Genomic DNA, 72,089 nt, shown 5'->3' on the forward strand with positions numbered 1-72,089 from the left:
AGAAGCATTCCTTTTTTGTTGTTATTATTCCCTGATATGAAGAAATTAGAAATAAAATGCCCAAATTAGCATGTATGTGACTTTGTGTGTGTGTGTGTGTGTGTGTGTGTGTGTGTATGTGCGCGTGTGTGCGCGCACAGAAATCTCTTTGCTGCTTTAGTTCATAATATTCTCAGAATAACTTACAAGGAACAATACTTCTTCTACCTTAGTACTTAACTTTGGAGAGTTATTCTGAATTTGCAGCTGTGGTCTATGTGATCACATTTCTTTATTAAAAAAGGTGACTCTCCTGTTTGCCTGAAAATTCTGCGATAGGTCAAGACTGAGTTTCTCCATTTTCTTGCTACGATTTTATTAACTGCCCTGTTAATCATCTCAAGCCTTACTCAGGTTGCAGCCAGATGGGAACAATCACGACTTCATATGAGGTGCAAATAATGCCGACCTGATCCATTAGTCTTAAATCAGAGCTCTGCCCTTGATAGGCGCTGGGGATTGGACTGGCTTGCATAACTTGCACATAAGAGGAACAGATAAACACTCAGAGAGAAAGAGTGTTTGAATTTCAAGCTCGAGGTAGCTCTGGACTGCTCCCAAATGAGAGAGGTCTGGTTTCAAATGAAGTAGGTCACAGGTCAGAGTTCAGTCTGAAGATCTAAGTGGGCCAATGTGTTTGGCAGACCCAGACTATGAAATAAAGCAAAGAAAACAAAAATAAAGTGAGGAGGGCAACAAGCACATGTCAAAATCTCAACAACTGTTTGCCTTCATTCCTTCAAACATTCAGGAATCTTCTAATCGTCTTCAACTAGAACTGTTTACAGCTCAGGGTGTTAGATCAAATGGTGTCCTGACATGTGACCCTGCTTTAACCTAACACAGTAACGGACTGTGGAGGACAGTGCTGTCCCTTAGCAAGCCTCTGCATCTGATGAGTGTAGTCAAAGAACAGCCAGGGTCTGTCCTGTGCTCCACATGTACCGTCAACCCTTTTGTAATTCCGGACAGTGTTCATTGACTTTGCTTCTGCTGTGCATCATTTCCTAAAACTTTCACTTTATGTCAGCTGTGATTGGTCCTTCCTCCAACTAGGGATGTCTAGTTCTCATTATGAAGAGTAATAGTATTTCCATCTGCAGAGAAGGCCTTTGCTGAGTTAATGCTCATGTTCAAAACATAAAAATCAGAAGAGTAGACAGTTTCCTGTATCTTCCTTGTCTCTGTTTATTTACTTTTACATTTCTTTCCAATGTTGTTTTTGGTTCAAAGTGAGATTGCTTTAAAAATCTTTAGAATTAAATTGTTTCACTTAGGGGGACAATATGAAATGATTGCATATGGTCTATAAATCATGGTCAATATTAGTGAGGTAGTCAGTCCACTGAAAAGAAAGAAAAGCATAGAGGGGCACAGTGTATTCTTTTTAAACATTTTTAATGAATTTTTGAAAATTTCCTGCAATGTATTTTATTCATATTCATTTTTAGCTCCTCTGCCTAACTCCTCCAAGAACCAGGCCCACCTCCCTAATTCATTCCCTAGGCTTTTTTCTTGGCTAACTATGGCTTCCTGGAAAGCATAATCCCCTATGTAAAGGAGCTGCAATTAAATTAATTTATATGGATATATATATGAAGCTTATAAAATAGTAGGTTTCCATATGGCTTTCTCAATAGTATTAGTGATCCCTCCATTGCCTCTTCTGCCCTACCCCCACCCCTCTTGTTACTTAAACTCTGCTCTTACTTCTCTTTCCCCTTCATATCACTTGTGTTCTGCTACCCACCACCCGTAAGCTATTTCTTCCTCTTCCCCCATCAATGATCTCTTTGTAGTTTCCTCGAGTCTCACAATATATTCTTCACAGAAAAGGTGGCATATGTAAAAATACATGTAATACACAGAAATTTACAGCTATTGGACATCATCTGAAGTGAAAAGTCATGTTTATTATAATAATAATAATAATAATAATAATAATAATAATAATAATAATAATAAAAACTTCACCTTGATTCTGGCCCCACTGAACACTTGTGGTTGTGATGCGGTCTAACTGGGACTGGTGGCACTAGCAAGGTCTTATACAACTCACTAACTGAACTTGTTTCATTTCTGTTGCTTTGGGAAAATGCCTTGACAAAAAGTAACTTCTGACAGTGATTTTATTTATAGTCCATCGTAATAGGAAAGTCCACGTGGAAAGAACTTAAAGCAGCTACATTCATTACATACTTAGTCAAGAGTATAGAGAAGTGAATGCACCCATGCTTTCTTTCTGTACTCTCACACAGCCCAGGAACCAAATCTGGAAAAGGGGGCCTCAACTGTAGCTAGAGTTTTCCTGCCTGGTCCACAGTCAGGACAAATCTCTCTCACCTGCCAGTCCCACAGCCCCTCAGACCCAACCAAGTAAACACAGAGACTTATATTGCTTACAAACTGTATGGCCGTGGCAGGCTTCTTGCTAACTGTTCTTACAGCTTAAATTAATCCATTTCCACAAATCTATGCCTTGCCACATGGCTCGTGGCTTACCGGCATCTTCACATGCTTTTTCTCATCGTGGCGGCTGGCAGGGTCTCTCTGACTCAGCCTTCCACTTCCCAGCTTTATTCTCCTCCTTGTCCCGCCTACACTTCCTGCCTAGCCAATGGCCAATCAGTGTTTTATTTATTGACCAATCAGCAACACATTTGCCATACAGAACATCCCACAGCACTCAACTGTGGACCAACTCTTGCCATATCAACGAACACAATGAAGGCAATCTCCTTTAGACACATCCACAGTCCAACCTGATCTAAATAATCCTTCATTCAGACTCTTCCCAGATGATTCTATTTTTGGTTGTGAGCCTAGCCTTTAATGGCTGAGCCATCTCTCCAGCCCTCAGATGATTCTAGATTGTGTCAAATTGTCAAGAAAAATAACCATCAAACTACCAGAGTGTCTTTCAGTCCAGGTTGGTCCCTTGACTCTTAGTACAGTGAGCAGAATGATCCCTACTTGTCTCACCAAAGACAAACCATTGGGAAGAGCTTCTGACAAGGGTAGGTTTTGAGTTGTTCTTACTCCAGATGCTTGGGACCAGATGCATTTCAGATTCTGGAGTGCCTTTTTAATCATATCCAGCAATATTTTCTTAGACATTACCAGTTGAGTAACCTTACACCTAAATTCTGAAGTCTAAGATGCTTCAAATCTGAAACTATTTGAATATCATACTGGTTCTCAGAAGATTGAACTACTCAAGCATTTTGGTTTTCAGATTTGTGAGTTTAGGGTCTCTAATATGTAATAGCATTCTCGTGAAAATCTTCTTACTTAATGAACTTTTGTAGAGGAATAATCTTACTGAAAATAAAGCAGAAGATACAAGACATGGTCAAATACAATGTAAATACATTGAATATTGTTTTAGTGACTACCCATATGTGTATAGAACACTACTATTTTTTATTTGTTAACTCACTGACAAATTTCAAGATATACATATTGTGAAGAAAAACTTACAGAATCTTTACATATTGTGTAAGCTGTTTTATACCACATATAGGTAAAGGTGTACAAGATTCTTACCATTCCAAAACGTTCCCTACCTGACTTCCAGGCAACAGGTACCCCCAAGCAAAGCTATTATTATGCTTTACTTGTTTTCAAATATCATATAAGCAAAGTACTAATTCCATTTACCTGTTACATTTATCACTCATTCTTGCTGTCATGTACATTAATACTTCATTCTTTTTATTGCTATATGGTTTCTGCTATAGTTCTATGCTAGAATGTGTTAATTCTATTTAATTTTGCTGAATATTTATGCTTTCTCCAATGTGAGACTACTACAAATGAAGCTGTCACAAACCCTGTTCTACGGATCCATTAGGAACCAAAGCTATCCTGTGGGATGGAATGGTATACACCCAGCATGGCAGCTACATAAGAGTGAGTGTTAATTTTCTTTCTCAAGTTATTGTGCCTATTAATAATGCAGCAAACAATTTAAAAAAAAATGTAAGTTGCCCCAACCTTTTCCAAAATACTTTGTATTCTTTATTTTTGTATTCTTCTATTTTTTAGTAAATTCCCCTTAATTTGTATTTTATAAGTAATATAGAACATAGTTTCATATCCTTACTATTTGTGAAATGTAAGATTTGAGAGTTCAGTTTCAAAACTTCCCCCAGGAGACATGGTTAAAATGTCATTTTCTTGGCAGTGGAAGCAAGGTAAGAAAAGATAACTAAGTTTACTTAGCTCTGCTATATTGGGATAATTTACATATGCTATCATTATTAAGTCTTCTAACCACCACTGGTAGTGGGTGTTTTCCAATGACTCCAAAGTTGGCATATCTAGGAATGATTGCTTTGATTTTGTGACTCTTTTTATTCCTTTCCTCTGCTGTGCCTTCATTCTCTTGCTCTTATATAACTTGGAGGTTTGGATATGTCCTTGCTTATAAAGAATAGGAGAATAATAATTACTCTGAAGACGTCTTTGTCACTTTTAAAGCCATTTACTATCTAACATTCACTGGGTTAGTCTTAGGCATTCCTTTTGGTTTCTGAACTTTTACAATAAAATCCTCCTTATCTTTGTAATTGAAAGCATCGTGTATTTTCATTCTAAAGGGTGAACAAACACTCAGCTCCTTTCTCCCAGCTAAGGGAGAAGCTAGGTCCTTGACTTTTCAGATTGCATTATGTGAAGGTAATCAATGACCTGTTTGCTTCATGACTTACTTCCAACACCCTCTCAGCTTCCAGCTCTAAATTAATGAATAGCCTTGTCCCAACTCACAGGGAATCAAATATTTACACTCTTCTTTTTTGCTTCAGCAATCCTCCCTTATCTAGGATTTTCATTTTATGAAAAAAATAGTCCTATGTTTACACTTAGAGTCATTGACATGTTTAGCCTATTTAAGAATAAAGCCATTGAATGTAAAATAATTTGAGAGAAAAACCAACAGTTTTCTTTGTTTAGTAAAGGTTTTCCCTCACTGTGTACAGGATAATGTTTTCTACATTTCTATTATCTGTTCCTCTTCCATACTTATGAATCCCAAATAAATCAACACACAAAGTGAAAAAAGGAAGTTATATTTCAGCTGAAAATTACAGTCTTTATTTATTTTTAAATATTAAAACATACCCCAAAATAGCGATAGATCATCCACTGTAGAAGTCAAATGTGAGATGAACATAATGCAATGTAGTAAATTCATACATGGAATTACATAAGATTGAGTACTCGGTAGAGAAATAGTTTTTTTTTCTATTGATTCATCTTTTTTTGTTGTGTAGGTATATTTAAATGTTGCTATTGTTTTAGAATGCTTGCTTACTTTGTGTCAAAACAAAAGCCCATTTATTTTAGTATGACTTCATTTTACTGCAAAACTAAAGCCACTTCCTTCTAGTGGCTTAATAATCATTTCAATGTCTGAAATGTACCAAGTCCAGACTGACCTTTCAGGTTTTCATTACAAACGAAGGTATCACCCATGTGTCAACAGAGCACAGGCATGAACTTCTGAGCTATCTCAGACAATGTCTAACATTGGGGGAGGAACTCTAGTGTGTTAACATCATGCATTTAAATTCTGTATTTTCTATGTCAGTATTTCCATATAGTATAATATTTAATAGCTTGAGATAGTCACACAATATAAAATCTTTTTATCATATGTATGAGATTAACATAACTGAGTCACTTGAAAGAACACCTATAGATTTTATGTAAATATGTTATTCTGTGGTTGGTGATGTCACATACAGATTTAGATAGATGAAATGGCTTGCTCCTAACTTCATGAAGTTGGACTTTTCATTTGATCTTTAAATAATTTTGTGTAAAGGGTCACCAGTAAATTTTAGTCTAGAAATCAAAATACCCTAATGCGAAAGCACACAAAGATGTGTATGTGTGTGTGTGTGTGTGTGTGTGTGTGTGTGTATATATACACACACATGTATATATATATATATTTATTTATTTATTTATTAAGGGGTACAATGAGGAAACAGTCTCACTAATATATAACAAGGAAGACACTGCCGCCGCCAATCCTGCCGGTCTTGCTACTGCTGTCCTGTCCTTCTGCCCCTGGTGGGAAGGGGACCAACTGCAAGCTGCTTCAAGCCGCTGGGCTGGGTCTTGACCACCCAAGAGAGCCCAAAGTGCACCACTTCTTCAGTTTTAACTGGTCAGGTAGGCATACAGAAAGGGTCATGCCCATCGGACCAGATAGCCCAAAGGTCATTGGCTGATCGGAACTAATTCCCACAACAATACTCAGTTCCTTCTCTGGAACAACAGTGATTCTAGAAACTCAGCTTAGTTATTCTCGATCCAATCTCATCTGAAATAGCAGAACTAGATTTTTCATTAAGACAGAATTGCACAGGCTAAGATGACTGGGGGTAACAGCGCTTGATGTGCAAGCATGAAGACCTTAGTTTAAATCCGTAGAATCCAAGTGAAAATCTGGGCATGGTCACATGTGCCGCCTATATCCCAGTGCTGTGGTAGAGTGTCAGAGAACAGAGGGTCAATGGGACTTGCTGGCTCCATCTAGCACCAGGCTCAATAAAAGACCCTGTCTCAAGAAATAATAGGGAGACTGGTGGACCAGAATACCTGATTCCTCTTCTGGTCTCCTCATGCTCATCTTGCCACACAAACAAAAATAAATTAAAAAACTAAAAATAAATATGGAACCAGGGAAAGGACAGAAAACAAAACCAACCAAACAAACAAACAAAACCCACCTAAAGTAAACTAAACCCAGAGGACAGGAAGTAAGTGGATTACTTAGTGACCAAGCATCATGGTGGAGTTTATGCTCACTCTGTGGGAGATAGTTTTAGGATGTTATTTTAGACACATGTGAGTAGATTTTCTGATATTTGTGCTTTGGTGGGACAGGTTATGGTTGGGTGAGCTAAAGTTGTGGTTTCCTAGGAGAATCAACAAAAGGGAAAAAATGGCCATGCCAGAAGTTATGAACTTCATTTAGAGAAAAGATCTTGTAATGTTTGTAGAGTTGATATCTTTGTCCACACAAAGCTAAGGAATAGGAAATGTGACTTCTCTATATCTCCTGATTGACTTTCAGGTTCCTAACAAACAATGTGAAATATTAAATATTCATCACTAATGCAACTCTCATAAAGGCATGCTTACATGTGTAACTTCAGACTGCAGATGTCATCTGGTAGGAGCAAAAGATGAAATACCAATCAAAGTGAAACACATTTGGGAGAATCATCATGCTTCATTCCTCTGTAACATGATCTAAGGTTTTGAACCAATAACAGTCTATGGAATACAAGACTAGGTCAATGAAGACAAGACTAAAGCCAACCAGTAAATGACAAATAACTGATATATTGTTTCCACAAATTCACTAAAATATCATATCAGCTCGTATTACAATAGTTCTAGAAGCCTATCTGGTAATACTCTTTCATCCTTATTTGTTTGTTTGTTCAACAATGTTTAACCACTAGCCATGTACCAGCTCCTTCATTTAGAATAGAATTCTAGAGTATAGGATATCAATAGAGTTTTCTTCCAGTTTCTATAGAAGACTGACTCCAAGATGCTGTGTGGACACGAAAATTCACATATGTTGCATTAATTTTTTAAATCTCTTTGCATATAAGCCATACACTTCACCCCTGGTACTATATATCATCTCCCATTCACTCACAGGACCTAACATAACACAAAGTAAATGTGTTATACTGGAGGGCACAGCATAAGTCAGTGTTTGTGCAATGCATGAGATATTTTGAAAATGTGGGAAAAGTTCAGAGAAGTTGATAGAAGAAAACTGTGGAAATATTATGTCCAAGTAGGAGTCAAGCCAACGGAATGGCAAAGGAATAAAGGGAGATATTCTAGGCCACAGGGACTCACCAGAAAAGGCTAAGAATTTATTTAAAGGCATGACATGATATGCTTATCTATCAATCATCTATTATCTATCTATCTATCTATCTATCTAATCTTTCTTTCTCCCCCTTTTTCTTAAAAATAGATTCTTTTCTAATACAATATACCCTTATTGCCGTTTTCCTACCTCTCTTCCCATCCAGATCCGCTCCGTTTCTGTCTCTCATTAGAAAATAAGGGGCTTCTAAAAGATAACAACCAACATGAGCAAATAAAATATAATTAGATAAGACAAAAACTATGGACAAGGCAAACCACCAGAAGGAAAAGAACCCCAAGAGAAGGCACAAGAATCAGAGACCAACTTGCTCACACACTTAGGGGCCAATGGTTACCAATACACACCCCTAGGATGCATTAACATGCCTACATAGCCATTGATGCAGCAAGGATTAATTATAAGGATACTGTAGCATGAATCTTAACAGGTCTTACTAATAAAACAAATCAGGAGCCAGGTATTGGGGTGAATGCTGGAAGATCAGAGAAGCAGAACAAGCCACAGCCACCTCACCTTGCCAGTTCCTCAGCTGATCCTGTTTCCTCAGACTGGATGCCTCTCAGCTGAACTATGCTGCTCAAAAGCCTAAAAGCTTGACCAACCTAATTCCTGGTTTTCACGCCTTATATACCTTTCTGCTTTCTGCCATTACTTCCTGGGATTAAAGGCTCACTTCCTGGGATTAAAGGCATGAGTCACCATGCCTGGTTGTTTCCATTGTGGCCTTGAAATCACAGAGATCCAGATGGATCTCTGCCTCCCAAGTGATAGGATCAAAGGCATATGTGCCACCATTTTCTGGCCTCTATATCTAGTGGCTGTTCTGTTCTCTGACCCAATAAATTTATTAGGGTGCATGATATATTGGGGAACACAATACCACCACAGGATACTACCTTCTCTCCATTCAATCCAGGCAGGGATCACTTAACTTAAAGCTGTGCCCTTTCTACCACTCTAGATTCAATCCAAGGCTCTCTTTCTTGTCCTTCCTTCAGTTTTAAGGAATGAGTCCATTCTGTTTCTCCTATAGTTAGAGTGTTTCACTAAGCATAATGGAAGAAAATAATACAAAAGATGCAAACTATGATATCCTTTCGCTTTAGCTGCTCACAAACTGATAGTATTCACCTGAGGTATAAAGGTAATGGATCTAAAACCAGATACGGTAGTATACACATGTAATTCCTCCAATCAGGAGTCTGGTGTAGGAGGATTACAAATTAAAGGACAGAAATATTTGGTTTTAATATGATAGTAGTTTTATAATCTACATCCAGATTGTGTTTGGCCAAGAAATCTGAATTTTATACAAGTATCACAATGCATCTAATAAGATTCTGTCAGACATTCATCTTTCCATCCCTCCATCCCCTTATTCTTTCCTTCTCTTCCTTCTCCTATCCCTCCTTTCCTATTCTTCTTTATCTTCTTCCATTATGCCCAGCCATTGGAGTGCTACCTGGCTTATCCATCAGTAATATCCCCAGAGTCAGAAAAGCCTATCTTGGGTAGAATTTTGTCTCCCTGGTAAGGTATTTGGACAGTAAACTGCATTGGAGTGTCTGTATTAGCAAGAGTGCTCTTGTGTAACTTGTCTTTCTAAGAGTTTCCTCTTTAAGGAATTGGGAAGTTACATATTATACTTAATGAATTTACTAAATAATAAATGAAACTACCTTATGTCAAAAGCAGCTTCTCAAAAGCCTTAAAAATATCTAAGGTAATAGTTCTCAGAGGTCAGTACATGAAACTCACATGGCAGATTTTCTGGAGTTCAGCACCATGATTTCCTCTTGATCAGCCTGGGTTAAGGCCAGCGAGTCTAGGAACCTCCAGGAGCTGGTGGTCCTGATGAAGGTGGCACATTGGAATCCTAAGCTGTTATGAAGTGGTCTCACTTCTCAACTATACTTGTTTCCTGTGCTTCCTTCTGCGTCCAAACCTCTGAGATGCCAATGGCAGAATCAACGTGCACTGAGAGTGGTTTGCAAGCTGTGCAGAGGTTCAGGCTTTCTGAATGCACACTGGTGGAAACAGGAAGGCAGGATGTAAAGCTCACATGAGGAGAGAGCACAGTCTCAAATAAACTACATTTGAAACTTTATGTTTTCCAAGATGCTGAGTTAATTTACTTTTTTACAGCATTGGGAATAGTCAATATTATCTTTTCACAAGAGCCTCAAAAAGAGCATTGAGCAGGGTCTTCCTGCATCCAGCCAGTTTTTGACACATTAAAGGGGGGTAATTCTAGTTGAATGGAAGAAAGGAGCTCAAGAATTTGTAACCTTCAAATATGACAGGCTGTGCTCTAAGTGGTCCCATCCAACACACACTGGGAAGACTCAGCTAGAAAATTTGAATATGAGTGAAAAAAACTTTAAGACTCTTTGCAATCAAGTTAACATCATTCTGGCTTCTGGAGAGCTCACAGAAGCAGATTAAAGATGAAAACAAGCCTGTTCCAAATTATCTACAGGAAATGTGAATTGTGGGGACAAATTTGAGGTGTCCAGTAAAACTCTGCTTGCTTACCATGAGAGAGTGACGCCCGGAGGGTAGATAAACTGGGTGCCTGTAAATTTGTGTGAGAATTTGGCTTCTACAGATTTGCTTATGGGTATGTATATGAAACTGACGACAAGTCTGAAAAACCAGGCCTTAGAAGTAATATTCATCCACCACGCTGGTCTCTCCCAAACAGTTATGTATATTCTTAAGTAAAAATAAGAGATGGGTCAGCTTCAAACCATTCCCATGGCTTGAAACAACCAAAACTCGCACCAGGAAATCTCTGCTAACTTTTCTTGAAGGTACAAGCATATGTCTGGCAGGCTACATGGCTCTTGGTTGCCCTCTGCAGGGGCAAGCATCGGAAGCCTTGTTTGAGGAAGACTCCAGAGACTTGCAGACCTTGGAAAGATGTATAGGCATGTGGCAATAAATTTCAAAGCCTGTCTGCCTCTTTAAGGGCCTATCCATTGTGGGTGATTTAACTAGCAGGCAATATTTTCAGGAACCAACTTTAGTGCTTCAGATGTGCAGGGGAGTTGCTGACTTGGGAAAATGGAGTAATTCAGGCCTTGGGACCCACAGAAGGATGATCATTATTTTTCCCTTCCCCCTGATTGGAAGGCTACAGGTTTTGGGGTGGGATCCTATGATAAATCACACTGAAACAAAATAGCACGTGTAAGCACACATACACAAACACCTCTCGGTTTTTATACATTTATTACTTACGCCGGTGGAACTAATGAAAAGCAGATTGGTCAAAGAAACCTAGAAAATCAATTTGCAAGTTCTTTCCCACTCAGGTCTTTGACAATACATAGCTCTTCTCCATGATGTGAGGGCCTCACAGTAATTTTTCAAATGAGTTTTTCTTTATGGAGGAAATGAAGACACTTTTTGTGGGTCATACACAGTAATGAAAAGTGGTCTATTTCTTCAAATCAATGCTCTCCCTGGTTTCCAGTCTCAAGGCCAATATGAAAGAACTTTTATAGTTCTCTTCCATGAGGCTTTTGCTGAGAAATTGAAATGGTCAGCTGAAAAAGGAGGTAAGTTCCTTAGAGTGCATTCATAAATTAATATTGATCAACTCAAGATATTTTATAACTTCATGGTGACCTCACACTTTGTCATTTCCTCCTGTATTACTATAGCTGGAACCTGAGAAGCTTGCTATATAAACAGACATTCAAAGACAGGACAAAGATGGGTCTGGGGAGCTGGATCAGTCAGTGAAGTGCTTGCAAGTCCTTCTGAGAGCCTGAGTTCAATCTCCAGATGCCACATTAAAAAATGTATTATGGAACACCCATGTAATCTCAGTATTAGAGACATGAAAACAAGTGAATTCCTAGGGCTCTCTGGCCAGCAAGACTAGCCCACTTGGTATGAGACTCTGTCTCAAAAAGAAGTAGATGGCCCTGAGGAACTATAGCCAAGGTTTCTCTTTGACTTCTATGTTCATGTGTACACATACAAACATGTACACATAGAAAGGGAGACTGAACAAAGAATATGATCTGATGAATGCACATTTTGTATACCACATCCACAGGAGCAAGTATAGAAAGAATACAGGCAGGAGACATCTCAGACATAAATGCAAATCTACACTTGTGCTTGTTGAATACATATGAGAGCATGATCAGTCAGTTGAGCAGGATTGTTATGATATTTGTGAGGCAAAGATAGCATTCACATATGGACCAATATGTCGTATTGTTGGTTTCATTCACTGAAAGCATGAGGAAAACTGACAGATAACCAACCACTTTGGGGCTCAATTTCTCTGTGAATAACGAATTTGAGTGATGTTAGCATTTCAAATTGTATTCTATAGAAATACAAATCCCATTGGCTGTATATGCTGAGCCCTTAAAAGAGTTCTGCCATGAAACAGTTGTGGCAAAATCTATGCAAGCGACTTGAACCTCTTTATCATCACCAAATTTTTCAGGCTTCTGTAAACCAAGAAACAATGGGAATTTCCAAGAGGTGGTGTAACAAGCCATTTCCCTGTGACATGCCATCTTTTTACCTGTTATAACTATACAAACACTAAATATGATTATTGTTCATGCTTTTTACAGCTCTGTAATTCTAGGAATGTCAGCTGACATGATAGGCTGCTGGGTGATTGTGGAATGGAAACAGGCAGTTAACCATGTAGTGTGGACCACAATACTTTTGGTTTTCCCTTCCAAAATATCATAGAAAATTATTGCTTTATTCATTTTTTAATGTTCCTAAAGAAACATAATGAGGAAGAGGACATCATTATTAAAATGAGAAATGCCCAGATATTTGTAAGACACTGCAAGAGAATCTGATGTTAAATGAGTAGGATCTGATGGCTGAATCAGCAGCACTCTACTCTTTAATAAAAGACAACGTATTACCTAACTAGAAAATTTAGACTTGTTCCTATTTTTAACTTCCCACACTACTGAACGTCAAAACATGCCATGTTAGGCAGATCTAAAGCACAGAGCCTGGCATTCACTTTGGTTCTTCACAGCTAATGGAGAAAAGGTGCAGGATAGAGAGGTGAGCCAGAAAATACAAGCACTAAAGCGCAATGCAGGAAAGCTAAATGAGAAAGAATTTATCTTTAAGTCCTGGGAAGAGTAAGTAGAGGTTGGGGTTCCCAGTGAACCCCAAGTGAAGCATTATTAATTGGCAGAAGGGGACCAGGTGGTTGCCGTAGTCATTGAGGAGGGAAGGGCAAAAAACAACAACAACAAAAAGTGTTTGAACTGCAGTCCTGAGGATTTGTTTGGGATGGGGTGGTGATTTGGGTTTGATTTGGTTTTGTCTTTGCCATAATTTCAGTTGCTTACTGTGATGGTTAGTGGCAATTGTTGATTTGACAGAATCTAGAATTACTTGAGGATAGGCCTCGAAGCATGCCTGTGGGGAATTCTTGATCATATTCCTTGAGGTGGGAAAACCTGAATGGGAACCTGGTGTGTATAACTGGAGAAATATACTTTAATTTTCAATTTGTGGTCATGAAAATAAAATTTATAAGCACTAACTATAATTAATATTTAATAATTTTTAAAACTAGGATTGACTGATTTCAAAAGCCGTATATTGTAGGTGGTAACACTCCCAGCCCTGGATTGTACGAAAAAGCACAGTGAGCAAATCATCTGGAGGAATCCAGTAAACAATGCTCCTCCATGGCCTCTGCTTCAGTTTCTGTCTTCATGTTCTTACCCTGAGTTCCCGCCTGGCTTTTCTCTGTAATGGAGTACAACTGTTAGTCAAGTGAAGACCCTCAAGTTGCTTTTGGTTTCAGTGTTTATCACAGCAAGAGAAACCTAATTATCAGACACAGTCATTCACCAACACATTCACCATAGACTTAAGTTTAACAGTATGTTGACAGGTATGCAGTATCTGAAGTGTACATACATGTTGCTGTGGGATGGTCTGTATGTCAAATGTGTTGCTGATTGGTCAATAAATAAATCACTGATTGGCCCGTGGCCAGGCAGGAAGTATAGGCGGGACAAGGAGGAGAATAGAGCTGGGAAGTGGAAGGCTGAGTCAGAGAGACACTGCCAGCCGCCATGATGACAAACAGCATGTGAAGATGCCGGTAAGCCACGAGCCATGTGGCAAGGTATAGATTAATGGAAATGGATTAATTTAAGCTGTAAGAACAGTTAGCAAGAAGCCTGCCACGGCCGTACAGTTTGTAAGCAATATAAGTCTCTGTGTTTACTTGGTTGGGTCTGACAGCTGTGGGACTGGCAGAAGAGAGAGATTTGTACTGACTGTGGGTCAGGCAGGAAAACTTTAGCTACAACATGTATAAATTCACATAAAAATTACAACACACACAAATACACATATTGTTATATTACATATAATATATACATATATTTATATATACATAAAAATACAATTTCTCCCCTGTTTTTTCAATAGCATTTTTTCTTCTTTCTAAGTACTGACAGCAACCCTACATCATTTTAGAGATGTGCTACCTCTGGTGCAAGAATCCTTCTCTTGTATCAGGGTCAAGATAATCCAGAGTCTGTTTTCTGTGTTTCAGACTATTCTACACTAATCAACAAGAATCATATTTCTTCTCAGTGTAAAAACTAACATGAAAAATGGACTGTTCTCATTCTTTATGTTTAAAAGCTCTGAAATTCAAATTTGTAAAATATGCCTTCAATATTCTTTTTCATATTGTTTTCTGTTTCAAATTACAGATTTTTCAGAAATTGAAAAATCCTCGAAATCTGACCCTGCTTGAGTTTCTGATGGGCAGCTGACAAATGTTTCCAGTAGTCTTTTTGCTGTTTCCTTCAGTGTTTTCTATCTTCTTGGGATTTTTCCCCTGAATGTTGTATTGCTGTAGAGCCTTGAAGTTTTGCTTTCATGGAAACATAACAGGAGTAATTATGCATTTCTGTGTGCAATCATCTTTAATGTCTCCTTCTAGAATTAGGTTGTCAGTTCTAAGAGAATCTGTTTTGTTTATTCCTTTGTCCCCTTAGGCTTGCACCAAACCTGTCATATAGTAGGATTTAATAAATATTTATTGACAAATGTCTGAGACTACTTTCCAGAGTTGATTTTTTTCTCACATGGATGTTTTTGGTTTTCTCCTCTCAGGATCTCACTTTGTTCGGACAAGATGTTTAGGAACATCCATGGAAAAATGCATGCTTAGTGTCAAAACCCTATTTCCTCTCCTTCCATTCTGTCAGATCTCATCTGACATAGGACAGGCACAGAACTGAAGCATGTGTGGGGTGCTAAATACAAAGAACATGCAACCATGAAAATCAGAATCACGTTGTTGTGGGTAGCTTTTTTATGGTTGTGATTTATACCCCTGCTGCTAGAGCTGGGTGTCTGGGGGAGTGTTGTACTTGTAATTAGAAAGTGAAACAGATGTGAGGCTGTCATTGTAAATGATGTTTCTATTATAATGCTCCTCATTGCTCACTGATCATTTCCATTTCACCTATTGAAATTCTCACTGGAAAGATCTGGCCGTCAGGTAATATTCACCATAAGGGGGCCTGCACTGAAGTACAGTCCTGAAATAATACTTGCTTCGGGACACTTTTAAAATAAGACCCTGAAAGAGATCACATGGAAGGGAAGCCTGGGAGAAAGAGACATTAATTTCAACATTCTTTATTTCTTCTCTTTTGAAACCAAGTGTTGGATGGATAATCTCACTGACATGCTCAATTCTTTACTCTTAAGTTTTATAGAATTTACTCAGCTTGTCATTTTAACCGAAGTCTACATTCTCCAGTTGCTCAAAGCAGAGAAGAAAGGAGACCTTCATTCTAAATAAATCTAACCTGGTTCAAAGACAAATGGTGCTGGACTAATCAAGCACACACTTGTGCACTAAGTTTTGTACTATACAAAGCACCCTTCAACATCCCTCAGAGCATTATTCACACAAGCTGTGCTGATAGACACTGACAGGCTTTGGGTTACTTATATTTTGCTGATGCAAACACCTGTACTGTGGGATGGTCTGTATGTCAAATGTGTTGCTGATTGGTCAATAAATAAATCACTGATTGGCCATTGGCTAGGCAGGAAGTATAGGCGGGACAAGGAGGAGAATAGAGCTGGGAAGTGGAAGGCTGAGGGGGAGACACTGCCAGCCGCCATCAGGACAAGGAAGATGTAAAGTACCGGTAAGCCACAAGCCACGTGGCAAGGTATAGATTAATAGAAATGGATTACTTTAAGCTGTAAGAACAGTTAGCAAGAAGCCTGCCACGGCCATACAGTTTGTAACCAATATAAGTCTCTGTGTTTACTTGGTCGGGTCTGAGCGGCTTGGGACTGGCGGGTGAGAGAGATTTGTCCTGACTGTGGGCCAGGCAGGAAAACTCCAGCTACAAATGGCGTCCAACGTGGTGGCAAGAGTTTCCACCTAAAACCTGAGAAAAAAGATTCTAAAACGGAGCTAAAAACAGTTCTAATTGTCTCTCTCAAATGAGCGGCAGCTGCCGGTTTGAGCTACTGGCGGGTTGCTGGCGTGCGCGCTCGACCTGCAGTATGGCGGGAATGAAGTCTCTGCAAATGGCACATTAAGCTACATTGTGGATTTAGCCTTTGCTAGTACAAAACAAAAAAAGAGGTTTCTGAGCTACATGCTGCTTGGATAAAAGCATAGACCCACGATAGCTCCCAGAGCTGGCGGTAAGCATACTGCCGCCATGTTGGGAAGCTGAGGTGGGCGGAGCCAGCAGCCACAGCTGCTACAGCTTAAAGCAACAGATTCATAAGACAGATTCAGATGTAATAGTTTAAAATGTGTGTAAAATATACGTAGGCTTAAAAGAGACAAAAAAAAGGCGATATATACAGTATAGAAACAAATACATGGTTTTAAAAAAAATAAAGTCTTTAAAGAGACAGTAAAATTAATATAAAAAATAAGGCACGTAGAGATGACTATTACACAGAGAGTCTGGATTGTGTTGTCTTTGGGATTCTTAACTACAGAGAGATATTTGATTGTAAAGGAAGCTGAGTTAAACCAATATGTATATTTTAAAGATACTTTGACTTCAAAATTTGGATGTAAGGATATGTTGCTTTGGAAAAGAGTCTCTTTTGTTTCCACAGAAAGCAAGAGGCTATGGATTTGTTCCAGAGTAAGATACATCAGGTTTGACCAGCCAAGACCCCCTGAAAGGTCTCCGATGACACCATGGCCCAGATGATCCAACATCCAGAACCGTTTCAAGACAACTGGCTCAGATGATACAGCCTCACGGACTACTCCATGATCCTAAAATTTTCTTTGTTTCCCCAGAAGATACAGCGCCCCCCTCCAGCAGGAAGTAGTAAGAGAAGCTACGCCCAAATTCCCAAATATACCAAGCTGACTTTGGAGATGTGTAAAGGTTAAAACCTTCCTTTTTAAGAAAAGAAAAGGGGAAGTACTGTGGGATGGTCTGTATGTCAAATGTGTTGCTGATTGGTCAATAAATAAATCACTGATTGGCCATTGGCTAGGCAGGAAGTATAGGCGGGACAAGGAGGAGAATAGAGCTGGGAAGTGGAAGGCTGAGGGGGAGACACTGCCAGCCGCCATCAGGACAAGGAAGATGTAAAGTACCGGTAAGCCACAAGCCACGTGGCAAGGTATAGATTAATAGAAATGGATTACTTTAAGCTGTAAGAACAGTTAGCAAGAAGCCTGCCACGGCCATACAGTTTGTAACCAATATAAGTCTCTGTGTTTACTTGGTCGGGTCTGAGCGGCTTGGGACTGGCGGGTGAGAGAGATTTGTCCTGACTGTGGGCCAGGCAGGAAAACTCCAGCTACACACCTGCACAGTAGAAAGGATGGGATGGCTGTGGTTTTAATAGTATATACACACAAGCACATATACAGATAAGTGGTACTAGACCCTAGATGTTAGAAGTAGCTGATTCTGGAATCTTTGCCCTAGAGAAAGACATGCTGCCTAGGAAAGGTCAGACCTGGACCCCTTTGCCCAGCCCAGACTTAACAGGACACTGGTGGGGTCCAGAGTGATGGATAATCTTCTCTGCTGGAGAACGTTGGTCAAGAAAGTTGATGAAAAGTCAGAGGGAAAAGGATCAAATGCCTCACACTTTGAGCACCATCCTTACACTGGTGTCGTGCTGACCTCTGTATCCTTCCAATTTTATTGCAAATACTGCTGACACCAGCACAGTAGTTAGGACTAGAGAGAGGAAGAAATTGCTGAAGAGCAAAGCATGGGAAAATAGGGGATATTAAAAACAGCTTCAGCCTATTTGATCTCTTCCTCTGTGCCCTTTGTCCTGGCTCTATTCTCATATTGAGCAATGCAGCAGCATAGACATGAGGGGGTGAAATTAAAAATTCATTGAGTCTTGGTACTTTTGTCTAAATAGAGATGTCTGAGAGCAAATGGATGTCTTTCATACACCCAGTATTTACCAGGAGGGCAGAGACTGAGTCCATACTGTGTCTGTCCTCAGAGCTACCCCAGTGTGTGTGGTTCATGCTAGCAAGCAGCACCTCATTACTATTAAATCATCTAACATGTGAGTGATGTTACTCAACACTTCAAAGTTCACTGACGTTTTTAAGCACCAAATCAGTTTGATGCAGACTCTGGCTCAGTAAAACATTTAAAAGTACTAGACCTTCTCTTGGCTGCAAGGTGAGGCTACATACAAGTTTCTCTGACCTTGAGGAAGGAACGCTTCTCTGTCTGGTTTCAGTGCTACCAGTGGAAATGATTGTCAGTATCCAAAGACAATGGTCTGTTCCTTCTTTGAGTAGAACGCTGCTCTTAAAAGAGAAAAAGAAAATCCCTCAGTGAACAAATGAAACCATAATGAAAGAGGAAATTCAGGAAATGAATTACAGAGATGTACCAGACAAAGTAGCTTTGATGTGCCTTTGGAAAGCTAGTGTCAATAAGATGATGGCCAAACTCATTTGATAAAACACACAGAAAGACAAATTTAAACTTCTAGTTTAAAAGCCTGCATAAATACATGTCCTCATTCACATGCCTCTTTGATCAGTTAATGGAATTCCCCAGTAAAACACATTTTCATCTCCAAATGGTTGTTAGTCAAGTTTTTCACCTTTTACTTCACATTCCTTCATAATGGCCTTTTGAGTTCATAGAATCACTCTCCACTCTACTTCAAAGACAGATGTGTGTTTATTATCCCTATTGAGCCCAGAAGAAAGAAAAGCTTTCAAAAAGAGCCTTGCAAATTTACACAGAATACCTAGCATTGTACAGGAGAATGACCATGTGCAAGATCAGACCTGTAAAATCACATTCATTGAGAGAGAGAGATGATCTCCATTATAGGCACCTCCAACCCTGCTCTGTCCATTAGGGGCAAGTGTCATCTTCTGATGAGCAGCCATTCATCCCATGAAGTTTAATTACTAGCAGATAGTAAGCCTTCCTTAGACTTCTATACATACACATAAAGAACAAATCTCTAGTCTCTAAGTAATTTAACAGTACACACAAAGCTGCATGAAGCCAATCTCCTAATATCTCCAAACTGCTCACAGAAGAGTCTCAGCCCCACACTTCTCCAGTGCTGTATTTTAGTTGTAGTGTGGCAATAACAAAAGAAAGGAAAGGTCATGTCACTAGAGTGCTGGAAGGAACACAGGCATGGCGACTCACACTTGTATGACACTGCTTGGTAGGCTAAGCTGGGATTGCTACAAGTCTGAGGCCAGCCTAGAGTATATAGACAGCAAAACCAAAAACAACAGTGTGTAATGACTGAGAAAAAATGAGAAGGCCTAATTCCTGGTTTCGAAATCCTTCTTTGAGACAATAAAGCTCCAAGGAGGAGAAGGATTACTTGTTCTTGGAGTCTTGAGGAAAAGTTTATTTAAATATGTGTCACCTAGGAATGAAAGCACAGTTGGGAGCAGCTGATTGTTCAGAGATGTGTTTTTGTCTCCTATTTCCATACTCTTGAATAGCCCTGAAGATCAGTGTCATTTTTGAAAGAGACAACAAGGTGTCTGTCTAGCTTGCTCCACCCAGTAGGTCACCATGCTGCCATCAAAACTGTACTGATGTGCTGGGCACCAAAGAACAGCACAGGTACAACCACACCAAAGAACAGCACAGGTACAACCCCACCAAAGAACAGCACAGGCACAACCACACCAAAGAACAGCACAGGTACAACCGCACCAAAGAACAGCACAGGTACAACCACACCAAAGAACAGCACAGGTACAACCACACCAAAAAACAGCACAGGTACAACCACCAAAGAACAGCACAGGTACAACCACCAAAGAACAGCACAGGTACAACCACCAAAGAACAGCACAGGTACAACCGCACCAAAGAACAGCACAGGTACAACCACCAAAGAACAGCACAGGTACAACCACACCAAAGAACAGAATGGGTACAACCACACCAAAGAACAGCACAGGTACAACCACACCAAAGTACAGCACAGGCACAACCACACCAAAGAACAGAACAGGTACAACCACCAAAGAACAGCACAGGCACAACCACACCAAAGAACAGAACAGGTACAACCGCACCAAAGAACAGCACAGGTACAACCGCACCAAAGAACAGCACAGGTACAACCACACCAAAATACAGCACAGGTACAACCACCAAAGAACAGCACAGGTACAACCACACCAAAGAACAGCACGGGTACAACCACCAAAGAACAGCACAGGTACAACCACCAAAGAACAGCACAGGTACAACCACCAAAGAACAGCACAGGTACAACCGCACCAAAGAACAGCACGGGTACAACCACCAAAGAACAGCACAGGTACAACCACCAATGAGGGCTCTCAGGTGTTGCTCCACAGACAACAGCCACAAGTCAGTGGGGACTTCAGAGCTATCTTACAGAGCAAGCCTCGAAGGAACCAAAGCTAACCTCTGAGAGTTTTGATCACACATTGTCCCACACAGAAAAATTGTGCTCTACTGCAGAAAAACATTTCACAGGCATCAAATGTCCACTTGTCTTCAAGTCAAAAGTTTAAAGAAAAAGAAAAGAAAAGAAAAAAAAAGAAAACAGAAATAACTAAAACCCCTTCCCAAGCCAAAAACCAAAACAATTAACAAACAAAAAACCAGACCAAACAAACAAAAATCAGACTCTAAAGTATGTGTTTGAGAGAAAAGAAAACCTACTTTCCTAAAGAAAGCTGTCTTTACAGGATAGATTAATGGGGCCTGGCTAAGTCAAGGACCCTTTGTGTCTTACCAGTTTCTATTCTGTGCCTTCATGATTATTTGTCCTCAATGGCAACAAATTTCCTCCTTCCCAAATTCAAGCCATCTGGATTATTAACAACTTGGTCAGTCCTAGCTAATAAATCTACTACCCAATGTTCTTGACAACACAACTTCAGTAGTGTGTTAAAATAATGTCCAATGTGACAGTGTTTTCCATCTAGAAAACCTCTTAACTCTGTGCCCTTCAGCCAGCTAGGAAATTTTCATCTTTAAAAATCTTTACAATTTTAAATAGTTATAGTCATTAGTAGAGTTGTTAATATGTGTGAATGTTGTGGTAATTTTAAAGCCACTCTCCATGAAAGGATTCCTCAGCTTTTTCTCTATCACAGAAGACATTGTGATCAAAACATCATCTTTCTATCCATCCAGATCCACATGATAAAAGAGGAATGGAAAACTAACAACATGGCAGCTAGTTGACAATGCAAATTGGCTTTTTATAATGCATAGTGAAATATAGTCTGGGCAGGGCTTATTTCTCATGCAGTTCTGTTTCTCGAGGTTATATTTAACAAATGAGATACTCTGTCCTTAGCTATGAGAATCTATAGCTGCTTGCAAATATTAAGCCATTAATATTCTTGATTTCCTTAGGGTGAATGAGTACAGAGCATTTTGTTTTAAAAAATCCAGAAGAAACATAGAAAAACTGTCTTCCACTCCCCAGGATGGTTTCCATGATAAAATATCTCATACAGCATTGCATTGAGTTACTAACTCATTAATCTTCTTGGTTATTTTTCACAAGATAACTTTTCTTTAGCATATACCAAATTTATGTACTGAAAACAATATATGAAGATTTTCAATACAGGAAGTGATATTATGTGCTTAACTTATGTAAAGCCCTTGGGAGACTTGTGGATTAACCCTTATCAGTAAAAGAAAATGCATGAAATATTTAGGAGATAGTATAATTAGGTACCTGTAAGCTATCACTGGACACATAATATTGCAGATGGCTTAAAGAATTTTTAGACAAACTCTGTCTGTTCCTTGCCACAGGGATAGTTATGTGATCAATTAGGCTGCACAGTTTTGCTGTATCTAGAAAAAAAAATTATTCAAGACATGTTGAAAGACCAACTAGTGTGTAAAATGTTGAAATAACCAATTATTTAGACAGAAGATTTTGAAATGAAAGCACAGTGTAGTGGTAGACCTAAAAGGAGCTGAGTCATTACGGAGGAGTGGTGAGTACACACTATAATAATAGAAGTCATATTACGCATTGTCTAGCTGCACACAGACACTTAGGCTGTCAACATGTGCAGCCATTTGGCCAAACTAGAGTGTCAAAATTTCATGTATCACATAGACGTATTTTTATTGAGTGACAAATTGCCTAACTTTTAAAATATCTTCAAAGAATGTTTCTTAGAACAGCCCTGCCTCATTCTTCCAGCATCCTTCACTACATGTCAATCAATAGATCATTCAATCAATCATCAATCAATCAATCAGAATGAGGCTATAAAAACATGTCAGAGCCTTTCTATTTCACCAACTTGTGAAATTCGAAAGTGAAGGAGGTGGAGGAAAAGAGTATGCATGTGTAGTTGATAGTATTTTATTTTCCAAACAAGAATTTAAATATTTTTTTAAAATGTATGTGTATCTGTGTGTTTCTGCATAAGTTTGTGTGTACCATGTGCACACAGGTGCCCAAAAGGCCAGAGTAGGAATCAGAGCCTTTGGAAATGAACCAGTCTTCTGATTGACCAGGAAGTATTCTTAAGTTTACCTGCTGAGCCATCTCTCCAACTCCTAACACAAATTAACATAATAGGAACTATCATTACCAAGTGCTGTCACTAGTGCAGAATAAAAGACATTTAAAATCATTGAGAAGGAGAGCTATATTTCATTCTAACATAATTACTTTTCAAAAACCAGGATTTACTGATATATATGTCTATATATGGAGACAGAGTTACAAACTTCTGCACACACACACACACACAGAGCTGTCCTTTTATGTTATAGATACTAAACTACCAATTGTTCTTAGCATTTTCAAAAGTTGCTAGATTTTGGAGACACACATGAGCATGATTGCTACCTGAGCAATTTTCGGTTGTAATTCAACAAGAAAACAATGGTAGAAAAATAAACACAGGTTGATGTGTGCACCAGTTACTGGTTGCTTTTCAGCTCCCACCTTGTACCTTTTCTCTCTTCTCCATGAAATTGGGGCTCACCCATCTGCCTCTTCAAGGAGGGACCATTTTCTCCTCATGAATCTTGATACAGGATGTAGTAGATCTTTCTACTAGAATCTGGGGTGTGTTTCCTTCCAATATTTGCAGGACCAACTTTCTTTTACCCATCCAAAGATACATATTGCTGCCTCTTCAGTGGTTTGGGTCCCTAATTAGGGACCATTCTTCTAAATTTCCTAATTTTATAATCCAATTTTGTCCCTTTGTTCTCTGGGCCCACAGAACAGAAGTTGCTTCCTACAGTTATAACCTCAACGGCAGTGGTTCCCAACCTGTGTGTCATGACCTATTGGGGGACAAATGATCCTTTCACAGGGGTCACCTAAGACCATCTGAAAACACAGATATTTACATTATGATCCATAACAGTAGCAAAATTACAATTGTGAAGTAGAAACAAAATAATTTTATGATTGGGGTCACCACAACAGGAGGAACTGTATTAAAGGGTTACAGCATTAGGAAGGTTGAGAACCATTGCTCTATGATATCCTACGAGACAGCAAAAGTGATGATCAATTTATATGTTCTGTTAGAACACACTTATACAGGGGTTCTTAAAAGCTTTTCTCTTGAGAGGACTTTTCATGGAAAAAAAAATGTTTGCATGGTCCCAAGTATGTATGTGCACAAAAGAGGTGTAAAAACATTTTCTGATAACAAGTAACAACATTTATTTTACAATAGTTCTTTGGGACAAGGTTACCATTTTTTAAAGTTGAAATCAGACTTGCCTATGAGTGAGATGGACGTGTTTGTTTATTCTTAAAGATTTAAATCATGGCTGAATATTTGATACTGTAGGGACAATTAAAAAGTTCCTTTGTCTTCTGTAACAAACTATTCCATTTCTGCAGGAACAGAAAACCTTGTATATACAATAAAATATTGTCAGTTCATCACATACAGAGGTCTTGTGTCTGAGTCAGTGTACATCAGACAGGGCTCATTGTTGCATGGTGTAACAATATACACAGCTCGTAGTATCTATGTTTGATGCTCAGAACCAAGGATGGAGTGAAGGTGCAGGATACAACACAGGTGAGTGCTGTTAGAAGTACCTTGGATGTGTGGTGCATTGGCTTCTGTATTTCTGATCATTGTACATTCACAAACCTTCTACCCACATTCAGTTATATGATGCATACTGGGTTTAAAAAAGCTTTGGACTAAGGGTTGCTAGGTAAATATTGTTTCTGAATGTGTCTCCATCAGCATTTGAATCAATTGGCTGAATTAAGTTGATCATTCTCATTCATATATGTCAGATAACACTTGAAGTCTAAACTAAACAAAAAAGACAGGAAAAGGCAGATTATTTCTCTGAGATGGGGCTTTCATCTTCTTCTATGTCTGGGTAATATACCTGCTATGTATCTGGCTTTCAGACTCACACCAGAGCTCCCTATAGTTCTTGGGTTTGTGGACTTGGACTTTATTAAACTCTGAAATCCTGGGTTCTTCAGCTTCAACATCTATCCTGTACTTCTTGGCTTCCCTAAATGTATGAACCAATTTCCACATAAGCCATGTTTCTTTGGAGAACCCTGACTTAATGTGGCAAACTCCGTCCTTGGGTCTAAGTCCTGGAGGGTGCCTGATTTTGTAAATACAAGGTTATTGGAACATAGGCACAACATGGTTGAAACAGGAGATAGTTGCCTTCTTGCTCCCACTGTTAAGAAGTTGTGATGCTCACAGGACTTTTTCTATCTTCCCTTTGCAGAAAGTATTTGTTGACCTCTGGCTTTCTGACTGAGGATTATCTTTGCTTTTTTTTGTTTTTTCAGGAGTGCTGATGTTTGAAAGAGGGTCTTGTTATATACACCAGAATATTATAGAATCCTTGATTCCCCTGCCTTCAGCTCATGAGTGTGAGAAGTATAGTTCTGTACCACCACACCCAGGTTAGAGATCTCTTTTCACCTTTCCATTACTGGTCAAGAGGTTCATGTCTATTTAACTGTGCTTTAAAATGGTAAATTCATTCCAGGACCTGGTACATAAAGTCTTTTTTAAATAATCAAGTAAACTTATATTTTAAAACATTTTAAATTATCAAAAGCATAGAAAATAAGAGAACTGTGAAAACTATACTAAAAGTGAAAAAGCAAAAAAAAAAACACACACACAAACAAACAAACAAAAACAATGGTAGGTTAAAGGTCCCCCCTGAAGATGCTAACAAATAATCTGAATTCGTTAGTACATTCCTAGTGTTAAAAGGGAAACAAAAGTTTTATACCAAGGAGAAATCATAAGTAGCCAAGAGAAAGAGAAACTTCTTAATTGCTCCTACTAAACCCAGAACAACCTGTAACAAGAATATTTACAAACAAGAATGATTGCCATGGAGATCAGTGCCTACAGCAGATCAAAGAACAACTTGAAACCATACTGCATCTCAGAGAAGGAAGGCAACAGGTCTATAGAGTGTTTTCCTTCATTATGCTCTAATGATTCGAAGCAGATCTTATAAGCAATAGAAATATGGACTCAGATTACATCTCTGTACAGCTCTGCATTCTTTTCCTTTACAAGGTACTGTTTTGGGTTACAAAGATATAAAAATAAAAACATATATAAGGATGAGAAAAGAAGTATAAAGAGAAACTCATTATTTTTATCCTATCATTTGACAGAAACCCATTAAGGACATAACTACTGGGAACAGTGCTTGGACATGACAGTCCATTAGGCAATTTATTTTTGAATGCTCATTAGGAGGCAACTTTGCCTAGTGCACTGTTTTTCCTACCCAGTACACAAGAAAGGCTTTCTAAGTCAGTTACTACAAGAATGATCATAGTTTTAACTACAATCTCTAGAGATTCCATCAGCTTCATTTCTTTCCAACAGAACTCAGTTCTGTAAGACATTAAAACTCTGTCAATATTCCTGGTTTCTGTATCTCAGAAGATTTTGTTACATATGGTTTATTCTTGCCTATGCTACTCATACACAGTTACAGCAGACTTGAGTCCTTGTAGCAGTGACTATAGGCTTTCACTTGCTAAAACATTTTCACTCTTACCATGTGCAAACACTTTGGCAAACCTGTTCTATGAGAAGTGAGAATTTCTGATTACATTGTTGGACTTCTGTTATAATTACTTTACTTGTTGTGACCAAATGGATAGGCAAGAAACAACCTAAGAGAGAAAGGATTTATTTTGGCTTTCAGTTCCAGAGGAATGCAGCTAGCAGGAATATGAAGTGGCTGGTCATATTGCGCTTCTAGTCAAGAAGGAGAGACACATGAACGCTGGTGTTCAGCTTGTTTTCTCCTTTTATTCAATCTGGTATCCCAGCCTGTGGGATGGTACTGTTCACATTTAAGATGGACATTATCTTTTTAAAGTTTCTTGAAACATTGTCATCGACCTACTGTTGGGTGTATTTACAGGGTGATTCTAATTTCAGACAATTTTATAATTAATAGGAAGAACCTCCAAAACAGGGTTATCTAAACTGTTATCTGCTCTTGTCCCCAATGCAGAAATAATACTTATCTTTGACTACATGCCAAGAATATCTGTTGTTTTCTTTGTCTCCCTTCCTTATGTCTACAAAGTTTAGACTTCACTGGTCATGTGTTGGGAACCAAAAATACTTGCTGAATCAATAGACCCCTTCCTAATTTAAAAATATCAAAGAAGTTATTGATGCTTATTGTTTATCTCTACCATAGCCTCTCCTCCAAGAAGTACAATGTGGAAGAAAGGTGATTCATGTCCAGTAGTTGTTAGTTGGATTCTGTATCTATCCAAGCATTAAGAGACAAAGACACTTCACTCAAATAAATACATCCATAAAGAATGTAATCTTAATCCTTACTAGAAATGTTGGTTTAGGTGTAGCAGCAGGATTTCAGAATCAGTTACAGTATATCCTTCACTGACTGAAAAGTCCCTGCCATGTTCTTCTATGCATAAAGGACAAGCTGAGAAAAGTTTCTTGAGACTCCATTAGATTAGGTATGTCCTTATGTTTGCACTCCTAAGAACAACAGACACCAGGTGTAAGCAAAAGGCATTTCAAAGAATAGTTTGGGAGGGAGACTAATCTAGAACAAATGCACACTCTTACACCTTTGAATCCTTTATCTTTTACATGATGAAAATAGAATGTTTAAGAAGAAAATAGCTAGTCACAAGTCAGTATCTAAAAGGTATTTTAAAGGTAGGTACAAGTTCTGTTTCCTCATGTCATTGTTAAACAATTAATAGTGAAAATTTAAAGAAACATCTCAGGACTGCAGAGATGGCTCATTTGTTAAGAACTCTTGCTGCTATTCCAGAAGATCTGAATTTGGTTCCCAGTGCCAATGTGGGGTGACTTACAACTGTCTGTAATCCCTCCAGGATATCTGACATGCTCTACTGGCCTCTGTGGACACCTGCAAAAACATTAAATACCCTCATATAGACTCATACATGCATAAATAAAAATTAATCTAAGAGGAAGTGCTGTGGGATGGTCTGTATGTGGCTTATTTTTTATGTTAATTTTACTGTCTCTTTAAAGACTTTATTTTTTAAAACTATGTATTTGTTTATATAACTGTATATATCACCTTTTTTGTCTCTTTCAAGCCTACGTATATTTTACACACATTGTAAAGCATTTAAAGTCTTGTTTCATCTGAATTTGTCTTATTGTGAATCTATTGTTTTAAACTGCAGCAGCTGTGGCTGCTGGCTCTGCCCACCTCAGCTTCCCAATGTGAATGAATATTACACAGAGAATCTGAATTGTGTTGTCTTTGGGATTTTTAACTGAAGAAAAACATTTGATCATAAAAGATGTTGAGTTATGCCAAAATGTATATTTTAAAGATACCTTGACTTCAAAATTTGGATGTAAGGATGTGTTGTTTTGGAAAGGAGACTCTGCTTTTGTTCCCACAGAAAGTCAAAGGTTATGGATTTGTTCCAGATTAAGATACATCAGGTTTGACCAGCCAAGACCCCCTGAAAAGTCTCCGATGACACCATGGCCCAGATGATCCAACATCCAGAACGGTTTGAAGGCAACTGGCTCAGACAATACAGCCTCATGGACTATTCCATAATTCTAAAATTTTCTTTGTGTCCCCATAAGATACAGCACCCCCCTCCAGCAGGAAGTAATAAGAGAGGCTGCACCCAAATTCCCAAATTATATGTAATTTTACTTTGTTAAGGTTAAAACCTTCCTTTTTGAAAAAAAAAAAAGGGGGGGGGGAAGTGCTGTGGGATGGTCTGTATGTCAAATGTGTTGCTGATTCGTCAAAAAATAAAACACTGATTGGCCATTGGCTAGGCAGGAAGTATAGGTGGGACAAGGAGGAGAATAAAGCTGGGAAGTGGAAGGCTGAGTCAGAGAGACACTGTCAGCCGCCATGATGAGAAAAAGCATGTGAAGATGCCGGTAAGCCACGAGCCATGGGGCAAGGTATAGATTAATGGAAATGGATTAATTTAAGCTATAAGAACAGTTAGCAAGAAACCTGCCACGGCCATACAGTTTGTAACCAATATAAGTCTCTGTGTTTACTTGGTCGGGTCTGAGCTGCTGTGGGACTGGCGGGTGACAGAGATTTGTCCTGACTGTGGGCCAGGCAGGAAAACTCTAGCTACAAGGAAGGAAGCAAATACAGAAACATCTAGCATATTGTAACCCCACATTCATGTCTCTTCTGAGCAGAAATTACCACTTACTCTTTCCTCGTAACTTCACTGGGCTTAGGTAGAGAAATATAAAAGAGGAGGTTTCCCTCTTATAGTCACCTTATGCAATCGATTTTAGAAGCTTGCCATGTGACCACTCAGCTTGAACAAGAATTGTGAGTTGAGAAGTTGATGTCTGGGTTTTCCAATAATGGCACAGGAAATAATTAAACTTGATCAGTAACTAAAAACATGTAAAACTGGCAATGTTAATTGGGCTATTCTGCCTTCACAAAGTTTTCCTGAAAACAGAGGGTAATGCTATTAGTGCTGAATTCACCCACCTGTGACAAAAATCTCTTCCTTTGGGAAGAACAAACACAAATTGTAACCATATCACAATGGGGGGGGGGGAAGCAGTTTGGTTGATTAATGTGTGTGGTCCAGCTTGAAAGTGGGTGAGTAGGGAAATTAATGATCTTTCCAGGGGTCTTTAATAGTTCTTTAATTTTGGAAAAAGAACTGTGTTTCCTGAGCCTGGAGTACTAAAATGAGGGATAAAGAAAAGTATAACAAGTATGTCTATTATTGTAGCCAGCATTCTCTAAGGGAACATAATTGATAGAAGGAATGAGTGTGTATGTGAATATAAAATTATATATGCAATTGAATAATTCTATCATTGTATGTTTATTCTAATATATACATAAATATAAATTATTATATTGGCTTACAGGATATAGTCCAACAATGACTGTCTCCTAATGGAAAGGCCAAGAATTCTGTAGTTGATCAGCCCATGAGACTCTATGTCTCAGCAGTAACAATTTGGTACTGGAGTCCCAGAGGATTCCTGGAGAGCTACTGGTCCTCAGTTTGCATTGGAATCCAGAAGAAGTAGGTTCTAATACCAGATAATGATTGCCTCAGCAACAGGATATAAGAACTGTCCATCTGAAGTGAGAGAAAGCAGATAAACAACTTTCTTCTTCCATTTCCTTTTAGTATGTGGATTTCCATGAGAAGATGTGGTCAAAATACAGTATGGGTCTTCATACTACAAGTAATACATCAATAAAATAGCTCACAAGCATGCCCCCAGATGTTTGGGTTTCCATGTTTTCCATATGTAGTCAATCTGGCAACCCAAATTAGCCATCATTCCTATTAAAGTGTTCTTGCAGAAATGGAAAAAGAATATGATTCTCAGTGGTATGTCTGCAGTGACATAGATACCTATGTGTGCCTATGTATTAGTACTTGCATAGAAAATTAAGCTAAAGATAGATAAACTATAAAAATACTTTCCAAAGTCTAACAATTGGAACACAATCAAGTAAGTAAACCTTACTTATTTAAGAAGTGTGGACATGCAGCTTGTTGAGTCTCTGACACCATTTTGACCAAGTTCTGAATAAATGCTCATTTAATCTTCCTTACAGTATTGTGAAGCATGGGTATTGTGAACTCCACTTCTCTGCAGACCCACAGAGATGGAGTAATCTTTAAAAAAGTCATAAGACCTATATAGTCTGCACAACTAGTGAACAAAGAAGCTGAGTTGAAACCTATGCTATGATGGATTTCTACAAAAAAGGAGAGAGTATTCCTTGGAATCAACATCATAAATTGTGCTAAGTTTTGACATTAGTTTTAAAAACAATACATGAATAGGTACAGAATTTACTTTAGCGTTCCTGCTTCACTTCCTTGTTCATCATCTGCCTTTAATTCTTCTTCAAGATGAGGACCATAAGCAGAAAAAAATGAAGGGAAACCTAACTACAATGGCTTGACAATGTCATTCATGATATGATGGAGACATTATTCTCTATGGAGATGGCATTTGTAATTGAACTGAAAGTTGGAGTTGCTTTTACTTCGTCTTCTAGTATCACCAAAGAGTGCATCGTGTGTGTGTGTGTGTGTGTGTGTGTGTGTGTGTGTGTGTGTGTGTGTAGCTATCTTGTATCATCTCAATAAATATTCTAGGAAACAACAGATAATGTTTGTCCTTAACTCCATCAGTGTATAGTTAAAATTCCCCATGGAGATCCTTACTAGTCAAGGGACTAAGGTGGAGGTCAAGCACAGCTTCCACCAGCATCAACAGGAGACAGGAGACAGAGGGACTTTTATGGACAGGGATGTCTGCTTGGAGAAGAGACTAAAAATCAAATCCTGTGTGCAAGAAGAATAGATTGGTTCTGTTTAACAGTTTCCTCTGAGATGAACCTCCATCTTGAGGGGAAGCTCCACAAAATACAAATATTCTAAAGGGAGATGAAATGTTCCATTATATGGAAAATCTATTAAGATCAAGTGGTAAACAACCCAACAGCTTCCAGAAATCACTGAAAGTGACCAGATTCACAAGTTGTCTCCTTCTCCAAGCAAATTGAACCAGTAAGGAATGCTGTGAGACACTCTCAACACAACAGATCTGCATAGATGAAACAGAGACTAGCTGAGCTGCCTGGAAGAGGCTCAGACTACATGAGCTGCCTGTAAGAAACACCCTCTATCATGTTGAGCTGCTTACAAGTTGTGCAGTGTGGTATAGGTTCCCAGGTTCCATGAGTTATCATCTCTCTCAGAGGTAGGGGTTGGGAAGCTGGATCATGCAGCTATCTTTGAGTTATTTCTGCTCCTATAAGTAAATTCTCACCCATACTCTTTTATGTAACCCAAATACAACTCACTGGTTCATCTACAAAATTGGACTTTGGTGGTATATTGACTTTGGTCTGCCATTGGTTCCCTATCTGGGATAAATTGACCTTTTGTTCATATCTCCCTAGGAATAGTACCCAACAATAATGGTCATGATCAAATCACCACATATACACACATAGAAACATCCCAGTGAAACCCATTAATCTGTGTAGCTAACATGTGCCAAAAATGCAAATGAAGCAAAGCAAGTGACTGGCATTGACTGAACACTTTCTGAATATAAAGCAAAGCCTATAGGATTTCACCAACATTCTTTTGGCTGCTCCCCAAACAGTCTATTCTCATTAGGATCAATACATTACTGCAAAATAAATGTTCTTGGCAATTGCACTGTAGATACCTCCCTTCCATGTCCTCCTGAATCTTTCTTGACATCCTGAGTGTGCATTTTATGAAACTAACCCTGCTCTGACATATGGTGGAATGAAATCCTTAGATCACCGATTCTAGAGGGCAGTTGGTTCTCACTGTCTTAGTATGAATGTTGATACTCATTGTCAGCTTAACTGTGACTCCCAACCACTAGGAGACACACTTCAGGGTGTGCTTGTGAGGCTATTTCCAGAGAGGTTTAACTGAGCAGAGAAGACCCACCCTGTTTTTAAATAGCATCATCACATGGGCTGGGATGACAGACTTGATGAAAGAAGGAAGAGAGTTGAACATTAAGTCAGGAATCTCTCCTGCCACCATGTCTTACCCCAGTGACCATGAGCTATTTTTTTGTTATAGTTGAAGTACAAGCCAAATAAACCTTAAAACTGTTTTTTTTAATTGTTTTTTGTTTGTTTGTTTTTGTTTTTGTTGTTTGGGTTTTTGTTTGTTTGTTTTCTTTTGTTTTTTAGAAAGATTTATTTATTTTTATTTATTTATTTATTTATTTGTTTGTTGTTTTTGAAGCTTTTTTTTATTCTCTTGTACATTACATCCTGATCATAGTTTCCCCTCTGTCCAGTATTCCCTCCCCAGCCCTGCCTCCTTGCTCCCACTCCTCAGATCCACTCCTCCTCCTTTTCCCTTCAGAAAAGAACAGACTTCCCAGGGATATCAACAGAACACTGCATAACAAGTTACAATAAGACTAGGCACCCTCATATCAAGGCTGGACAAGGCAATCCAGTAGGAGGAAAAGGGTCACAAGAGCAGTCAATGGATTCAGAGACACCACCAATGCCAACTGTTAAGAGTCTCACAAGAATACCAAGCTACACGACCATAACATATATACAGAGGACCAAGCTACACAACCATAACATATATACAGAGGACCTACCTTAGACCCACATATGCTCTATGATAGTTTCCTCAGTCTCTGCGAGCTTCTATGAGCCCTGGTTAGGTGATTCTGTTGACTGTGTTCTCATGGTGTTCTTGATCCCTCTGGTTCCAACAATCCCTACTCCCTCTCTCCTGAAGGGTTCCCTAACATCCAAATAATGTTCGTGAGTCTTGAGTTGGGGGCATGGAGGGAAAGAGTACTGGAAGAGATGACTGGAATTGGGGGGGCATTTCAAGGGAAATGTGGAAACCTAGTGTAGGGGAAACTCTCTGGAATCTACAAGGGTGACCCTACTGAATGATCCTAGTAATAAGGGATATAGAACCTGAACAGGATATCTTCTGTAAGCAGGCAAGGCTTCCAGTGGTGGGACTGGGACATCAACCCAGGCATAAAATCTTGGAGATAATTTGTCATGCCTGCAAGATATGGTAGGGTAACAGTGGCTCAGAGATTGTGGTAATAGTCAAACAATGACTGGTCCAATTTGAGGTCCACACCATGAAAGGGAACCCATGCCTGATGCTGCCTGGATGGCCAGTAACTGGAGGCTGGATAGACCCAAGTCCTAGAACAGAACCAAACATGGCTAGTGAAAGGCAAAATAGTCAATGAAATGGTTCTCATAGTATTCTTCTATACTCATAGATGGAGCCTAGCCCAGCTGTCTTCAGAGAGGTTCCTTTTTTCTTTTAGTTACAATAACAAAACAAAATAACTGATATACAGGTGGCTAATGTTTCTGATACATTATAGTCTGTGTTCCAGGAGACTGGACTTAGCAATGTCTGGTGTATTAATCACTTTTTTGTTGCAGTGATAAAATACCAGGATCAAGGCAACTTATAGAAGCAAGAATTTATTTTGGCTTAAGGTTACAGAGGGATAGGAGGACATCACAGTGGATAGGCATGGCAGAGCAAGTGACAGGCATGGTGGCTGGAGCAGGATGCTGAAAGCTTAAGTCTTTACCATAAGCACAAGGAAAAAAGAAAAAAGCAGAAAGAGCTAACTGGTAGTAGGATGTTACCTTAATCTTAACGTCTTGCCTCCCTGACTTACCACATCTCCTAAAGCTCTGCAAATAGTGTCACCAACTGGGGTACAAGTATTCAAATGCCTGAGTTGGAGAAATTTTTCACTCAAACACCAGACCTAGTGCTGATGTGGTGGTGTCTTTCTTGCTTCTTGTCTCTGGAAAATCTCTTGACTTCCTTTACAAACCAGCTGGATACAACATGTTTGCAAAGTGATTAAAACAGCTTTATGCAATATGGAGTCCTAGCTTCCATTGCAAAATCAAGATGTATTCTGCCTTGCAGTAGATCCAGGTAAAAGGACACTTTTCTTTATGATGTCTCAGCTCAAAATGCTAGACTGCATTGAGCCCTATTGGGCAGAAATGATGCAAACCAAGTACTATCCAAATACAGCAACAACCTGTAAAACATGTGTGTTTATAATCCCCTTTTGAATTTATAAACTCTGAATACAACTAAAATATTGTGTATAACTTACATGCTATGACAAGTTTCTAGTCTATAAAAGACCTAAATGCAGATCCATCAAATGTCTGACTGATCTATAATACACATCCCGCTTCCCAATAGGTTTTTAGTTCATAAATACATTGATCTGCTGAATAGTAAGTTAAGCCATTCCCTCTGGGTCGAATTGGTGTCCATCTTGCATTTCTCATTGGTAACTTACTGTATGTAGAGGGTATAAAGCCACAAAGGCAGGAGCGATTGCTGTTTGCTCTATGATTTGGAAAAATGATACTATATATTCTACATTACTGATTTTATAGCTATTAAAAATTAAAATACCTGCAAATTTTTCAGATAATTAAACACATAACATTAAAAGAAAATATAACTATAATCTTTCAAATAGTTCTCTCCTCTTTCTCTTCCCCTCTTCCCCCTATACAGCATGGCAGTCACCTGCCTGCTTTATTGTTGGTCCTAGTAGGTATGCATTGCGCTATCCCACTGCCAAATTCCCTGAATATATGTAAGCTGCTGTATCAAAAGTGTGACTTTTGTGTCTATATTTATATAGAAATAACGCATAAGCAAGGATATTGTGTGGTACAGAAAACACACTTGATGCTTCTTCTCTGATGCTCACTGCATAGAACTTATTAACTACCAGCACTTCTTCCTTCTAGGGCTGCAAACTGCAGGCAAAGCATTATATTTCTGAAACTGGGGTCTGACTTAAAGCATCTGGATGCTCTGAGTTGGAAGTCTGTCCTCCCCTGGGGCTAACTCAGAAGCCACAAGAACAGGAACTGAGCCAAACCCCACAGTCAGCTGAACCCTCTTCCATTTATTTTCTTCTATGTTTTAATGAGGGAATTGTGACATTTGTCTTCAAACATGAGGAGTTTGTCCATCTGTTATTCTGTGTGCCTTTTCTTTCCTAGATTAGGTGCCCTTACTTACATAAACAAGAATCCAGCAAATGCTTCCTCCCCACAGAGTATAGAACTAAGTGAACCGGAACAGCATTTATTTGTAACTTGACACCAATCAGAAGAACCAACTCTAAAACACCTTTCAATTTACAAAGAACCACATAGAGCTGATTCACAGTGACGCCAAGTTTTAAGTGTCTAAAATACTTCTTGGCTGAGTCAAAACATCTTGAAGTTTGATAAGGTAATTAATGATAAAGTAAAATCAGACATCTGCTCTATTACTAGGTACAAATCAATATTTGAGGGATATCTATACACATGTTGAATAAGCCACATAATTCTGTTAGTAACATGATATTAATTACTACTTATTATGTATTATAAATTTTTTGGTATGGCATTTTCATATCCATTCATAAGAAGTTTGAATTTTTTGTACACATGGGTATATTATATGTGTTCTAGGTTGATTTCTGTCTCTGTGATAACACTCTGACAAAAAAAAAAAACCTTAGAGGAGAAAAAAATTTATTTGGCTTATACTTCTAGATCACTAAGGGAAGTCAGGCCAGAACCCAAACAGGAACTTAAATACAGGCCTCTTTGCTATCCCACACATCAATATCACTAACTAGGGAACTCACTCACAACGAAGGAAGTATAGTAGAAACCAGATATGAATGAAGATTGATAGCTTGCTTGCAGACTTATTCCTAGTTAACCTTCTCACACACCTCAGGACCATTCCCTGCCTGGGGAATGATGTAACCCACAATGGGACTGTCACCTCTATATCAATTAACAATCAAGATAGTTCTGTATAAACATGTCCACAGGCCAATTTGATCTGGGAAATTCCTCAGTTGAGTCTTCCTTTGTAGGTGAGTCTAGCTATGTCAGTGGAAAGTTGAAGCTAATTAGGACAATGTCCATACATGTGGAGGGAGAGTGTTCACATTTGTGGGTTCATATGTGTATGGTGTACATACATGGTGGCCCAAGGTTGAGTGTCTCCCTAGATTGCTCTGCACCTTATGTATTGAGTCAGAGTCTCTCGCTGAATCTGGAGTTCATAGTTTCAGGTAGTCTGACTACCTAGTTGTCTTCAGGTATTCTCTGTCTCTGCCTTCATTTGCTAGAACTACAGACAGGCTAACACTCCCATTTGGCTTTTCCATGGATTCTAGTGATCTAAATTTGAGTACAGCAAGAGATTTACCATGGGGCCATCTCCTTGACTCATACTGGTGTTGGGTAATAGTCATTCTGGTAAATTAGATTATCCTATTTCAGAATATCTGCAGTAACTGATTTGTCAGTAAAATATCTGTTTACATGGTGCTGCTTTGACTCAGAAAGAGTTCCATCAGACTTTGAATTTCTTTGTGCTTCCTTCTTAGTTCTACTGATTGTTGTCTCCAAATGTGTTTCCTAGTGGTTGCCATGTTAACTGAGTTGCTAAACTCTAAGCAAGAAAGTGGTGCTAAGATTCCAGCAACATCCCTCCTCCCTTCCTGATTCTCTTTTCTTCATCTTCCAAAGCAAAAGTTCAGTCTCAAGTTAGAGGTTACTCAGCCATGTTACCAAATTCTCCACCTCTTGCTAGAAACATGGAACTTTAAACTCTCACTACCTTATAATCTGAAAACAAAAGTAGGACAATGTCAGCCATCACCTTTGTTGCCGTCCAGGTTAACTTGCTGACGTTTACATATGTACCAGGGAACAGGCAGCATTTTCTATTTGTCCCAGAAGATTTCAAGTACCTCGCTGTAACTAGTCCTTTCCCGTGTACCCTGACATGATCTGGCAATGAAAATCAGAAAACTACCAGAGTTTCTAGTCCTTTATCCAGTGTCATTGCCAATGCTTAGAGTCTTTGTAATCCATTCAGTGTGGTTCTGTAAGAGCTTCTCCTTTTATTTAAAATAACCATTAAAATATGTTCTATACACACCAAAATGTGCCTGAATCAGATGAAATTCATACATTTAGCAATAGATATTGAGAAAAAATATTTGTGGAAGTAATTGGTGACTTTCCAATGAGAAATGTGTGACATGGTAAATTAAAATGAATAAATGGAAAGTATTATATTTTTATCCAACGAAAGAAGCTACTTGGCAGTTGATGAATACACAGCAGTAGGCTGGCAAGAAAGCATCTGAAGAAAAAGTCCAAAGACTACAGCAGAGAAAGAACTACCACCAACCTGGCTAGCAAAAGAGTAGCTTACACAGGATGGTTGTAGAACAAATGATGAAAGCACAGGACATCTATGAGATTATTTTTCTGCATAAATCTTTGTAGGTGGAAGTTTCTATCCCACCAGCAACTCCCAAATACCCAAAGCTGCTTCACAAATAATTGACTTGGAGGCTTAATATTGCTTATAAATGATCGGCCAGTAGTTCAGGCTTATTAATAAGTAGCTCTTAACCTTAAATTAACCCATAATTCTTATCTATGTTTAGCCACATGGCTTGGTCCCTTTTTTCAGTTCGATATTCTCATCTTGCTTCCTCTGCATCTGGCTGGTCACTCCTGACTTGGTCCTTCCTCTTCCCAGCATTCTTAGTTTGGTCACCCCACCTATACTTCCTGCATGGCTACTGGCCAATCAGCATTTTATTAAGCCAATTCAAGTGACAATCTTTACAGTGTACAAGAGGATTATTCCACAGCAGATCTTGGTATACTTTATGGAACTAGAATGAAGCTCTCGAAGTACCTAACACCTTATCAATATAGCCTCTGTTCTCAAAATTGACATTGCTAATTAGTCCTAAGTATTTGCTGCCCCTTGAAATCACTGGCTGTTACTTCCTAGTAATTATCATGGAAATATATGAGAGTCCTTGTCTTTTATAAAATGTTGAGGCCTTACTGCAACCCAAAACATATTGCTAGTTTAAGCTAGAGGTAAGATTTAGTCAAAATGCATAAACATATCTTTTCTGTTTTAATCCATATTAAGATTCTATGTAAGACAGAACTGAATACTGAATGCTGTCTTCAGAATTAGAGCTCCCCTTGAGGGGGTAAATTTGCTCATGAAATGCATTAATACTCTAGAAACACATTGGCTGTCATTTTTTTTTCACTGCTTGCTGCTTAATTAAAAGGGCTGTCAGACACTTCTGAAAAGGCCCTGGTAAATTGTCAAATTCAACAAAAGAAAGAAAATGTTAGATAAAAAGCACCTTATGTAAATTATGCCTTTCCTAAGCCCAGTTCCCTTCCTTATTCTAACCGCTGTTACCATCATTTAAGGTGACTTTTGTCTGGTGTGTAAAAACGAACTGCAATTCTCTTATTCAATCCTTGGCAACATTCCCTAAAATATTCTGTTAAGTGTTTTCAATTATCTGTTGGTCCCAACAGGATCACAGTAAGAGGTTGGAAATCTTCATCTGGTCTGGCACACGCTGTTTTGTAGTTTCAATACAATAAATATAGACAAGCACTGCTAAAATATATCATACAACTTTAAATCGATCTTCATATTTTCATATCATTTCAGGTCTTTTTATTACAACAATTGAATTTTAGCGAAATAACTGGCAAAATATTAAAAGTAAAATTATCAGTATTCCTGGATTCCTAGTACTATCAGATTGTTTTGATTGTGTGAGCTTTTGTTACATAAGAAATAAGTAGCATCTTGGTATTTAACTTATTGTAAGCAGAAATACATAAATAACAGATCTGAGACCAAAAGTCCTAACTCAGGCTCAACAGTTTTCTGTGATGTGTTTCTTTTGCAGGACATCTAAGAATTCCATCTTTTTGGCAGAGATGATAACAAATGATTCAATTATCTTTGAGGAGTGCTGCACTATGTAATTACAAACCTGTTCTCAAGGCTGTGTGTGCTGTGCTGTGCTGTTGCATGAATGAAAGTCCTGATCACCCAGATTTTTTTCCAGCTTTGCAAGAACCCATTGCTGCTCTTCAGCATGTGATGGACTTAAAACAGACTAGTATTTTCAACCTCTTTCTAATTCTGTGAGCCAGAAAGGTAAGCAAAAGTGATTGCTAATAGAGTCCAATTTGTTTAGTCGTGACATTCTTTATTAGTTGCCATGTTTTCCTGAAGATGGATAATGTGCTTCCTTAAGACCTAGGACTCCAGGAAATCAAATGGTTGTGGGATAAAAGCAAAAGCTTGCTAACAGAAATTGAAGGTTGAATTATGATAACCTGTAGGAAATGAATTTGAAAATGGGGGTGTTTTGTAGATTGCATGATGGTTTTTAGTGATTTCCATGGCATTTCTGGTTTTAAGGGATTGCTATGTTATTTTTCTAGTAGAGACCTACATGAGAGTTTTAAATGATTTTTAGAATATTGAAATCAAGAAATTAAAAACTCTTGCCATTTGAAAAAAATAACTTATTCAAGCAAACTAACTCTTGCCAAATTCCTAATGGTAGATTAATGAGACTGGGAATACTATTACTGGGATAACAGCCTGTTTGGTTAATTTTTAAAATCTTTTATCATTTGCTATCAGGATAAATGCTGTAACAAGTCATTGTTCTCTGAGTAGCAGCTTTTCAGAAGTGTTGCTTCATTCCTGTTTTGCATGTTTCACAAATTTGAATATTCCCCAAAGACAGTAGTACGCCTTCAGCATGAATAAGATGATTATAGGATGGCAGAATCTTTCTTGAAAAGCATTTTAAAAGTCATTGTATACACTTTATCAACTTGCATTTGGATGTCAGATGCATTAGGCTGCAAGACTGCCAGTTATTATGAAACACAATGAAACAGTTACAGCAACTGACCAGTGACAACCTTCAAAGAGAAGTTTACATGTCATGATTGTTCAAACCTATCTTTGCACTGAGGGGCTCATGACTTCAGCCTAATGTCTGTTCCCATGGACATTTCAGCTCTTGCTCATGACCCCTACTGATTTTAGAGTAGTGAAGATTGGGCTGCAGTAATGCAATATACACTTTCCAGACTGTGCATGTCCCAATAATCCAAGTGGAGACAATTTTCTGCCTCCAGACTGGCTGTAGTGCACACACACCTAATACTTATAATTACTGCTGTTTTATATCAACCCAGAAATCTGGTGTGAGAACAGCTGCTCTCTGGAGGGCAGAGTTATCTAATTGATTTACATTGAGGATTCAGCAGTACAGAGACAAGAACACTTTATATCTTTGGCCAATGAAATTAGCTCATCAGATGCCACTGCATGCACTCCTTTTTTTTTTTTCAAAAGAGAAATGAAGTAGAAAGTTCTAAGCTTTTCTACCATACAGTCCAACCATCAAACGTATTTGAAAGTGTCAAAATGTCTTGGAGTATTGATCATTTATTTATTCTCCTATGGAAATCAAGGTACCCATTTAGATGGCTTGGGTTTGGAACTAGGTAAGATCTGGCAACATATGAAATGATTTTAGTTACTTTATAGATACTTTTGACAGGTGACATGTACTGGGCTCTACTCTACATGCAGCTGATACTGAAAATAATGAGACAGGTAAAACTTCAGAGTCCTAGATATAGTGGGTTGTACACCCTATTGTGATGACATACCCCAAGACAACAGGAAAGAAAAACTGCCAGACCAAGATGTCAGCAAGTCCAGTGCTTGGAATGCTGTGGACGAAACAGAGGAACAAAACAAAGGGACGGCTGAAAGGGACAAAGTGTGAGGTGAGAAAGCAGCTGGTGTTTATGTAATTTTTTTGTAATTGTAATTATAATTGGGAGGGGTTGAAGCTCAGGAGGCCTCCACACTAGACAGAGATCTGCAGGTAACCACAGAATGCTGAGAGTAGGAGAAACAGCCTTCCCCAGGGAAGAACACACCAACTGGTTATCCAATGCCAAATGTCAGCACTGTAGACATATACAGATATAAATAACATTAATATTATAACTGAGTGGGATGTGTTTATAAATATACACAATTAAAGTATAAGAGGCCATGAATTTGAAAGGTGCAGAGATATGTGGGAGAGTTGGGAGAAAGGATTTAATTACATTATAATTTCAAAAATATCTGTAAGTTATAACTGCAAAAGAAGAAGATTTTTAATATAACTGACAACTTATGCTGACACTGGGATATTCCCAGCATGGTATGACTGTGCAGCCTGGTAAACTGGAAGATGGAAACAGACACAGTATTAACATTACTCTACTTGATGAGTCTATTGGATGACTGATGAAACTGAAGACAAGAGAGTTCATAAGATGCACAGGACACAGACATCGTGGGCATTCTGACATGAATGCTGGTTAAACTTTTTTATGGTATTTTATATGGGAGAAGAAGAAATACCTAAGAATTCTAAAATGTGATAATTTTTGTGTCATTGACAAAGTGAAAATGACTGCTCTGCTCACCTTTCTTACAGTTTGTTCTCTTAGATAAAGAAGCTTCGAGTTATAGCATTATACTTCTTAAATATTCTAAGAGGGTGAGTCTTTCCAAATGACTTTTAGAAGAATGATTTGACAGCTAGGCCTCAACAGTTGAAGGAACCTTTTGAGATGGTGCTGGGCAAACTGGATGGCTGCATGTAGAAGAATCCAAATAGATCCATATCTATCACCTGCACAAAACTCAACTCCAAATGTATCAAAGACCTCAACATAAAACTAGATATATGAATTTTGATAGAAGTGAAATTGGGGAAAGTCTTGAACTCACTGAAGAACAGACTTTCTGAACAGAATGCCCAAAACAAAGGCACTGAGAAGAAAAATTAGTAAGTTGGACCTTGTGAACTGAGAAGCTTCTGAATTGCAAAGGACAACATTCATATAAAGCAGCAGTTTACCTAATGGGAAAGGGTTTTTACCAACTTAACATCTGATAGAGGGCTGATATATAAAATATATAAATAACTAAAAAACGGAACATCAAGAAAACAAACCAATCAATTAAAAATGGGATACAGATACAAGATTCCTCAAAAAAGGAATCTCAAATGGCTAAAAAAAAAAAAAAAAAATTAAAGAAATGTTCAAAATCTTTTACTCATCAGGGAAATGCAAGTCAAAACTACTTTGAGATTTCATCTTACACCAATCACAATGTCCAAGATCAGTAAACAAATGACAGCTCATGCTGGTGAGGACAAAGAGTAAGGATAACACTAATCCATTGTTGGTGGGACTACAAATTTTATAGGCACTATGGAAATTCATGTGGCAGTTGCTAAGGAGTTGAAAGTAGATTTGCCTCAAGATCCAGTTATACCACTCTTGGACGTATACCTAAAGGATGTTTCCTCTTACTACATAGACACTTGTTCAACAGTGTCCATTGCTGCTGCATTCATGATTCTCCAAATTTGGCAACCACCTAGATGTGCACCAACAAATGAAAGGATAAAGAAAATGTGCTGCATTTATATAATATTACTCAACTGTTTAAAAAAATGAAATTCTCAGGTAAATGGGCAAAGCTAGGAAAACATCATTCTGAATGAGTTAACCAAGACCCAGAAATACAAATGTGGTATACACCTGCTTAAACAAATGTGGTATACACCTGTGGATGCTAGCTGTTAAGTCTTCAATAAGCAAGCTGCGATTTGTAGAACTACAGAGTGTAGGTATACAGTAAGGAAAAGTGGAGAGGAATGGATCTCCCTAGAAGGAGGAAATGGAATAGATAGTTAAGGCTGGGTGAGGGAGGGTGCAGGAAAGGTAGGATCAAATGGGGAGTGGTAGAGAAGGTGAACAATGGAATTTGGGGAGGTGCAGATAAAATTAAGAACCATTTGAAGAGTCATATGGAAACCTAATACAGTAGAAGCTTCGTAAAATATACACATGCATGAAGATGATCTAAATAAGATTGCCACCACCGCCCGGCTGTCTCGGGAAAAAAAAAAAAAAAAAACTAAATAAGGTTGTCAAGTAATAGAGAAGATGGAGCCCCAATGGGATGTTTCTCATCACTAACTGAAGGTTCCAATGCTAGAAATGGGTTTCATCTAATCAAGTTGTTGACTAAAGAGGCCCCATGGAAAGCCCCAAACAATGTCGGCTATGGCCAAGGCTGTTGGTTGCTCTCCACAAACTAAAAGTAAGGGCATATTGCTGAAGACAACACCTTCATAATTCACTGAACAAAGACAAATCAATCTGCTTCCTACCTAGAACCTTCCTTCACTTTTAAGGACAAGTGTTCTCAGTACTGGAAGGTACTTTGTGCATCAATAAAGGAGAAATGTAAAGAATAACCCAACTACAAACTCTTCAATCAACAATGATGATCTGCTGCTGTGGGATGGTCTGTATGTCAAATGTGTTGCTGATTGGTCAATAAATAAATCACTGATTGGCCAGTGGCCAGGCAGGAGGTATAGGCGGGACCAGGAGGAGAATAAAGCTGGGAAGTGGAAGGCTGAGTCAGAGACACTGCTAGCCGCCACAATGACAAACAGCATGTGAAGATGCAGGTAAGCCACGAGCCACGTGGCAAGGTATAGATTTATAGAAATGGATTAATTTAAGTTGTAAGAACAGTTAGCAAGAAGCCTGCCACGGTCATACAGTTTGTAACCAATATAAGTTTCTGTGTTTACTTGGTCAGGTCTGAGCAGCTGTGGGACTGGCAGGTGATAGAGATTTGTCCTGACTGTGGGCCAGGCAGGAAAACTCGAGCTACAATCTGCCTGCCAGATGTGCTAGTGCAATAGTGGCACAAAGCTCATGAGAGTCACCAAACATTATCACATTAGATTTAAGACCCACTCCATGAGATGGAACCCGTTCCCAAACTGTTAGGGTGTCCAAGAATCTAACACCAGATAAGGCAGGGACCTAGGTGAAAATCAAAGACTACTGTTCTGCTAAAGGAATGTACCATAAAGTTACTCTTAAGGACATTTTGCTATACTTGTAGATCAATGTCTTGACCGTTGATAATCAAAGAATCATCCTCCTGTAGTAGATGGGAGAAAATACAGAGTTCCATAGGCAGAATTACAAATCGAGTGAGAGACTTTTGGAACACTCATTTCTAAATGGAATATCTCTATTAAATATAGGACTTCCCTCAGGCCTTGGAAACCCAGTGGAAGAGGAGGTTAGAAAGAGTGTAAGAACCAGAGGGTTAGAAGATACCGAGGAAACGAGGCCCTCGAAGCACCATAGGAATGTCACATGTGAACTCACAGAAACCGTGGCAGCATGCACTAGGCCTGCAGGTGTCTGTGCCAGATTGAGGGCAAAACCTGAGAGAAGTGGACACATGCACCCACTCCCTAACCCAAAAGCTATCTTCAATTGACAACCACTCACAAATGAAAAAATAGTTCTTTCCAACAGAGTCTTACTGGAGATACAAACTATGCTTAAGGGCTGGCCCAATGCCCAGCTGTAGGTGTCCAACACAAAATGAACTCCACGCCACCTTTGGAAGTTCTTTGTCTCATAATGTTTTGTAAGGCTATTTTTTTTTTCTTATAGGTCCTTTGTATACATTATGGCTTCCAGTTTTGTGTTTTTATGAGATTTGTGTGTATGAACACGTGTGTGTGTGTGTGTGTATGTGTGTGTGTCTACATCTATGTATTTCTTATGCCTTCCTTCTTTCTTTCCTTTCTTCCTTCCTTGTTTTCATTTTGCTCCTTTTCTTCTATTTGTTTGTTTTGTCCTATTCTGATTTGTTTGTTTTTGTTTTATTATTATTATTATTATTATTATTATTATTATTATTTTATTTACATGCCCATTTGTTTTCCAAAGAAATACAGAAGGGGTGTTGTAGTGGGTAGCCAATCCAGCTTTGACCTGGAAGTTCAAACTCCCATTGAGGCTTTGGTAACGGTCACGCCTACAAGGCGGGGCTGAGAGAGGACTCTGAAGACCCGAGATCCACATGCATGGGCTCTCTCGGTTCCTGGACCCTGGACGCTGGAGGTAGACCAAGCAGAGTTCTCCAGAGAGCATCGCAGGACTCCGCTACACCTTTCCCAGACCCTGTAAACTATCCCTTCACTTGTAAGTTACCCCACAAAATAAACCTCCCTTTTAACTACATGGAGTGGGCATAATAATTTCGCCAATGGGGTGTGAATTTGGATAGAAGGGAATGTGGGTGGGATCTTGGAGGAGTTGGGAGAGGGGAAACTATAATCAGACAATATTGTGTGGAAAAAAGTATTTTCAACAAAAGAAACAAAAAAGATATTGTGTATACATGCCTGTGTATCTACAAACATAAAACACTGGAAATAAATGAAAGCTAGAGATATACTCCATGGGTTTAAATCCAAGCTGTGCCTCTTGTTAGAATGTAGCCTTTGACGATCCAAATGTCTGTACCAACACTGCTTCATTTGAAAATAGATGTAATGTTGTATTCTGATAAACTTTGAAGCCTACATCGTTGTCATGGTTTGAATGTGAAGTGTCCCTTTCTGTTTCATGTTTGACTACTTGGTTCCCAAATGGGATGCTCTTGGGAGATAGTGAAATCTTTGTACATAGGGTGGTAACTGGTGGTTACTGAACACAAAGGATGGGCCTCTGATTCCATTCAGGAACTTGATAATTCCTGTCTGCTTTGCACGAAGATTTGAGGAGCTGCTGCCACAAGCTCCACCCACCACAGGTTAAGCCACTTCAGCAACCAAGACTTCTCTGACATGATGGACTGTTTCTGTTGAAATTGAAAACCAAAGCCTCTCCTCCTTTATGCTGCTTTTCATGAGCATTTTGTCATAGTGAGGGAAAAACCCTAATAAAATAATCCAATGCTTATTGAGGATATATTGCAATGCCTAAGATATAAAACATACCACTGAAGTAGTAATTCTCTAGGTAGAGTTTCCTGAGAAGAAAGTTTATGTAAAACCCCAAAGCTTCCATCTTAATAACGACAGAACAACTGTATTAGCACTTGAGGAATGATTATTTTTTAAAGTGGCAATAGGCGAACATGTTGAGGTAATTAAAATATGAGCCTGTGCATGCTCTTTCTTCTCTGAGGACAGGCTCATTATCCTGACCTCCTTTCAGAACCACCACCGTGAACATCTTTCCTTCCTTTCTTATTAATTCCTTTCAGTGTCATATTAAAGATTTTGTTCCAGTAAAAATAGTAATAGCTACTTAGCCTTGAAACCTACTTCCAATAAAGAATTATCTATCATGAAAGAGAAAAAAAGTTATCATTACTTTAAATAGAATTTTAGAAATATTCTTCAGTTAAAACAATTATAGCTGAAAAAAATGTTCTGGTATTTAAGCTTCAGTTGTCTTTTCTACTAGACTCCAGTTTGGTAAGGCTTAGGTTATTATGAAAAAAATGGAACACTTCCAGTCCATAATGATACTAAACTCAAGTATATGAATGGCCTGAACATACTTGGGGTGATGGGAAAGATTTTCAAAGTCTAGAAGGGCTCTTCCACAGAGCTGAGTGTTTGTTTTGTTGCCTCTCTTTGCCATTTCTAAAGATGTCCAGAACCATGTTGAGTGTCATGAGAAATTATTAGCTCATATGACTCATATGACTTGTCTCATCTGTGATAAAAAGGCAGAGTTCTTGCCTCATGCATACAATATCATGAAAAAAATAAGGTAAGCTATGGTCAAGTGTTAATAGTTGCCTTTCAAAATGTATTTAGGATAAAATACATCCAAACTAAGAATGCGTGTGTGTGTGTGTGTGTGTGTGTGTGTGTGTGTGTGTGTGTGTGTGTAATAAAAATTCAGAAAACAATTTCAACCCAAATATATGATACATTAAAGACAAGGCTGTATAAGCATTTGCATGCTGATTTTGGAATCTGATATTTATTTTCAGATTTTACCTCATGCACACTGGCATTCTGCTATCTAATCATCTTCTTATAGATACATATATAAAACACAAACTACATGCCAAAGCAGCATGATGTCTTTATATAATCAACATTTGAGCACATACCTTTCAGGGGTTCTTTTCATTTTTGTCTCTCCCATTTTCACCTCTCATCCTTTGACTGTTCTGTCTTCCAGCAAACATTAGCACCAATATGCTCCTTAAGTCAGCCACTGAGTAGTCTGAATGGCTGAGTGGTCCTAAATCTATTCATTTTGTCTAGCATTGAATTAGAGCTACCAATAGGACTCCAAACAACACTATGAAACTGGTTCAACATTAGCCTTAGTCAGAGTTCTCTCCCTTATTTATGTACCCAATTCACCAAATAAATCATAGGGGACCTCAGAATTTACCTTTGACATTCAGATCAGTTAATTTTATCATTACATTTCTGCTTTGACTCTTTCTAGACCTGTAGCAATAATCCAAGTATAAGTAGGGCATGTTAATGATTGCCTAGACTCTACCTTCACTACATAGCCTTTAAAAAGCCTGGCCAATGAGTTGATGCTAGCATGGTCTTCTTCTGAGGCACAATCATATAGTTATATCAGTATATCTGTATAACTGGAGTCAGGAAACTTCAGATTGTGTATTACCTCTTGAATGGATGACTAATATTGTAGTTTGGGATAAAGAGGCAAATTTATTTTGTTTTTCTACACAAAAGGTGCAACCCTGAGAACACTCATTGTCATGTTAAGATGAAAAAGTATATGCTTGTTCCATCTCTCACCTCAAACTCAAATCATTCATTGGGCACAGGTTGGCAAAGACTCAACAGTAGTTTTCTAGGTGGTTCTCAGTCTCAAGGATCCTAAGCTTGTTCAAGGACACGATTTAGTCCCTGTTCTTTGAATGAGTTGGTCTAGTCTCTCCCACATGTGCCTATGCATGCCACCACCTATGTGACATAATTGAAAATGAAGTGACCAAGAATGTTCAAAAAGGGACCCAGAAACACATGGAGACCTTTTGCATGGGTCAATAAAGTCTGAGCCCTATGTTTTCAGAGAAAGTGAAAAGTTCTCTATAAGTTTTCTCTGGTATGGTTAATAGACCAGACAACTGATAGCATTTGAGATACACACAACTGATAGCATTTGAGATACACACAAGTGTTGAGATTCAAACAAAGAAATCCTCCTTCAGGAGGAAGGGTCCATGGAACAATTTTGAAAATCAATACACCATTCCTGACTCATTGCTCTCTGCATCTCTAAAAGGTAAAATGTCTTCTTTCATGTTGCTGGATGATTAGCTGGTTTCCCTTGATGGAGTACTTGATTCTATAGTCGGGGAGACATAACATCATCTCTTTTTATTTTGATTATGTCCAAACTTAACTCATTAGTTAGTAAAGGTTAGCACAAAGGACAAAAACTTACAGAATGCAACCAGGATAAATGAGCTTTTGAGTTCCCTTCAGGGAGACTGTCTCTTTGACAGTGTACCAATGGGAGTAGTGGAGAGTTTCTGAAGGAAAGAAAGACAGAGTGCTTCAGAAGGTAAAGGCAGCATCTTGAAAATTGAGAATAGGTTGATATGATCTCTTACTCCTAGAATCTTCTCTCGGGAAGCACCTGAAATGACTAATCCCATTATTGGAGACAGTTACACCCAATGATTAAATTGCTCCTGACTTTGGATAAGGGCCACAGTGTGACTAGGGAGTAGCTTGGAATCTTTTCTAGTCAATTTTCAAGAAAGCCAATTCGCGGCTCAAAAACACCAGATATAGTAAACACTTGGACTATCAGTTGAAAGGCTTTTCTCATAAAAGCTTACAAAGGGTAAATAAGACAGCAAAAAAAATGACACAGAGTTGTGTCTTCAAACAAAGACATGTGGCTAACTTGGTTGTTGCACCAGAACAGTAACACTGTACCCTGGAGAAGTTAATCTGTGGTCAGGCACAATAAGCAGTCTTTAGAAGGGCTCAAAGAGTAGATGTTGCTACTCTACTGGAAATGAGAGGAACAACAACTCACTGGATTTCTTCACCTCAGTGCAAGAGCAGTGGGCCGAGTTTTGCTTAGGTTGGGATGCAGAGGCACCTTCTCCATCAGATCTAGAGCCTTTCACTCCTTACATAGTCTAGGAAGTTTTGTATACATAGCTGGTGTGATGATGGGCCCAAGCAGCAGTGCAGATCATGAAAGAGATAACAGAGCAAACTGGATCCGCAATCAATAACTGCATTCCAAATAGTTGATTCAGCGCATGGGCCCTGATGAGCAACAAGGTTTATTTCCCTTGCAGATAGGAACCAAATTTCCTTCTACTGGAATGCATATCAAACTTAACAAACAAAACAAAAGCTACCCAACCAGGAAGGTACCAAGTGCAAAACCTCAAGGGCCTGTAGATGAGGCTGACTTTCCTTTCCCAGGAACTCCACTGGGGAAAAAAAACATCCATCAATCCCACAGGCAAGGATCTCAAAGAGATCTTGAAGTCTGTGAAGCCTCAAGGGCATAGCTCAGTTTGTTGGCTTGATTCCTACTGGAAGGATGCTAGCTTGACAGCTCACACAATAAGAGTTGAAACAGCATGTTCAAGTAAGAGGCATATTGTTCAAAACCCCATGAGATATTGGGCCTACTTTATGGTGATGGAGGACTAAAAAGAAGGCAGCCTCATTGCATATGGGATCAAACATGGTGAAACCAATTATGGAATACCAAGAAAACTGATGAGATGGGCCATACATTTGACAGAGGTTTTTGGTAACATGGTAATAAAAGACTTCTGAGGCAGAGGCTTTACCTTGCTGCTAAGAAAAATAGGTTGTTCATAGTGAATGCTTTAATGTCACAAGGTAGGAGCACTTTCTCTGTTAGTTACAGTGCTAAGTTATTATATGCATGCTGAGGATTTGAACTCCGGTCTTCACATTTGTACAACAGATACCTGATCAACTGAACCATCTCCTTAACCCAGAAGACTTTTTCCAAAGGTTTGATTTAATGTAAAGGTTCATATCACTTCAAAAGTTCTAGTGTGAAATACACATAATTTCTTGAAAATCAACAAACTGTGTTTGTGTAAACAATATACAACACACTGTTGTTGTGGCACATGCCTGTCATTTTAGCACTAGTGATGCAGAGGTGGGATGCCTGAGAGTTCAAAGCCAGCCTAGGCCACATAGTGAAACCATGTCTCAAATTATTTAATTACTGCCACAGGTAAGAGATCCATCACTTCTCCAAGAAGTCCTATACTTTTTATGGGAAGTCATATTTATAGGCCTCGTGTGACATTTTTAGGGGAGACAAGGAGTGCTAAGACTGGACAATCCAGTAGGCCAATAAAATATTGGATTTTTTTTTTTAATACCAGACAAAGGAAGCAGGAGGTAAGAAGATGTTGGAAGAATTTCTGCTGTTCCTCAGTATCCAGTAGGTCATAATATTTACTGTCTCCATGAAATAAAAGAGATTCAAACCAAACTGCATCCATGACTTTAGATAGGAGAGGAGATCCTTATTGCTTGGCAAAGGCATATATTTATAATCTCAGGATCTTTATTACCTGAAAAATTCTAAGTACTTCTGTGAAGGACCCTTTTGAGACTGGATTTGCTTTAAGATGCTTAGAAATCCAACCATGCTTTGCCATCAGTGTAACCAACTTAATAATGCCCCTCTCTGTTTTATGCATACAGTCTCATCTTACCTGCTTGCTTTAGCCTCTTTTATACTTGCTCCCAGGGGCAAGAGAGGTGGCTCAGTGATTAAGAGCACTGACTGATTAAGAGGACTGGGATTCAATTCCCAGCACCCACATGGTAGCTCACATTGTCTGTAACTCCAGTTCCAGGGGATCTGACACCCTCACACAGGCATACAGGCAGGCAAAACACTAATGCACATAAAATAAAAATAAACTTGCTCCCATAATTTTGTCTGTTTCTGTGGGTAGGAAACTAAGGGAAGGACTTGAAGTAATCACCCTCTCTAATTCCCAATGCTTTTGGTGACATGGATGACAAGTTCCTGCCTGGATTATGCATTCTGATGAGGCTCTGAAGACAAGCGCCATATAAGGCTCTGGCCAGTTGATGCGAAGCTGGCCCCTACCAGCATTTAGCACACTATGTAGTCCTCATTGCATATACCACAGTCTATTTGTGGATTCTGTTCAGACTAACTGGGAAAATAAATATATTTTTGGATTGTTTGAGAAAGCTGGGCACACAGAAAAAGGAGAGGAGGAATCCTTCAAACTCTCAGCCACATTTTAGCATACAGATGGTAACTTTAGGAGGTGTTAGCTAGAAAAAAAAAGTTGATCAGGAGGATTTGCTTGAGTGAATTTTGATTGTGTTTCCAGTAGACCCCCTAGGATGGCATTGTTTATGCAAATAGATTGTCTTTTCAGAAACCGTCTGGCTTCAGCAAACCTGTCATCAGAGCATAAAAGCTAACTTGTGTAGCAGCAGTCAACAGACCTGAAAGGCCAGCTGAATGCAGCAAAGAACACAGTGAGCAGGCAGGCATAGAGAGGGCCGTTCTTCTCTGGGTACCCATGGAGAGAGGAAGGCCAGCAGACCCAAAGAAAGACAGAAAGGGCCTGCAGGAAAAGGGCGGGCAACACCACTACTGAAAAGAAAACCTTCAAATAACACCCACGACCCAGAACTATACCCAAATACAAGGAGAAAAATAAAAGCAGCCTTTACTCATTACACTATAATGTTAGTAGCTATATTGTATAAAACTGTTTTCCCTGCTTCGTTTTCTACTCTTCGTTGGGGGACACAGCAGCAGTGCTGCTTGCTTATAAACAATGGAGCCAGTTGGCTTCCCTGTTCCCTCTCATTTCTGCCCACCAGCACTTACTTCCTGAACAGAGCTTGAATCTTATTAATATTGATGGCAGAGATGAGGTGGGAAATGTGTTTTTAATGTGCAATGTATATTTTTCTGGAGGGTGTGCTGGGAATAAGTTGGAAATCTTCATTTCCCTATAGTTTTCCTGATTTATATGTGTTTATCTGCATAAGTAGAGCACGCCATATATAAATGTACATATAGAATACATAGACTGTTCTAAATATAAAATATTACCCTGAGCATAATGACTTTATAAATCACCCCACAGGGAACAAAAGATCTTATAAATTCTGAACCACATTTCAATTCCAATAAAAAGACCATTCTTCCACTTTGTGATGAACGCAGGTATTTTTTCCCATAGATTTCTTTTTCTTTTTCTTTCTTTTTTCTTTTCTGAAAGGTAAAGGAATAAAACTAACTGTGGAAAAGGGAAACCTTATCAATAGGGTGAATAAGAGTTGATTTGGTTTTTCCATTGTGTCATTTGTCATAACTTAGTTTAAAACTTTTTCCCTCCCCTACACAAATGAATGTTTTTAACTGAACACACCCCCAATGATATACTTAAACTATGAAATAAAGCTGCTTACTTATACAGAAAAGGCTAATAGTCTAATAATGAATTTTACTTTACTTCCACAGAAGGGAATTTTTATTGTATCTATTTTAGCCATGACTGACAGAATACTATTTTCAACTTGTACAGAAAAACAATCAAGTCTAATAAGAAATGTAATACCAAAATAAAGCCACTCCCCCCCCCCAAGGCCAATGCTACAAAGAGAGATGAGCAATGTCTATTTAATTTAAATGGTTTTTGCTGCCTTTTAAAGGGAGAAGTCCCCGTAAGCTCTTTGAGGTTATGGAGTGACAGGCAGCAGAGGACACCAAAACAACTGCACCGTCGTGCTTTGGAAACTGTTGGTCATTGTGACCACCTCAGATACGTTTCGTTTTGAACTGCTCACACAAAAATAAAGAAATAAATAAGTAAAAAGAATAAGAAAAATGCTGTGGGACTGGCCTCCTCTCAGACACAATGTCACTCTTTCTTTTCTTTGTCACACACAGAAGCAGCAGCAAATATTTTAGGGAATAAGTTGGGGGCTTTCAGGGGAGAGTCTCTTTCCATTTGTCCTCGCTTTGGCTTTGCATATCAATAAAAAATTAATAAACTCATTTCAGGCATAGATGACACAGTAAATGTGGAGGGCCTATTGTTTGGCAAGGAGCGGCATGTTCTTATCAGTGGGTTTAAACAGCTATTCGTCATTTCTAAAGGGCAATTATTTGGAATCCATTAGAGTGGAATTCATAATACCCCTGCATGCTGAATTTTAAATAGAAATCTGTATTTAGATGAAGGAATATATTAGTATAAGTCATTAGAGCTGTGGAAATGCAGGACTTGATCATTTTTCACTTTTTTTCCCCACATGATATGAAGCACCAGAGATGTTGGTCCTTTAATAAAACCAAACAGAATACTGAGGGTAATCAGGCATTCTTTCTCTTTTTTTTATTTTTTCACATCTTCATGTTCTGGTTTTTCTAGTTATTGTTCAGAAACAAAAATGACTGTTCACTTGAAACATCTTCAATAATCAACAGAAAACTCCCAGTTCAAAACTAGTGACACCTCTGTTTGTGTGTTCTGTCTAGCTTCCCTGGCAGCCCCATCCTGGATGTAAGTGTGCAAGGCAGCACATGAAATCTAGAGAGGGCTTGCTGTGGCCAGTCACTTTCTTCAGTATGCTAGAGCAGAATTAGACTTCATGAACAGAAATAATTTGGAGCCATTAATTTTAAATAATGTGAAAAGGGTGAAAAATTTCATTGTAGACTTATTTTAATACATAGTTCAGGAATATTTATACAAATGCATGCAAAATTTCATGCATTATGAAGATAATAGAAAAAGGTGGCTTTCAACATAGTAAATGAATGCATTTTCATACTTTCAATTTGGTTAACATCCCTTTCCTCCACATAAACTTTACTAAATAAGTTATCTTCCAAACTGTGTTAGAATAAAGGACTCTAAATTTGTAAAGAGTGATGGCAACATATGTATGTATTAAAAGCATATCAATTCCATTCTCCCAGATTGCATTCCTGCCAACAGGTATATGATAGTTACTTTCACTGAGTTCTTTAGTAGATATATTTGGCAAATGAAAAATTATAAATGCACACTGACTGGTGAGGAAAGATGGCTGATGATTAATCTTCATTGTTAAGCTGATTACTTTAGAGTCACCTAAGAGATATAGGTCTGGACACATCTGTGAAGATGTGTCATCTCTGTGAGAAGATTAACTGTGAAGGGAAGGCCAGCGCTGAATGTCGGAAACACCATCCAAAGAGCTGGATCCTGGCCTGAATAAAAAGGGGGAAGGAGAGAAAGCCAAGTGAGTATCAGCATTCCCTTCTCTGTGTCCTGACCCACCCACATGTGCTCAAGTTCCAGCTGACTGAAATGTGAGCCACTCCTGCTGACATGCCTTACCTGCCAGATGTTTTTGTTGTATGCCTTGCAGGCTAAGTCAAACCAAACGCTTCATCCTGTGGTTGCTTCTTGTCAGCTATCAGGTCAGAGTAATAAGAAAGACAGAGAATGTATGTAGAGATGACAAAAAAGGTCCATCAATCCCAAGTGCTCCAAATAAGTCCTTATTAAACATTGTCCTTCCCTAAACACACTCCCCAGTTCCTCCATTCCATGAAAGTCAATGAGACAATCTAATGGAAAAGTAAATAAAATAACGGTCCTATATTCCACATATGGTGATGTGTGCCGGCAATAAATCAGATTTCTAAATATCGCAGCATATGGCCCTGTGACTTGTGGCCTGTGTAGAGAGTGTGACTACAATCTGTTCCAGCATCCACACTGTTAGTGTATTTCTTGTGAGAAATCTAGCTTTTTAAGCACATGCACCTGCTTGTCTGTGCATGTATATTCAGGCAGGCACACACTGTACTGGCATGTCTTATATCAGACAGTATCGTATGGTAATAAACACGGAAGCTGAGTAACATGGATTTATAGGCAATTATGAGCGCTCAAAGGACCATCAGCCAGAGAGTTCCCATTTGAAGTCTTTGCTAATATATAGTCATACTAAAAATGAGTAACAATGTGTTTATGCATACAAGGGCCATAGGAAATCTAGCTAAGCCCTAAAATTTATGTGTCTAGTTGTTTTTTGGATATTTTCTGCATATAATTTCATCATATTTATTGGTAGGATTTTGTTTCATAGTCTGAATCAATAACTTTAAACTTATTGTTTTAAGTCATAAAACAAAAATATTTCCACAAAGTAATTTTGTTACATTTCTTTATGAGTGTTATATGTAAATGTACATTAGTTATTGTGTCATATCATCTATTCTACCGTACATGTGTGCATATATATATATATACATGTGTGTGTGTGTTACAGTGAGCAGATAGTATTCAGCTGCTATATGAGTTCTCTAGGGCTGTGGTAATAGAATTCCATCACAGAGTTCCTTAAAAAATAGACATTTAGGGCTGACAAACTGGCTCAGTGGATAAAGACAAGTCTTTCCATCTGAGGTTGATCCTTAGAATCTATGTGTGATGACTAAACTTGCTTGACAATTTGACTGGTTCTAGACCCAATTGAAATGAGAGTCACTGGGCACTCCTGAAGGGACTTCCTTGATCAGATCATTTGAAGTACATAAACACCCACCCAAAAGGTAGGCAGCAACTTTGGGTGCAAGTTCAAATAAAAGGACTCAGGAGAAAGAAGTTTTTGGTTTTTTCTGCTTGTCTCCACACTTTGTGGCAAGTTCATCTACCCTGTGGCTACTATATTCCTTCACTGATTCTATAATCAGCTTCTTGAGTCTTCCAATGTGGCCTGGAGACCAGTGGTACTCCAGGAACCCTGGAGACTTTCAGTGCCAAGTTTGCAATGCTGGCATGTGTAGCTTTGTAGACTGAGCAAGTACTGCATTCTTAGCCTCTCTAGTGTGAAGCAGCCAATGATTGGCTACCTGCACCATATAGTGTAGTGCAATCGAATAAACCATCTTTTAACATACATACTCATTCCATCAGTTCTGTTCCTCTAGAGCAGTGGTTCTCAACCTGTAGGTCACAAACCTTTTGGGTGTCCAGTGACCCTTTCACAGGAGTTACCTAAGACCATCTGAAAATACAGATATTTACATTGCAATTCATAACAGTAGCAAAATTACAGTTATGAAGTAACAACAAAATTAGTTTTATGATTGAGGGTCACCACAACATGGAAGTGTATTTAAGGGTCCTGGCATTAAGGAAGGTTGAGAACCACTGCTCTAGAGAACCCCCAATACAACATGAAAAATAGAAAGAGAGAACTAACTCTTCAATGTTTCCCTCTGATCTCTACATGCACATTGTGCCACGTGAGCAGCTCCCACCACTACACACACACACACACACACACACACACACACACACACACACACACACACACACACGTACACATACAAAGTAATAATGATGATAGTAAAGCATACATTTAGTATCTCACAGTTTAGGGTGTATAGAATATGAGGTGTAGGAGGTAGTAGAGGCTACTGTAGAAGACTCTTTTTGAGAATATTACTTGGCAATTTTTGCTATTTCATGCTCCCTGTGTTAGTATCTATGCCCAAATCTCTCCTTTTAATACAAACAATGCCCATACTGGAATGAGATAAGAAGATACTCCTAACCTGAGGAGGTCCTCAGTATGTCCTCATCTGAACTCATTCATGTGCATTGATATTATTTCCAAATGAAGTCATCATCTGAGATTCTAGTGAGAGGACCCAGGCAAGGAAATCTGGGAAAAGACCCAATTTAAGATAGAACAGATCCTACAGAGGCGTCCAAGGAGACAAGCTGCTGTAGTTCACCTTGATGCTGCTTGAGACACTGTTTTCACTGAAAACTACCTTCACTGAAACTCCAAAAAGTAACGGCTTTGTTCCAGTGAGCAAGATGAAGTTCACCTCTATGCCCCAGATGGCTGTGCACCTCACTTGAGTTACATATTACTCAGGGCCAAAAGATCACACAGGATTTTGTCCACCCAGGACTCTGGAGAAGACTGAGGAAGGCTTAAACAGACTCTTAGATTTGTTAATTTTGTATAAAGACTGAAGCTCCTGATAGAGAAGAGCAATCTGGGAAGCCACTGTGAGGCCCTAGTGATGGTGACTTGAAATATAATCAATCAGGCTGTCAGAGCTAGTACTTTCTTTGGTATAGCGCCAAAAAGGCCATTTGTATCTATAGAGACTATAAATTTTACAAATGAGATCTATATAGCTATTACATACTTAGCATTCTGAGAAATTTATATTAACACTGCTATTGGATTTGAAAGCATATCAGTCAATAACATTTTATTACAAATAACTAGAATAGAATACCAACCTCCCAAAGGTAGCTCATTCAATGGTACTGAAGAATGAAATCTATAAACTATAACCACTTTAAACTTATGAACTATATAACTTAAATATCATCAACTTCAATCACCTATAAATATTTTATCACTTGATTTCCATTATTACAAATATAGGGGATACACTATGATTTACACACACACACATATAAAATTGGTTTTAAATTTTTGTTCTATGTAAATTAGAAGGCAGAAATGATGACTGGCTATTTGAAATTTAAGAATTATGTAGATACTTGGTGAAAAGTCATCAGCAAACTGAGATTGCATGAAGAAATAAAAAAACAGCATAAGAATTTAAAACATCATTAAAATGATTAAAAGAGATTGAGTCTGGAAAGAGCTTTTGCTCACTGATTATCTTAAGTGTCTCTTTTTAAAGGTGGGAAGATTGGGCTACTGTGTATAACTGGTGGAACGCAGAAAAGAAGCCTGGAATGAAATTGAAAAGGTTAAAGTTTGAAAATATATGTTATCTTGGTGTCAAAATAAAACCATCTTCTAGTCATCATATTGTATAAAAAGTGTCTGTTCTTCTGTAAGAATTTCAGTCTTTGCATCTCTCCCTGTTAGAATTATGTCATTAAAATTTCATATAAATGTATTTTCCATAATTTAGTTAAGCTGTTAATACTATGTAGAAATATCTTCACGCCAGGTGGCAGTGGTGCATGCATTTAATCCTAGCACTCGGGAGGCAGAACCAGGTGAATCTCTGTGAGTTCGAGGCCAGCCTGGTCTACAGAGCAAGATCCAGGACAGGCACCAAAAGTACCCTGAGAAATGCTGTTACAAAAAAATAAACAAACAAACAAACAGACAGATAAATGAATGAATGAATGAATGAATGAATGAATGAATGAATAAATAAATAAATAAATAAATAAATAAATAAATAAATATCTTCACAATTGGTTTTAGTGCTTGGTTTTGTGATGTCATGAGACATAAGAAAAAAGTCAAGGAAGGCCTGCCTCACCATTTCAAATTAATAGGTAGGTGAGTTTCAAAGGCCTCACTACACAGGATTCCTCAGCATCCCCAGATGGAGCTGGGTTGTCAAGGCACATTGGTTGTTTAGTTAGAAATGAGTTGGTTTTGTGTATTAACCTGAGCCTTTCCCTAAAGGATATGTGAAGCTTTAATTCCAGGTAACTTTAAAAGCAACTTAGAAACAAGGTCTCTGAACATGTAGTTAAGATGTGATCCTTAGGATGCACCTTTGGTCTTGCAGTGCCTACCCAGAACTATACCCAACATGACTAGTGTCCATATAAGGAGAGGCAAAATACCTGTGGAAGAGAAAAGACAGAGACAGACAGTTTTGTGACAACCAGGCAGAGGCTGAATTGGTGCACTTTTACACCAATGGATATCTAGTATTGATGACATCATATACTGAAAAATAATGAAGGATTTTAGCCCCAGTCTCAAAGAGAATCTGGCCATGTTGACCCTCTCATTTTGGACTTCTAGCTGTAGAGCTCATAAAAAAATACATTTTTTTTTTTTTTACTTTAAACTACCTTGTGTGTGGTATCCTTCTACAGCATCCGAATATGCTAGATTCTTGTATTTAAAATTTAACACAACTAGCCAATTCCTATTTTACAGAACTCCACAGGCATATATGGATCTCACTGCAAATTCTTTGAGAGCAATATGTACTTTCTTTGACTTCGGTGCTGAGGTTTAGAAGAGGCTGCAGGCTCATGAATGCGAATGTGATGTCCCCAGCTGATCGTGCTGGTTTGGAAGGTTGTGGAATTTTTCAGAGGTGGAGCCTTAGAGGACGCAGGTCACCTGGAGAGGGCCTTAAGGCTTCATGGGCTAGTTCCATTTCCTGTCTGCTCTCTCCTTTCTGTTCTATCAAGCTGTGATGAGCCGAGAAGTCCCAGCAGCACATCCCTCCTACCATGGAGCCATCTACTGCCCTGTCTTCCCCACCATAGCGGACTGGAGCCCTTCACACTTTAGAACCCTGCCCCATCTCTTGAATTCTATCTTGTCACATGGTTGGCCAAAGCAACAAGAAAAATAACTAATATAGCCTGCTCTCTCTTTGCCCATACACACAGTTTAATCCTTAAGGTAAATTTGACATTTCTTTGATAGCTAACAGCACACTATACAGAGAGGCAGATGCCTCCTTTGGCAGTATAAAAAAAAAAGTCAATGGACGGATCACAATCCTGTAGTCTAAGAGGGAGACGTGTTTAAAAGTAATTCGTGCTCTTTAATATTGACAACAAATGCACACCAAAATCAGTTAGTTAAATAAACCACATGTTTACACTCCTCTTCAAGTTATTACCCATTTTTCTCTAGACCCAAGTATCCACTGATCTGGATTGCTCTTTGGATTCACAAACCACCTTGCAGTGTCAGCCCTCAACTGTCCTCCTGTAAAAGGGCTTCTTCAGACTTCCCTTTAAGGACAGAGGTCTCTGAATTGAAATGCCTGTTTCTTTAGTGAGACTTAGCTGTGCAGAAGCAATTTGATTTAATCAGTTCACTTGGAGAATTAATAGCGATCAATTTAATTTTCTCAGGAATAGTTGCATTTTAAAATGAGAATTATTAACATAAATTAGTCTTTTATGAGTAAAAATATAGACAGCATACAAACGAAGAATTGCACGGTACAGAAAGAACTTTCGGAGGGGATCATCTTTTACAGGGCTCATTATATCCCGCTGATTGTTAATGGTGTGCTGTTATATTTAACCAGGAAGACATCCTCCCCATTCTGATTTCTTGTGAATTCACAGAGAAACACAATCTCCAGTGATCATCCAGTTCAGATTAAAAGGTTCATTGAATATTTGAGAAAAAAAAAACAAAAACATTTTTTGCAGTTTTTAAAAAGACAGACCAACCCACGTATAGATCTTGGATTTGTATCACTGAATTGACCTAATTCCTAAATCTCAGGTTGTCTAAACATAGTGTATTTAAAGAAATGACAGCACGTATCTACATATTATATGACATAGTGCCTAACCTTCATTCAATCCCACAGAGTCACTGAACATCAGCTGTGTAGAAGGTGCATAGTTCATCATCAATAAATGTCTTATCCTCTTTGTTTGTTGGCAGGCACAAACATAAATGTGCAATATAACGCCATAAGGACTGAGAGCCTTGCAGGATTCAATGGCTGTCATTTCTATCTTATGGCACCATTGCTAGCTCTGGGTAATTAATTTTATTAGCTTGCTTGGGATTGTTTCACTGTGGATTTTTTTTTTCAAATACGGAATACTATCACTTTAAATGGCTGTGAAATAAATGTATAATTTGAATTAAGAAAATAACTTTATACACGGCTTATGAACTGGGATGATCTACTCCCCAGCTGTAAGGAACAATGAGATGCAGCAAGCATCTGAGAACAGTTCGTCCTGATCAATTGAGGGAATATCGACAGGTCTCCCCTCCCAGTCCTCATGTGAGCAGGTTGGTGATAGAACTACCTCACTGCCTATATAAGAAGTGGGGGGTAAAGGTAAAGAGTGTTTAAGGTCAGGTTTAGATTTACCCTTCAGCTTCTATCAATAATTAAGCTTGGAAAACCTTCTAGTCAGCCATCCCTTTTGTTTTCAAAGGTTAATTGCAGGGTTTTACTGTGTAGGTACAGCCTTTGAGCAAATATTCCATTAGCAAATTAGTCAGCTCGCTCAATGTATCTGATTATTTGTGTCTATTTGCTAGCTGTGAAAAAACACTCTGAAGGCCATCTGTGAGGTTTAGATATCAATACCGTGTGTATCCTTTAGCTCTGTGGTGGCTTTCAATAGGCATGGTGTGACACTATGGCTTCATCACATGAATTCCACATCTTGTCTTCTCCCATGTCTAACCAGCTGCCTTGCCTTCTCTCCCATTTGTTTATTAATTTAAAAATAAGATAATTAGTAGTACCAATCTGTCATTTTATTTCTGAAATCTTCTCGGTATTTTTCCATCTAAGCTAATATTAGACTGTTAGAATCTCAGCTGATAACTTCAAAGATTCTTGTTTATCAAGACACAGGACACTCCATGTTTTTTTTTTCTCATACTGCTACCAATGATTGAACTACTTGAATTTTAGTGTTGGCCAGTCTACTATATATTTATTAGTAGATATTAATTTCACAAAATAATATTTAGTGACAGCTTTTCTACACATGTATATAATATACTTCATTTTTAATCTTCTTTATTTTATTTTAGTATGTATGTATTTGGGTGCTTTGTCTGCATGTGTCTGTGAAGCTCATGTGTAGTGCATATCTGGTGCCTGCAGAGGCCAGAAGAGGCCATCAGATTCCCTGGAACTGGAGTTACACAGGGCTGTGAACCACCATGTGGATTGCAGAAATTGGACTCGGATCCTCTCTAAGAGCCACTGGTCTTGGTCTTCTTGCCTATTGAGCCATCTCTCCAGTTAGCCTCCCTCCCCTTTGATGATGTTTTAATATTGCCTTCCATCTCTCCCTTATCCCTTCCCTTTCTTCAGCCGTAGCTTCTTTGTTTTCCTGTCCTTCTCCCTCTGCCCCTAGCTCCCACATACAGCATTTGTCATTCTGAGTCTGGCTCATCTCATATAACATGATCACCTAATCTATCCATTTCTGTGCAGATACCATCATTTCATTCTTCTTTATGGAGGATTAAAATCTCACTTGAAACTATTCCTCTTTTCTTTATTCATTCATACAATGATGGACCTAAGCCAATTGCCTGATTTGGCCATTGTGACCAGTGCTACAAAGCATGCAGGGATAGAGTTGTTTCTATGGCATGCAAACTGACTCTGATTGCTCCAGAAGTGGTATGGTTCAATCCTCTAGGAGCTCTATTTTTAATTTTCTTCATCAGCCCCCGCACTGATTTTTACTGTGCCTACATCATTATACATTCCCACCAGTGAACAAAGGTTCCTTTCCTCTTGCATCCTCATCAACATTTGTCATTTTTGTCTTGTTCATAGTCATTCTGATTGGGGTAAGATGGAAAATCATTGTTGTTTGAATTCCATTCACTGGTTTTCGGCATGAGGAAACAGGAACTAAAAGCAGTTCAGTTGAGATCCATACGGATGAGGACTCAGAGGTTTTCAATCTGAGAAAACAGGATTGGCTGAGGAGTTGACGAGGTGAGGTTGGCTGTGCCTTGCTCTGCTTCTTTAATCTTTCAGCTTTCACCCCAATATCTGGCTCTGGGTTTTTTATTATAAGATCTTTAAAGATTTGAACAACAACATACTATGTACCAACAATGACCTGAGGCTAGTTCGGGAAGGGAATGAACACCATCACTAAAAGAGAGGCTGGTTCTTCCCCAATATCTATATGTTTTATACTTAAAACAAATATCATTTCTGAAAGTACAAGTTGTTGTGTATACTCATTAAAAGAGGATGCTGTCTGTAAATGTTAATCTCACATCTATATTCCTTATCAAAAACAGTTTGATTAAGTTTCATATTGTAATCTTCTAAGCATGAATGGTCTAGAAATTGCCTACATTGTCAAAATAACTGTTAGAAAAGGTACCATTGAGGTTTATATATACAGAATATAATAATGAACCAGATAGTCATTATCTTTTGTCTTATGATTTTATGATTGTTGTCATTCATTAAGCTGTGCTTTTTCATAGGAGATGCCAGTCTTAGTCATCTACAACTACAGACCAGTGTTATTCTACTTTTGCTTCTTATGTCTGTGGTTTTCACCTATTGAAAACTAACAAAGGTCTATTCCAAAAAGATTTCAGTGGCTCAGGAGATGATTTGTAAGATCAATATGATAATGGACACCTGTGCTCTGAGTAACTAGGAAATCATGCTGATAAATGTTTGTGGGGATATTAAGAGTACAAACAGATATACTACATTTTAAGAGAAACTATTCTTAGTTTCTAAAAATAAATCTATATTACTACTCAGCTGTATCACTCTTGGTTATGTACCCAAAGGACTCCAAGGCAGCATAGCACAGAGACACCTGCATATCTACGTTTGTTACAGCACTACTCATAATAGCCCTTTCATGGAACCAAACTAGGTGTCTAATAACAGAGGAATGAGTAAAGAAAGTGTGGCATATGACTCAATGGAGTTTTTCAGCCTTAAAGAAGAATGAAGCTGTATCATTTACAGGAAAATTGATATTATAGGAGGTAGTCAATTACATGAATGAAGCCAGTATGAGAAAGACAAATATGTTTTAACTCATATGTAGTTCATGTAATTTTTAGAGATCTATAAAATCATGTACATATGTGCCATGAATGCAGAAGAGAAACCACCATGGAGATAAAGGTGACTAACAGAAGGTGGGAGGGGAACAGGAAGGGAAGTATTTAGGGAAGAATGTGCACAATTTATAAATATATAATTAGTGAAGTGTTCTTGGTTACTTATCACCATGCAACATGAATACATACAATTATTTTTTAATTGTATTGAAAACCCTGTCTTTCCTTCATTAATTTGGCTTTCTCAAGCAAAGTACAGTAGTACATAAGAACTACAGAGGAAAATTAAGAAAATGATACCTAACAAAGAACCATCATCTCTGCGTTGATTTTATCCTAAAGCTGGGGGAGTTTTAGGATATTTCTTTTTGTTTTTACTCTAAGGCAGTTACCTCCATTAAAAGTGCTTCCTGACCATTAAGGTCCAACCTCAACATAAGACTCTAAGGGGAGTGTGACACAAAATCAAGGTCACTATAGTGTCTTCTAGAGCACTACACAAAGTTAAACCTCATATAGATATGTATGAATATTTACATATACATTCAATTTCTGCCAAGTATTCCAGTGTTTACACACCACAAAAGAAATTCATTATGTATTTGAAATTTTCCACTAGGTTGTAAAACAATATTGTATGGTTGACAGAAAGTCATGCTAATATATATGATTTCTTTTCCTAGTATATCAAGTGTTCTTAAAGATGTTGAAGACAATAGGTATGTCTCTGGTGAGCTTACAAAAGTTTTTTTTTAATTGTAAATATATAAATAATAAAAAACTGGGTTACTCATTTAAAATATTTCTTAAGATTTTATTTTATTTTAAATTATATGTGTGTATCGATACAGGAGTATGTGCATGTGAATTCAGGTGTCTATAGAGGCCAGAAGAAGGCATCAGATCTTTTGGAGCTGGAGTTACAGGCAGTTGTGAGAAATCCAATCTGGTTGTTTGAATCTGAACTCAGGCCCTATACAAGTGCAACAAGCAATCCTAACTACTGAACCATCTCTCCAGACCCTCCATTCCAAGTTTTGAGACAATAGGAAAATAATCAAAAGTATTTCCCAATGGATAAATCTTTATCAACCACCACCTCCCTCTTGGAACTAAATTTTTGTTTGTTTTTCATTTTTTGTTTTTTGTTGTTGCTGTTGTTATTGTCATTGTTTTCTCTAGCATGAGGAATTTTAGCACTAAGATATTCAAAAAGTCTTTTCCCAAGCAGTGTGTGTAAAGTAGGGTAGAGGCAAGGAAAAGGGTATGGCATTTTACAATTACTGTGTTTCCCTCCATGATGATGTTAAGATTCACCCATTCAAGTCAAATGATATTTTTATATCTGCTGAAATATTCGGGGATGATATCAAGCTTATTTTTTTTTTTTTTTTTTTTTTTTTTTTTTGGTTTTTCGAGACAGGGTTTCTCTGTGTAGCTTTGCGCCTTTCCTGGAACTCGCTTTGGAGACCAGGCTGGCCTCGAACTCACAGAGATCCGCCTGGCTCTGCCTCCCGAGTGCTGGGATTAAAGGCGTGCGCCACCACCGCCCGGCGATATCAAGCTTATTAGCACTTGTAACAGAAATTAAAAATGGAACCAATAGGTGATATATAATTCGTGTGTTCAAACACATAGGTCTGTGGGATATAGTCCAAGTACAACAGCCACTTACTCACTATATAGCCAAGGTTGGCCTTGAGCTGTTGTTAATCTTTCCTCTACTACACAAGTGTAGAGACTACAAATATGTGTCACCACACTCAACTAGAAATATCTCAAATGCCCTGTGACTTACCCAGACCATGGACATCTCCATTTGTTTCCAGTCATCATAAGCAATCTCAATCACATTTGCTGCTTGTTTATCTCTTAAAGTAGTTAATATCTTATTGGTAATGATTATGATATATTCTACCTTCCGTACCCCAATTTTCTGTGTTATATTTCAAATACATACACACACACACACACACACACACACACACACACACACACACACACACTCATACAGCATTCTATAGTAAAACAGATGTGAATGTTGTGTCTTTTTGCCAGAGTCATGATGAATACTAACACCTTTAGTTTGCAGTTGATAATGCATATCCAAAGTATGGACAGTAAGATTGAAGAACATGGCTCTGACTGTAACTTCTTAATACTTAATATTTTCACTATAGCTGAAAAACAGAGTGGGACACGGGGAGATAGATCAGTGTTTAAAACTGCTTGCTCCTCTTGCAGAAGACCTGGGTACAATTCCTTGCATCCACACTGGCAGTCTTACAGTTAATTGCCTTTACAGGCATCTCCAGCTGCATATGATCTGATACCTTCTTCTGGCCTTCAATGGCAATTGCCCACACATTCACAAGCACACACTTATAACCTAAAATAAAATAAATATCACAAAAGAAAAGTAGCATGGTCATAGAAGTACATGTTCACACCATTGTAAAGTCAAAATTAGGACACCAAACTATTTTAAGTTATAGACCATCTGGATCATCTGTATAAATGCACCATTTGGTAAAATATACTTTATAGATCAATACTTGCTGGAAATGTCAATGACCATCTCTTAAGAAATGATACATTTTTCAGGATTTTCCAGAGACAGAAAGAATAAAACACACAAAACAGATGCACACATAGACAAACACACACACACACACACACACACACACACACACACACACACACACACACACACATACACACACCTTCTATCCTAATACCTCAACCAACACACCACAATATGATGCTTTACTATTTCTCTAAGTATCATTCAATACAGTCAAGTTGACATTCAAAATTAATCATCATCAAAGGTACTATATAACATTTAATTTAATGTATGATAAAATTAACTAAAAATATATTGGAGATTTGTTTGTAATTCTTTGTGTGTAACATGTACTCTAGAAAATTATGAAGGTAATTTAATATTCAGAGGCTATAACCTCATTTAACAGATATAGAATATTTCCAGTTGAGTATTTTGATTGAAGGATTAGAATTTGATAGGATTTATTTTGGGAATTTCCAGTATTCAGTATAACTAAAAGAGATCTTTATTGTAGCTGAGGACTCTACAAAAGTGTCCTTGTTAACAGTGCTTTGAATTCCTACTCCTGGGAAATTCTTTTCACAACCTGATGCAGTCCCAAGAAACATCCAGTGGTATCGGAATGTTTAGCAACTAGCTTCTTTAATGATTAGTCAAGTTAATAGAGGAAATTTGCACAATTTATCACATCAAGTATTTATTGACAGTTGTGTGGATGTTAGTGTAGAGAGAGATGTAAATGTAACCAGTGTTCTCATGACCTTGACTCTGTGGGGACCGCAGGGCAAAGACACACTCATAGAGTATTTTCCTAGCTGCAGCCTGGACATAGCAAACATACTTGGAATTCAAGTTTTATTCAAAGTATTCCCTACCTTTCCAACCCTATGGATACAGTATCAAGGGTCTGAATTTATTCATCCTGTATTTTAATGAAATTTTCTTCTAAACTACCATGTAGAAAACATCATCTCCCTCCTTCATGATTCACTTTAGATAACTCTGCTTCCAAGACCTCTTCCCACTTAATAATCCTTATGAATGTGATCCACCATGGGTTCTGAGGATCAATGCTATTCAATAGAGAAGTACACAGGCTTTTTAAAATTCAAGTTACCATAGCTGCCTATGAGTCCTTGGCACCTACTCCCATTGCCCTGGGAACTTAACGAACACCCTAGGACTCACCAAGTTCCAAAGTGTCCATCACAGTCTTTCTGTGGTTTTCTTAGGACATGTTTTCACAAAAATGTTGTGAAATGGAACCAAGTTAAGCTTTGTTTAGATCCTTCAATATTCAAAGCACATATTGTCCCACTACTCTGCATGTTATGGAGATCCTGAAACAATACTGTCAAGTATTTTTGGTGTCTTATGGGATATCTGAAGTTATCCCTTTACAGGTTTCCTTTTTTTTTCCTTGTCATTATAGCTGTAAGACCACAGGTGCCAAGACTGAGAATAAGCCTGGATGACAAACACTATGAGGACCATTTATTCCTACTCACCTCCTCCTAGAATCTAGGACCTAGATGCTTTGAGGCATCACAGCCACTCCAGGCTTCTATTTGAGTATTCCTCCCCTTAAAATAATTTATTATTTCAGCAGCCTCCCAAATTTTGGCATACTTTGATCATTAAGTAAGTTCCCTGTGTCTTTGAGACACATATCCAGAGTATCTGTATTTTTAGCTACTCACAGTTGGAAAGAAAATTTTGCTTGAAGCTTGAGTTGTGTCATTTCCCATGATGTTATTTTTTTCTACTTACAATTGGTTAAATAGTGTGATCTGTCCCAAGGAGGAAAATAAACCTGGAAGTAGGAGGTTATTAAAGACAGCTTTTCATGTTGTTGTTATCAATCTAAAGTCAAGGAAGAGGTTCTACTGGGTATGTAGGCAAAGAGATGGTAGATGTTTTCAAAGCAAGTACACTTGGAAGTAGAAAAAATAAACTTTCTCTGAGCTAAAGGGAAGGATGGTGTTTCTGGAATTTTCATACCATTATCACATAACACAGTCGGACTATTAAAAAAAAAGTTTTCAAAGACTAAGAATTAGGAGCTAGCTCAGACGGTAAGTAAGAGACCTTGTAATGTTTCCACACCAGCCACATTAAAATAAAAAGTCTGATGTGGCAACATGTATTGCTGCGGGGTGCGGGGGGAGCAAGTCTTCAGCAGTGCAGGTCTGAGAGGGAATCCAAAGAGTCAGCACTTACTATGACTTTTTTTATCTGAGGGGGTTAGGGAAAAGACACACACACTCTTTGGATGATTTCATTCTTTATTTTTCATTCTGAGTTTTATATTCTCTTTTCTTATCTCTGTCCATAAACATCCTTTCTGTCTCTTTTGATATTTTCCTTTCCCTTCTAACTCTCTTGATACTCTCCTCTTATTTTGATGTTTTCCTCTAAAGTGTTGGTTTATTCTTGATGTTTCCCTTCTAGTTCCTTCTAACTCTTTCATTCTTGATGTTTCCCTTCTAACTCATTTTAACTCTATCCTTATTTTTTTCCCTTACAACTTATATACCCCAGAAAAATCTTTCAGGCAATATAAAAATTACAGTGTGGTTACACTCTGTTTTTCAAGCGACTGATTACAATGAATACAAGTAAGAAACAGCATGCTTTCTGTATCCCTTACATGATTAAACATTTTACATATTACAGGTGAAAAACAAATTATCTCAAGAACCCACATATATTCTTTTTTTTTTTTTTAATTTATTTTAATTTATTTTGCAATACAATTCAGTTCTACATATCGGTCACGGATTCCCTTGTTCTCCCCCCTCCCGTCCCCCTCACCTTCCCCCCAACGCCCCCCCCCCCCCATTCCCATCTCCTCCAGGGCAAAGCCTTCCCCACAGACTGAGGTCAACCTGGTAGACTCAGTCCAGGTAGGTCTAGTCCCCTCCTCCCAGGCCGAGCCAAACAATCCTGCATAGGCCCCAGGTTTCAAACAGCCAACTCATGCAATGAGCACAAGATCTGGTCCCACTGCCTGGATGCCTCCCAAACAGATCAAGCCAATCAACTGTCTCACCCATTCGGAGGGCCTGATCCTGTGTGGACCCCTCAGCCATTGGTTCATAGTTCATGTGTTTCCATTCATTTGGCTATTTGTCCCTGTGCTTTATCCAACCTTGGTCTCAACAATTCTCGCTCATATAAACCCTCCTCATTCTCGTTAATTGGACTCCCAGAGATCCACCCAGGGCCTAGTCATGGATCTCTGCATCCAGATCCCTCAGTAGTTGGATGAGGTTTCTAGCACAACAATTAGGGTGTTTGGCCATCCCATCACCAGAGTAGGTCAGTTCGGGCTGTCTCTCGACCATTGCCAGCAGTCTGTTGTGTGGGTATCTTTGTGGATTTCTGTGGGCCTCTCTAGCACTTTGCTTCTTCCTGTTCTCATGTGGTCTTCATTTACCATGGTCTCCTATTCCTTGTTCTCCCTCTCTGTTGTTGATCTAGCTGGGATCTCCCGCTCCCCCAAGCTCTCTTTCCCTCGAGCCTCGCCTTTCATTACCCCCACTCATGTCCAGGCTGTTCATGTAGATCTCATTCCATTTCTCTGTCATTGGGCGATCCCTGTGTCTTTCTTGGGGTCCTGTTTTCCGGGTAGCCTCCCTGGTGATGTGAGTAGCAGACAATTCATCCTTGTTTCATGTCTAGTATCCTGCTATGAGTGAGTACATACCATGTTTGTCTTTCTGAGTCTGGGTTACCTCACTCAGGATGATTTTTTCTAGATCCATCCATTTGTCTGCAAACCTCATGATGCCATTGTTTTTTTCTGCTGAGTAGTATTCCATTGTGTATATGTACCACATTTTGTTTATCCATTCTTCAGTTGAAGGGCATCTGGGTTGTTTCCATGTTCTGGCTATTACAAACAATGCTGATATGAACATAGCTGAACAAGTGCTCTTATGGTGTGGTTGAGCATTTCTTGGGTATATGCCCAAGAGTGGTATAGCTGGATCTTGGGGGAGATTGATTCCCAATTTTCTAAGAAAGCGCCATATTGATTTCCAAAGTGGTTGTACAAGCTTGCATTCCCACCAGCAGTGGAGGAGAGTTCCCCTAGCTCCACATCCTCTCCAGCATAAGGTGTCTTCAGTGTTTTTGATCTTAGCCATTCTGACAGGCGTAAGGTGGTATCTCAGAGTTGTTTTGATTTGCATTTCCCTGATGATTAGGGATGTTGAGCAATTCAGAAATTGAAGAAGATGTCAGAAAATGGAAAGATCTCCCATGCTCATGGATAGGCAGGACTAACATAGTAAAAATGGCAATCTTACCAAAAGCAATCTACAGATTCAATGCAATCCCCATCAAAATACCAACACAATTCTTCACAGACCTGGAAAGAATAATACTCAAATCATATGGAAAAACAAAAAACCCAGGATAGCCAAAGGAATCCTGTACAATAACACAACTTCTGGAGGCATCACGATCCCTGACTTCAAGCTCTACTATAGAGCTACAGTAATAAAAACAGCTTGGTACTGGCATAGAAACCGACATGTGGACCAATGGAATCGAATTGAAGACCCTGACATTAATCCGCACACCTATGAACATATAATTTTTGACAAAGAAGCCAAAAGTGCACAATGGAAAAAAGAAAGCATCTTCAACAAATGGTGCTGGCAAAACTGGATATCAACATGTAGAAGGCTGCAAATAGATCCATATCTATCACCGTGCACAAAACTTAAGTCCAAGTGGATCAAGGACCTCAACATAAATCCAGCTACTCTGAACCTGCTAGAAGAGAAAGTAGGAAGTAGTCTTGAACGCATTGGCATTGGAGACTACTTCCTAAATAGAACACCAGTAGCACAGACTCTGAGAGAAACAATCAATCAATGGGACCTTTTGAAACTGAGAAGCTTTTGTAGAGCAAAGGATACGGTCAACAAGGCAAAGCGACAGCCTACAGAATGGGAAAAGATCTTCACCAACCCCACATCTGACAGAGGACTGATATCCAGAATATATAAGGAACTCAAGAAATTAGACATCAAAATGCCCAACAGTCCAATTAAGAAATGGGCTATAGAACTAAACAGAGAATTCTCAACAGAGGAAACTCAAATGGCCGAAAGACATTTAAGGAATTGCTCAACATCCCACATATATTCTTACCCAAGCAACTTGTTATAGATTAACAATGTAGGCAAGCAATTTTTTTTTTTTTTTTACTGGCAGGTTGTATTTTGTGGTTACAAAAAAAGGACAATTCACTTTACTACTTATCTTGAAAGGTAATCTTCTAAGGAATCTTAAAGGAATCACAAACCTATACTTTTATACATGAAAAACAATCTATCAACTCTGTTTTAAATCTTTAGGGTACATACCCACTCATTAATAGATTTATTTTTAAATATCAGGAGATTGAAGGTAGAAATGGGTATAAGGAATTAATTACCACCTTTGGTCACCAACCAGTCCTAGCAAGAAAG

This window comes from Peromyscus californicus, unplaced genomic scaffold (assembly GCF_007827085.1).
Source record: "Peromyscus californicus insignis strain IS unplaced genomic scaffold, ASM782708v3 Scaffold_8__1_contigs__length_139910024, whole genome shotgun sequence".
Classification (NCBI taxonomy): Eukaryota; Metazoa; Chordata; class Mammalia; order Rodentia; family Cricetidae; genus Peromyscus; species Peromyscus californicus.